General features: G+C 35.3%; 3 protein-coding genes and 1 long non-coding RNA gene across 8 annotated transcripts; 3 read left to right on the forward strand and 1 right to left on the reverse strand.

Moving 5' to 3' along the window:
• The first annotated feature begins 1,504 nt into the window (after positions 1-1,504).
• On the forward strand, positions 1,505-6,375 carry LOC104108645 (uncharacterized). Of its 5 annotated transcripts, none has more exons than XR_689074.4 (7): positions 1,505-1,694; positions 2,492-3,090; positions 3,840-4,503; positions 4,581-4,681; positions 4,771-4,860; positions 5,590-5,794; positions 5,878-5,953. XR_689074.4 is itself a non-coding variant. In XM_018775005.3 (7 exons), exons 2-7 carry the CDS (start codon positions 2,530-2,532, stop codon positions 6,020-6,022), a joined length of 1,689 nt encoding a protein of 562 aa, XP_018630521.1. In that variant the 5' UTR covers positions 1,506-1,756; positions 2,489-2,529; the 3' UTR covers positions 6,023-6,375. The 5 variants fall into 5 exon arrangements, 4 of the variants coding, with proteins under 4 accessions (XP_018630521.1, XP_009616022.1, XP_009616021.1 ...); XM_018775005.3 differs by having other exon boundaries at positions 1,506-1,756; positions 2,489-3,090; positions 5,590-5,717; positions 5,878-6,375; XM_009617727.4 differs by having other exon boundaries at positions 1,506-1,694; positions 2,489-3,090; positions 5,590-5,717; positions 5,878-6,375.
• Positions 6,376-18,331: 11,956 nt separating this feature from the next.
• Positions 18,332-29,791, forward strand: LOC104108647 (protein SEMI-ROLLED LEAF 2). Its single transcript, XM_009617728.4, has 20 exons — positions 18,332-18,485; positions 18,977-19,115; positions 19,745-19,819; positions 19,937-20,052; positions 20,621-20,735; positions 21,404-21,532; positions 21,736-21,783; positions 22,800-22,987; positions 23,125-23,321; positions 23,806-24,089; positions 24,165-24,314; positions 24,587-24,976; positions 25,075-25,224; positions 25,378-25,456; positions 25,540-25,664; positions 26,066-26,257; positions 26,396-26,536; positions 26,745-26,888; positions 28,965-29,171; positions 29,405-29,791. Exons 2-20 carry the CDS (start codon positions 18,981-18,983, stop codon positions 29,519-29,521), a joined length of 2,982 nt encoding a protein of 993 aa, XP_009616023.1. The 5' UTR covers positions 18,332-18,485; positions 18,977-18,980; the 3' UTR covers positions 29,522-29,791.
• A 3,807-nt stretch (positions 29,792-33,598) lies between these two features.
• Positions 33,599-38,505, forward strand: LOC104108648 (ATP-dependent Clp protease proteolytic subunit 5, chloroplastic-like). Its single transcript, XM_009617729.4, has 9 exons — positions 33,599-33,865; positions 33,962-34,078; positions 34,774-34,888; positions 34,988-35,080; positions 35,751-35,796; positions 35,952-36,024; positions 36,975-37,009; positions 37,098-37,186; positions 37,957-38,505. Exons 1-9 carry the CDS (start codon positions 33,747-33,749, stop codon positions 38,161-38,163), a joined length of 894 nt encoding a protein of 297 aa, XP_009616024.1. The 5' UTR covers positions 33,599-33,746; the 3' UTR covers positions 38,164-38,505.
• Positions 38,506-68,606: 30,101 nt separating this feature from the next.
• On the reverse strand, positions 68,607-69,165 carry LOC138906473 (uncharacterized). Its single transcript, XR_011413876.1, has 2 exons — positions 69,031-69,165; positions 68,607-68,927 (listed from the first exon to the last, which is right to left on the reverse strand). It is a non-coding gene; the product is annotated as an uncharacterized lncRNA (long non-coding RNA).
• Positions 69,166-72,089: the final 2,924 nt, after the last annotated feature.

The raw sequence follows: 72,089 nt of genomic DNA on the forward strand, positions 1-72,089 counted from the left end.
GAGGCACGGATGATGTGGGGACTTGCCGCGAGCTGCATTTCAGGTTACGATTCGCAGCCAGCAGAGTCTCCTCCAGGATTATTTGTATTTTTCATGTCTAATTTATATTCCGGACAGATGTTGTATTTTATTTTACTTCCTAGTTGATGCTCATGCACTTGTGACATCGGATTTTGGGAATGCTTTGGGGATGTTCTGTATTAAGGTTGTAAAAAAATATTGTCATTTACTTTGTAAATTTTATCTCTTACCATTTAATTGAAGGAAATTTATGATTTCAAAAATACTAAAATGAGTAATTAAGTTAAACTTTTATTGTTGGCTTGCCTGACAGTGATGTTAGGCGTTATCACGACCTTTAATGAATTTTGGGTCTTGACAATAAAATAGCTAACATGAAATATTTACACAACGGATATCTTTAAAGGAACTAAAGTTGTCTGTCTATTGAGTTAGTCTAACCAACAATGCACCATCTAAAACTCAAAATATCAAGCACAAATTTAAAATAAGTTAGTCGTGGTTAACTAAAAACAGTCAAACTAAGTACAAGAAAATATTTTGGTATCTTGTAATCACCATTGAGTTATAGAATGAGAAACGCACAATTATGATATGGCACAACTAGATATATATTCAAAGTATTCATACTCCTACGCTTTTTTCATAGTTATAAAAAAGTACTAAATTTCCTCTCTTTTTTTGTATGGTGGAGGAACACACTAAAAACATTAGTTTAAAGTGTAAAAACTATTTTTATACAAAAATTTAAAAATCAAATATTTCCCTAGCAAAGTGTAAAATCAAATATGTATAAAAATTTGATGAATGAAAAATGACATTGTAAAAGGAGAAGTTCCCGAGAAAGTCACAATCTAACTCATTTTCTTACAGTTTTTGAAGGATACTGCACTTAATCAACCAGCATATGATGCCATTTTTGTGTTGATATTCTTGGTTTGATTTATGAAGACCTATCCTAGCATCTACTTCAGTTATCCATTAATTTGTCAATTGCATTACTCAGTCCACTTACTAAGTGCATTTCGATAATTGTGCTTTAAAAATTGCTTTTGTTAATTCGATAAATAAACAAGAATTATTAGTTAATATAAAAAAAATTCTCTTACCATGTTTTATTAAGTAGCTTTAAAAGCTTTTCATATTGTACTGGAGGATCGTTTATTTCATTATGATGATTTTGTAAATTGGAGTGTTTTTGTAACATAAGTCTGCCGCTTATTGAATTTAAGATATAAAATTAGAATTTTGTGTTTGACGAAGAATTAAAATATAATAGTACTAAAATTATTTCTAAAGGAGGATAGGCTTAAAAAACTTTCAAATATTGGACCCGTGCCAACCCGGGCTACCCTCACCTAAGTATTTCTCATATATCTCAATCAGATAACTATTTTATTAGTGACATAAGTTAAAATAAAATTTTTAAGTTAAATTACGCGTGAATAACAGTAATTATTATTATTACTATTTTTTTTTTTTTTGCGAGGTTGTGTTTTCAGAGTGCCCGGGGAGCAAGAAGACGACTGGGAAGTCACCACGTGGTTCTCAACTTTACAGTAACACCATCCTTTAAAGCTAGCCCTCTCCGCACCTCTCTTTCTTCTCTTCACTTCCGAGCTTATTAGGCTTCTCGAGGGTTTTATCTCAAGGGCCTGTACATTACACCTAAGGTAAAGTTTCTGTTTTTGATGTTAATTTGCTGCATTTGTTTGAGTGAGTGAAACCCCAGACAGTAAAGTTTCAGTCTTTGCTTTATTTTACTTTGTTGTTTGATGGGTTTTCAAGGGACAATGAAAATTTAAGTCGGTTAAAGTGTTGTCGCGTTGGGAGTTCTTTTTAAATCTTTAGTACATTTTTGTGTTTGAGAATGTTGTATTCGTAGCTTCTTGAAACTGTGAAGTATCTTGTATAGATTTCTTCTGTTGTAACTACTTAAGTGATTACTTCTGAGTTCCCTTTTTAATTTAACTTAGTTAGCGCGATTCTTGTTTTTTAGTGGAAAAGAGTTATTTTTAGCCTTGTAAGTGTAATATACTTGATTTCTTAGTCTATCGAAGTGTTTCACTTTCTCAAACGCATTTTTGTTAATTTTAGCAACATCTTTCCACAGTCTGTACTGTCCTGTGGCCTACATTATTATCTATTGATCTTATAATTTGGTGTTACTTTGCGAGCATCTTCTTGATATCATTTTGGTATATTCAGATTCTTTTTTTAGACAGAGAGATTCAGATATTTGCTTTACGTCAATCTATAATCGGCGGTGATGTCTCCAATAGTTCATTCTATCATTGCTGCCATCTATTAGGTCTTTTTTTGGGAGGATTTTAATTGTTGTTAAGTGAAAGGGAATTTCTAAATATGAATGAATACAGTGATACTACTTGATATGCTTTTGGTTTAAGTCCTTGCTATCTCACAATGCATTGATCTTATTAAGTATTTATCTGTCTTTTGCATGTAGCAGCTACAGTAGCTTTTGGGTATACCTTCTCCGTTACTACTATGGATAATTTCAGAAGTTTTGGGTTGGGCAAAGCATTTAGGAAACAGAGGACTAATCTGTATCGCCGGCCTCAAAATGAGTCCCAGATGCTTCTGGATTGTCCTGACAATTCATCAATTTCATCAACGCCACAATCTGATAGGTTGAGCAGAGCATCCAGTCATGACATTGTTGATTATGGTAATATTTCAGGAACATCATATAGTAACCTCAGTGGCACTGAGACTGCCATGAATCAAGGTGTGGAAGATGGAAACTCTGCAGACTTCCGTTCTGGTGATACTGAACAAAAGGATGGTCAGATAGATATGAACAGATTTAGTGAAGGATACGTCACAACATCTCATATAGAAGATCCCCAAATAAGCGGAACTGTGATTTGCAATAACCATTCTGGACTGCATGGAATAGTATCAGATGGAGCTGGGAATGACAAGAAAGTCAAGAAAGTGAAACTCAAGGTTGGCGGTGTTACAAGAACAATACACACTTCTGTTGCTGGGTCCTCTTCAACAAAGTCTTCCTCCTCTTCAGATGCTCCCCAACCATGGCAACCAAAGGTCATTATTCATTCTCCTGTTATCATTGCACACATTTCATGCTATATGAAATTTTAGGAAACACATCATACTGACTGGGGATGCACCTTGGTCTAACACTAAAAGAAATGGTGTTGCTTACGATTGGTATTTACTAGATGTTGCATAGAAGATTGTAACCTAAATGGTCTTGGTCTAAGGTGCCAGATTAAGGTTCTGGTCCTAAAGGGCGTGGGTTCAAATTCCATGTGTTAAACATAACTTAATGCATATCAGGATCTTGATTATGACAATCTTACATAGAAGCCTTACAGAAAACGTACCTGATGCGGAAGATATTATCGTAAAGAAACAACGAAAGCCTTGTAGCAAAATCAATTTCTCGCCCCTTTCCCTAACTTACGTTACCATTTAGTTACAAACTTTCCCTATCTTGTCTTGAATGAGCTTGTCATGTTGAAAGTTCTCTATAGCTTCGTAGTTTGTCCTGTCAGCAATTCTTGAGCTTCTTTAAGTAGTTTTCTCTTTTTCATGGCTGCAAAATCCAAGTTTGTGGGACATCAGCTTGCAGTCTCTTTTCCTTGATAAAAGTTTAAACTTAAAGCCACCAGCTAAGTCCATAAGAATGTGACCATCATACCACCCCACCCCACCTCCACCCCCACACCCCACCCCAGGAACAAAAAGAAGACATTTTATTAGATTCCTTGGCGTACTGATGATTAGTGTCTGCAGAGGCCAATTTGAGGTCTGCTTTTTATGTTTTGTAGGAGAATACAGGTGGACATCATCCCTCTTATACTGGCAAGGCAATTGGCTTACGAGGTATCCCCTGGAAGGATTTTGCTAAAACTGGTTTTAGCATCAGGAATGTGGATTCCTTGCAGGATCAGTTACCTGGGCAGATTGTCCCTTTGAAACAATTTGGAAAATATAAAGCAGCTCATAAAAGCAAACCTGTGCTTTATAGACATTTATCAGATGATGAAGAAGATGATGATGAGATCCGTTACCTGGAGAAGCTCAAGTCTTCCAAGTACTCTGCTATTTATAGTGCTGGCTATGAGGATGTTGATGAACCTGGAAGTAAAAAGCAACGGAAGATATCAAAGGTGTTAAGTCAAACTAGTAATGGTTATGGTGCAGGTATTAGTGATTACAACTCGCTCAAAGCACGTAAAGGGATGAAGAAGTCCAAATCAGCTAGAGAATCTCAGGATACTGACTCTGAAGGAGTGATGCTTTCTGATACTGAGTTAGAACCCAAGAAGAAGCAACAAGGAAAGGAATTCATTGATTTCTCAGTGGATGGTGGGACAAAATTGGCTGTCACTACTCGCCAACGGGCAATTCAAACTGGAAAGGATATTTCTTCCAGCGCAGGCTTGAGTGCAATTGGATTCCCCCTTGGGCTTCCACCTCCACCACCTAAAAGTATGTTTTCCTGTTATCTGTGGTTTACATACTTCAGCTGAGGATCAGCTGATAAATTCATTTTGATCTGGTTGCAGAACAAAAGGAGAAGCTATCTGAAGTGGAACAGCAGTTGAAGAAAGCTGAGGCTGCACAAAGACGGAGGACGCAAGCTGAAAAGGCTGCTCGAGAGTCTGAGGTTTATACCTCTTCCTCTAGTTTATGTGCTTATGTCAATATAGCTTCCGTACAGCTATATAAGTGCTTTACATGTATTGATTTTTACAGGCTGAAGCAATAAGGAAAATCCTCGGTCAAGATTCTTGTAGGAAAAAGCGAGAAGATAAACTTAAGAAGCGACAAGAGGAGTTAGCACAGGTGAGATGCAGCACAATCGAGCATCTTGAATTTCAAAGTTTGTTGTAGCCCCTTCTACTTTACAGTTTTTGGCAATTTCCATACGATTTATTAAAAGGGCAGCCCGGTGCACAAAGCATTCCCGTTCACGCAGGGTCCGGGTAAGGGCCGCACCCCAAGGGATGTAATGCATACAGCCTACCCTAATGCAAGCATTAGTGGCTGCTTCAACGGCTCGAACCCGTGACCTATAGGTTATATGGAGACAACTTTACCGTTGCTCTAAGGCTCCCCTTTTTCCATAGGATTTATTACGGGTCAAAATTTAGCAATTATACATGTTCGCCGCTGGTTTCATTTTTTCTTCTTTCTTGTTTTTTTTCCTTTCCTCTCCTCTCCCTCTTGACCATCTATGGGAATGGTTCCTTTTAGTTCATTCCTTTCTCTGGTCGCCGTCCATAGTAATGGCAAGAAGTATCTTCTTCTTCCCTTCTGCCACTCCCGCTCCTTACTGCTTTAAAATACTCTTCCATTGTCTTTTAAAGTGTCTATGACATCCTTAAATGAGCACATCTGGATCATGTGCGGTCATTTCCACGCACTTCTAGAATGTAGGGAGGAAGCTGTTACTATTTAAAGAGAGTAATTTCTTGATAAGGAGTCAAAAGCTACAATGTTGATTTTTCTTCTGCACTCTACTCTTTATTATATTTCACAAATTATCTTTTGCACATATGTTTATTCATTCAGGAGAGGAATGCAACTGCTATTGCACTGTCATCAAGTACTATCAGATGGGTCATGGGTCCTTCTGGTAATGTTGTGACATTTCCTAATGAGATGGGACTCCCAAGCATATTTGAGCCTAAGGCTTGCAGGTGATATATTCTTTAGAACGAAATGCTTATTCTGGAATTTTGGATGCTTAGAGTTGGTAGCTCGAGGACCTTTTCCGGTATTCAAATTTTTTCCTCTCTTGTTTAACTACTGATCACTAATTTATGTTACCTTTTATATGGGTTTTATCTGGTTTTTCAGCTATCCTCCACCTCGCGAGAAATGTGCTGGTCCATCTTGTATGAATACGTATAAATACAGAGACTCGAAATCAAAACTTCCTCTATGCAGTCTCCACTGCTACAAGGCAATACGTGAGAAGATTCAACCTTTGAATGCTTGTTGATTGAGCAGAGATCTTACAGGCCTTATACTGATAGGCACTTGGCCTATTTTTTTTGTAGAGAATCGTGTGGTGGATGTTTTGCATACCATCTTATGATTCTTATCTCATACTTCTGCTGGCATAATCTATCACTTCAGCTGGAGTTGTTCATAGTAGCGTACAGTATGGAACATTACCAGCAAAGCTGGTTCCGATAGATTATATGACTTTAGTCGATCCAGTTATCATAATTGGCATTGAAAACAGGGACTTATGGTCCAAACATTTTGAGTCGAATGGTAGTCTAAATGCAGTCAAATATTTTGAAGTCGAATGTTAATCTAAATACTGTCATGCTGTGAATACACTTTGAAGCTGCTATCCTTACCTTCAAAGGTTAAGGGAGGTCCTGTGTGAGTAACAAGGGTCTGTGCATCTGTTCTCCCGAATCCTGTCCCTTACTCCAGAATGTGCTATCATAGACATGAAATTTTATACAACAATTTTTTGTGTTCGGTACGATAATTTTGTTGAGTAATTTATAAAATTTACTGAACTAACTTCAATATTAACTTTAAGCTTTAATTTGACAATGTAAAAATGTCTCTTTACTACATTTTGTGTATGAGCCAAAACTAGAGGAAATCGTAAATATATCGCACTAGAATTGATTTCTCATATTATCCATGGATTTGGAAATTCGGCCTAATCTATTATTGTGGGGTCGAATCATATATGTGCAAAACCAGATAAAAATATATAGAGTCATAAATATTTTTCAATTTAGAATATAAATTGAGTATTTTAATTGTGAATCCACCAATATTCCCAAAACTATATTTGGTTTGCATGTGGAATGCTTTTTAGCTTATCCTATCAGAAAACAGTTGATTGTATTAACAATATTACGAGCGTGAATACAATCAAGCCTTTAAGGACTTGGTCTTATAATCATGTACTACTACACTTATTAGTCAATCATTAGCATAAGTGTTGAATCATGGTTGAACGATAGAGTATGAGTTTTGTGGTATATAACTATATATGGAAGGAATGGGGGTTGGTGAGGACATCCAAATTTCAAGTATACTTTTCTTTCAATTCCTGTTCTTGATATTTAATAGAGGGGGCAATGGGGCAGTTGAGGCATGTTCATGTAACATCACTTCACTGCCACCCTTCTTAGGTTATCCTCCTCTATCTAACTTGTACTACATAAATTTATTTTGGCCTAACCACTTTGAACTATAAGTTTTTATTTTATATCCAATGTTCTGAGGGAATAATACTAATAGTTGAAGTATCCTTATCAACCTGTAAATTGCAGTAGTATATACTCTCTCGTGCAGTAGAATTTATTAAGATTGCAATATCTAACTTTACCAATTTTATTCAAACATTAAATTTAATGTAGGTTTCGACTGAAAATGGGAGTATTATGTGCTATTATATATGAATTACACGTTGGTATAAATGCCGAAAAATCTTTTCTACAGCAGTTTAGATGTCCAAGTTAGATGGGGACATGAAGGCCGAGCAATTCAAACGTCCCCGCTCCATCTATCTTTCTTGAATATTTTTAGTGAAATTCTTGATTATGCAACTGAGGTTTTGTAGACCGGACTAGTTGCAACCAATTCAAACAACCCCTGTTGAGACTCAAAATCATTTTACCCAAAAAAACAAATGAAAGAAAATTAATCTTAATGTCTCTTTCTTTTTTACTTTGGGTTATTTTAGGCCAACTCTAGCGTATTGAACTATCGCACTCATACTGTTCATTGAAAAAATAAAATGTAAGAAGTCTCTATCATGACATAACGACTTAGCGTATCGTTATTGTTGATGTTTGTTTTTGTGTCTAATAATGTAATTTGGTTGCTTGCTTTTGGAGGTTATTGGCAAAACAAATATAATCCAATCTATTGTGCCATAACTTGGCATGCACGCTGATGTTTACTTGAAATCGGAATAATTTAAATTTTTATTTCGCATTGCAATTTTTATTTTATTTAATAGATTGTTCATCTATCTTGTTTTATGATCTTTTTTGTTTTGTTTGCTTTTCTCCATATTTTATCTATATGTCTAAATCTTTTATTAGGTGGCGAAAGCAACAATTAATGCTGAATAAGACGAGCTGGTTTATATTGTTATGTTTAACATTATTTTTCAAGTTTAGGTTTGTGATCTAATTAGGCAAAGGGGAAAAAAAAAAAAAAAGGACAAAGAAAAAGAAAAAGATAATGCGGTCAACAAAGTCTAATTTGTTATAAAATAAAGATGGTAAAGTAAAGAAGTATAGAGAGAAACTGATATATTATTCAATTTCAAACAGATATACATAATGAATTGAAAACTCATCTATTTATAGAAGAAAGGAAGCAGCTGCGACGCTTTTCAGGAAGCAGTTGCAAGGCTTTTCAGAAAGCAACTGTAAGGCTTTTCTTGAGCTACTTGTACGCTGTCTGCATGAGCTGCTTGCAACCTGCCTGTTTAATAAGAAGCTGCCGCAAATCATTTCATTTGAGTTGCTTGCAACCTGCCTGCATCAGATGCTTGTAAATAAACTTCTTCACGAAGATTATCTATAGCGGAGTAATAAATGGACATCCCTTAGATGTTCATTAAAAGATATTGTGTCTCGTTAAAACTTTACTAGGAAAAATCCTAGTGAAGAAAAAAGAGTACACATATTTAGTAATACACATTTCTAGCTGCCTCATTAAATACCTTATAAGAAAAATCTCATAGGAAAAACCTTAGTAAGGAAAAAAGAGTACAACGCATATTTCACTCCCCCTGATGAAAACCTTGTTTCAAATATTTGAGTCTCTGCATTCCAATCTTGTATGCCATCTTCTCAAAAGTTGAAGTTGGCAAAGATTTAGTGAACAAATCTGATGAATTGTCACTTGAACTGATTTGTTGTATATCGATGTCACCATTATTCTGAAGATAAATATGTGTAGAATAATTTTGGTGAAATGTGCTTCGTTCTATCTTCTTTTATAAATCTTCCCTTTAATTGGGTTGTGTATGCAGTATTGTCTTCGTATAAAATTGTGAATCTTTTATCACATTCCAAACTATATTTTTCTTGAATATAATGAATCACTGATCTCAACCTGTAACGATTCGGCCGGTTGTTTTGAATATTATAACCCTGCTCCCCCATTTACTGCTCAATTTATGTCTTACAATTGATTTATGACTTATCGGATTAGTTGGTTCGGATCCGGAAAGAACTCGGAGTGAAATGAGATACCTAGTCTCATAATTAAAAATTTAAGTTAGAAAAGTGAATCGTATATGGACCTATGTGTAAACGATCTCGAATTTGAATTTTGACGATTCCAATAGCTCTGTATGGTGATTTTGGTCTTAGGAGCTTATCCGGAATATTATTTGGAGATCCGTAGAGGAATTAGGCTTGAAATGCCGAAAGTTTAATTTTTTAGAAGTTTTACCGGGTGTTGACTTTTTTATATCGGGGTCGGAATCCGATTCTGAAAATTGAAATACCTCTGTTATGTCATTTATGAATTATGTGCTAAATTTGAGGTCAATTGGACGTGATTTGATAGGTTCCGGAGTCGTTTGTAGAAATTAAAAATTTCAAAGTTTATTAGGCTTGAATTGGGGTGTAATTCATGATTTTAGCGTTGTTTGAGGTGATTTGAGGGTTCGACTAAGTCCGTATGATATTTTAGGACTTGTTGGTATATTTGGTCGAGGTTCCGAGGGGCTTGGGTGAGTTTTGGATGATTAACGGATCAAAAATTTGGACTTGAATAGCTGTTGGAATTTTCTGATATCTGATAATGTTTTCCTTCTACGCGATCGCGTGAATGCGTTTGCGATTGCGTTGGCTTATTTGGTCAGTGAGGGTTTTTGTTCTACGTGATCATGTGGGGATATCTGCGATCGCGTAGGGTTAATGTGAGGCCGTGGCAATTTGTGCTTCGCGATCGCGTGAAGCGGGATGCGATCGCGTAGCTCTAGAATTTTGTGACTCGCGAACGCGTAGAGTAAGTGGAGCGGAGTAGAAGTCACGCGTTTTGTGCTTCGCGATCGCGTGGACTAGTCCGCGATCGCGTATGTCCGTGATGTTATGCAACGTGATCGCGTGGGAAAGTCCGCGATCGCATAGAGTAAAATCTTGGCGATGGAAAATTGTTCTTCGCGATCGCGTAGAGCAAATGTTTGGGCAGAGAGTTTAAGTTTTGAAAGTTTTTGACGATTTGGAGCTCTGATTTGAGGCGATTTTGGGTGATTTTCAGATGAAACAATGTGGTAAGTGTTCTTAACTCAATATTGGTTAAATTACCCGAGTCCATGATTTTTTTTATTATTTAATTGGTGAATTGAATTGGGAAAATTTGAAAACCCTCTTAGTTTAAATTGAAGATTTGAGGGTCGAGTTGGGGTCGGATTTTGGTAAAATTGGTATGATCAGACTCGTGGTTGAATGGGCTTCCAGATTTTGTAACTTTTGTCGAGTTCTGAGATTTTTAAGCTAATTTTCGGATTTTGTAACTTGGTCCGTCCCGGGAAACTGTAAAGTTGAATAATTTGTTGTTAGCTATATGCTCTCTATGTGTTGATAAAATTTGACTGTAAATCATGCTAGAAATCATGCTTAGGCTATGTGATAGTACTGTTGGGACCCACAGAGGTCGAGTATTTATTGAATTGCGTGCTAAGTGCTATATGTACTTAGTCTCTATTTTTACTTGCACATTTTATCTCAGTCTCTGTTATTATTATTGATACATCATATCATTGTTATTTGGGCTGATTTCATAATTATTGAGAGCCTAAGAGACTGGAGAGATTTATGACTGAGTGAGGTCGAGGGCCTGATTGTGAGATATTGATACTATAGCACGTGAGTTGTCCGTGCAGTACGTGAGTTGGCCGTGCAGATCCTTATTTTATACTACAGCATGTGAGTTGGCCGTGCGGATTCTTATATTATACTATAGCATATGAGTTGGCCGTGAAGCACGTGAGTTGGCCGTGCAAATCTAGATATTTATATTATGGCACGTGAGTTGGCTGTGTGGATCCAGATATTTATATTATGGTACGTGAGTTGTCCGTGCAGCACATGAGTTGTCCGTGCAGATTATAGCGCTTAGGCTGTAGGAGCCCCTCCGGAGTCTGTACACCCCCAGTGAGCGCGGGTACCCATTGAGAGTGAGTGGTGAGGGCTGGGAGCCCAGGGAGTGATGAGGGCTGGGAGCCTAGTGAGTAATTGTTGTCCTGAGAGGTTGTACTTGATTTCCATTTGTTGTTGCACTTAGTTTCTATCTGTCATTGTTGTGAAATCTCTGAAAGATTGTTAATATACGGATTTTATGAACAAGAACTGTATAAAAATTGATTTGACATTAAACTGTCAGATTTGATAGCATGTCTATTCTTTGCTGGGATTACTGGAAATGAACCATAACTGTGTAGCTCGTTTCTATCTTCAGTTCCTTATTTATTATTGTTACTTGCTGAGTTGGTTGTACTCATACTACACACTGCACTTCGTGTGCAGATCCAGGTATTCCCATACATAGCGGGTGTTGATCCTTTTACGCGGTTGATTTTTAGGAGATTTTGAGGTTGCTGTCGTGTTCCGTAGACCTTGTCTCTCCTTCTCTATCTCTTTGTTCACTGTATTTAGTCTCAGACTATTATAGACTATATTTTTCAGACTTGTATTAATATTAGATGCTCATGTACTCAGTGACACCGGGTTTTGGGGAGTATTTGTATTTTATTTAAATATTATGTTTTCAACCTTAAAGAGAAGTTTGGGTTTTATTGAGATTATCGGCTTGCCTAGTATCGAGATAGGTGCCATCACGACAGGTTGAGATTTTGGGTCGTGACACAACCATACGCATTCCCTACTTGCTTCGTGAATAGCTATTATCTCGGCATGATTTGAAGAAGTAGCAAGAATAGATTGCTTTGTGGAGCGACTTGATATGACAGTACCTCCACATATAAATACGTACCCGGTTTGAGATCGAGCTTTATGGGAATCAGATAAATAACCTGCATCTGCATAATCAACAAGATCTGCACTACCTTTGTTAGCATAAAACAAACTCATATCAAGAGTTCCCTTTAAATATCGCAAAATATGCTTAATCTCATTCCAATGTCTCCGTATATGAGAAGAGCTATATCTTGCTAGTAAATTAACAGAAAATGATATATCAGGTCTTGTAACATTAGCAAGATACATAAGTACACCAATTGCACTGAGATAGGGCGTTTCAGGACCAAAGATTCTTCCTCATCTTCTTCTGGAGGAACGGGTCCTTATTCACTTCAAGTGATCGAACAACAATTGGTATACTCAATGGGTCCGCTTTGTCCATATAAAAACGTTTCAAGACCCTTTTTGTATAGGCAGATTGATGTATAAAGATCTCGTCTGCTAAATGTTCAATTTGCAGACCAAGATAAAGTTTTATCTTTCCAAGATCTTTCATCTCATATTCTTTCTTAAGATATTCAATTGCCTTTTAGAGCCCATCTGGAGTTCCAACAAGATTTATGCCATTAACATAAACAACAAGTATAACAAATTTTGATACCATTTTCTTTATAAAAATATATGGACAAATAACATCATTTATGTAACCTTCTTTCAGCAAATATGCACTAAGGCAATTATATCACATGCGCCCATATTGATTTAAACCATACAAAGATCTTTGTAATCTGATTTAGTACATTTCACGATACTTTGAACTATATGCTTCAGACATTTTAAATCCTTCAGGGATCTTCGTATAGACTTAATCAAATGAGTCATATAGGTTATGACTTGCATTTAGATGGCATGACATCTTCAGGTGTCTAGACTACAGGTCCGATCCTCACAATCTTTTACAATATTGTGAACTATATTATATCAAATATATCGTTGACGATCATTTTGTATCGGTTCCTAAGCGACATAACTTGTTAAGACCTTATCACTTTATTTATTTTCAGGTACCTGAACTTCTTCTGGAGTTTCATGAAATGTTATGTCGTGGGCTCTTCTAGAGCTCATTTCTTCCTCATTATGATCATTTTTATCATTTGCTCCTATCATTTTTCAAGGATTGTTACTTTTGGAATCGATCGGTTTACTACGCTTCATGCGTGCAATAAACTTTATCCTTCATGAACTTTAATTTTAATAGGAGCATTTGCAGCTGAAATATGATATTTAATTTTGGATCAGCAAATGCTTCTGGCATTTGACTTGAATTATCTTCGAAGTCATGGGGATCATATTAACGATAATTCAATTCATATAACATATTTTTCAGCTGTTTATCCCATCCCCCAAATGTTAGAAAAACTAACACATATACCTAATCTTATTTGGGAAACCTATCTTTGTGCATTGTGATAGAGAAATTAATCATACACCACACATCAAAAGTTATTAGATAGTAAAAATAATTGATTTTTGATCCTAAACCAATTGTGAGGGGATGACTTATTATATTTTGTTGGTCTGACGCATACAAGTGCTGCTATATGTAATTAAAAAATCTTAGACCGACACATGGAGCTTTGTTCTTATAAGCACTGGTTTGGCCATTAATAGGAGATATTTAATGCTAAACTAGCTTGGATATAAACCACCATCATCAAGATGAACTATCTTGATTTCATAATCTGAAAATTATGCTCTTAATTGAGAAAAGCAATTTCAAATGCCAAACTGCAGGTTGACAATAAACACGCATGTAACCATCTCATATATGCATCTATAAGTGGTTCACATAATATGTGAATGGACCCATATTCACCTTTTATATATTACAGAATTCAGGGATTTTAATCCCAACTTTAGCTGGTATAATCAATTTATTATAAGAACAAGCAACATAAGAGAATTCTTGAAGAATCTTCTAGTTCTTCAATACATGCTTATCAGAATTCTCAATTAGCTCATCATATTTAAACCGGATGAAAAATAAAAACTTCTAGTTTATTATGGCATGTGCTATTTTTTAGTAAACTCCTGGTTTACTATGGCATAAACTTTTATATCAGTAAACTTCTGATTTACCGTGGCTACTGTTGTATCAGTAAATTTCTGATTTACTGTACCTATTTTTGCCTCAGTAAAACTTTTTTTTGGTTTACTGTGACTGCTACGTGATGTAGTACAAATTGAAGAATAAGGCGGGTAACTTCTCATATATATATTTACCCCAAATGATTGTGAAAACATGAAGATTTTCAATCTTTCAATAATGTGTAGTCTCAATATGATTGTCATTTGTATTAGTAAACTTCGTGTTTATCATAACATATGTTTTGACCAAAATAATGATAAATAAGCTCTTCGGGAGCCATTAATTTATTGTCCACAATCAAATATTATTTAGATACTACTTATGTCATGTGTCTTCTAGACAAACATTTAGCTCTTCGGGAGCTTTTAATAAATTTTGTACTACCAAATATTGCTCAGACACTTCTGGTGTCATGAGAGAAAATCTTAGTCAAATGAACAATATAAAGCCAATTCTAAATTTATAAATGACGAAAATTAAGAATTTTAATATTTCTACCATTAACTTTATGACAAATATCTCTTTCAAGGAGAAATACCGTTAACATTTGAATATTTTGTATCAATGCGGCAACCACATAGTCATTGCATCCTTTAAGGAAAGATACACGAGTTGTTATTTCTTGCGGGGAACTCAATAACTAACCATAATGTATTAATGTGGTTGTAGTAGAAAGCATTCTTGTAGAATATTTTTGCCTTAGAATGACACTTAATAAAATTATCCAAGATGTTTTACGTATAATAGGTACGTGCGACAATGATCTTTATGCCACAAAAATAATATTTATATCCTCTGTTATTCTAGCTTTTCAGGAGGTGAGCTGTGATATTTCTTTATTCACTCCAGAAAATAAAAATGTGCTTAACTTTGATTAGCTCATTATTTTGTTTAAGCACAGAAAGACATAATTTCATAATATTTTCCTGCTTCAAGAGAAAAATTCAATTGTTTTACTGCTTCGGGAGCAAATTTAAAATACGAAATATTGAGTATATATTCTCTCGATCATATTACCTCTTCTGGAGGTGAATCGTAATTTTCTTACATTAAGAGCGTGTTCATATTTACAAGCTTTATTAATATTGTCACATTCACTTAAGGGAATGGATTAATATTATCAAAAGTTCTCTTCTTTCAGGAGATGGAACATAATTATCTGAACATGCAATAACCACATTAAATTGTGATGGCGTTTGATCTCTTTTAATATATTTGCTACTTCAGGAGCAAATCGAGGTATGTATGTAATATAGAGAAATTTTCTCTAACTGATATTCATTGTAACCATAGCAAGTCTAAATTATCACTTCTGGTGGTCATAGACATATACCACTTTTGGTGGTTAACAAAATTTAGTTACAGTAAGATATACGAAACACAATCACTTCTGATGGTTGTATATTTCTTGCAAACTCTGCTGGAGTTAAAGTGAATCTAACAACGTTATCCACTTTGTAATCATTTATTAAGATAATTAGGATGAAAATAAAAATAAAAATAGGTACTGTATACGTAGCACATAACCAAGCAATTGATGATAAGGATATTAAACCAAATATAAGCAAAAGACTCAAATTACTTTATACAAAGTTGGCCACTCCAGACGTAAGTGATATCTATATCATTACCGTTAAGAAAAAAAAACCTCACCACCTCAAGGATATATTCTGTTTTATGGTGTTCGGAATGAACAAGATCTAAGCACGGACATAAGAGCGTCGCCTTACATCGGAGATGAATATTGAAATAGAAATTAAATTCGAAATAATTGCTCAAAATGTCAGAGTCTCGTACTGATAACGTGTTATAAAATAAAGACAAGTATAAAGAGAAACTGATATATTATTCAATTTCAAACTGATATACATAATGAACTGAAAATTCCTCTATTTATAGAAGAAAGGAAGCAGCTGCGAGGCTTTTCAGGAAGCAACTGCAAGGCTTTTCAGGAAGCAACTGCAAGGCTTTTCTTGAGCTGTTTGTAAGCTGTCTGCATGAGCTGCTTGCAATCTGGCTGTTTAATAAGAAGTTGCTGCAAATTATTTCATTTGAGTTGCTTGCAGCTTGCCTGCATCAGCTGCTTGTAGATAAACTTTAATAGAGTATCAAACAGATAAGCTTTTATAACGGAGTAATAAATTGACATGCACAATATAATTATTTTCATGACATAATTATAAATGTCCTTGTAATATATAAGCTCTCAATTTCAAGATTGAGGTGAAGGTTTATATTTTACTCAATCAGTTGGTCCAATGTATATGACTTTTCGCCCACCTGCTCAGTGTAACATATCACTACTTCTTCATTGTACCAACAAGTATTTATTTACTTAATCTGGATAAGAAATACTCCATTATTAAGTAATCTTTATACGGTACACATTCTCCATTTCTTGAATGATTGGCTAGGTAGCCATTAAACCAAGGGTACAGTGTCAAAGTTACATTAAAGGGCATAGATTACAGTTGGTGCAATTAATATAGTCAGTATAATCATTTAAAGATATTTAGTTTGACGTTAAAATAATATAACTAAAGTTATATTCTCCCGTTGAGTAGGAATTTGTCCTTTTCGATACGATATTCTTCCAAAAGTGAGAGAGTAAATTAAAGAGTTTTTCATGTAAAAAAAAAGTATTAAATAAAAAATGATGAAGAGTTTTTATATTGGTATTTTCCAACTTACTTTTCTGGTCAAAAGTAAAGTCATAAATTGGTAAGAAATGCTATTAAACATAATCTTTTTATAATTGACAAATGACTCAATGTATTGAATAACTTTTTAGTGAGGAATTATTTAGCAGTTGAAATGCAAATATAGGCTTTTAAAATGCGACCATATAGTAGAGAACATGATAATGCTAAATTTTGACACTTTTTTCTTTCCCATAATCGTGACAGAACTTTAAGCTCGATATAAAACATAAAGTACATTGTCAATGTTGGTGTTTAAGTAGCCATCTTAGGATACAAAAGCTTTTACTAAAGTAACACTACTTCACCTTAATTGTTTTTTGCCAATAAGAAACAATTGATTAGATATTTCATATTTCAACCAAATATCTTTTTCCACTCAAATCTCTGAAAAGTTAAAAAGTGCTTGCTGATATTTCAATTCAAAAATTTGTAGACCAAGAAAAGAGAAATCATATGCATCAGAACACCTTTTCTTCAAACTTCTCCCCCACAAAAGATAGACTCATAGTCTGTTTGGGGAGAGGCCAAAAATATTTTTTTTCTCAAAGGTAATTTTTTTTTCTAACTTAGAGGTGTTTCTTCAAGTTTTTTTTGGGGGGAAAACGTGCTTTTGGAAAGAAGCAGAAACAATTTATGAGAAACAGAAAAAAATAGCTTCTTCTCAAAAGTAGAAGCAAAAGCAGTTTTGACTTTTCTTCTTACCAAAAATACCCTTAATAACATATAATATATATCAAAATAACCGTTAAACATAATACTTAGGATATTAATGTATAAATATTTTTTATTATTTTTAGGATAACTTTCTAATATATAGTGACTTTAGGGGTGAATGCTTTTATATTTGTTGAATGATTTTAATACATTTAACTTATATTAAAAGAATTAAGTACTTTTAAATTTTATTTTTATATTTTATTTAAATAAAAAAAAATTTCATTATTGCCTGTAATAATAAATTTTTAAGATTATTTATTTACTTATAATATTAACTATTAAGTAAATCTATTCATGTCCTTATTCGTAATTTGATACTTAAAAGCACTTTTTGAAAAATTTGGCTAAACACAAATTATTGCTCAAAAGTGCTTTTCATTAGCCAAACACAAACTGCTTCTCTTCAAAAATACTTTTTTCATAAGTATTTTTGAAAAAAATACTTTTCAAAATAAGCTGATTTCTCCGACTTGGCCAAATAGGCTATTAATATAAGACCATAGAAAAAAAAAAAAAAAACTAAAAGTGGAAAATTATTCCAAAGAAAATTAAAAACAGAAGGACGAAAATAAAAAATAAAGTACTTTTTTTTGGTAGGGAAAAATAAAGTATTTAAGGACCTTTGTTCAAAGAGGTGACAGACAAAAGACAAAAGCAAGTCTCTTTTAAGTGACCTGACAATCACGTGATCTCTTCTGTGCCTACTCTTCTAGTACTGGTCTTGGATTCTTGAACCCACCCACCCCATTAATCCCTCCCCCCCCCCAACAGCAAGCCCATGCTATTGTTTCCTCGTTTAAAGATTTATTCCTTAAAATCCACGCGCTCACTTTTTTTATTGTCTCTTTTCTTGCTTTTTCCAACATTTGATTCTTTCTTTCTTTCTTCACTCCTCATTAGCTCCTCTCAAAGTTGAAACCTTAATTGGAGTTTGAGTTTCTTCACTCCCCAGATCTCCTTCTGTAGTTGAAGGTATGTTAATCTTACTTGTTTAGTAATATTGTGTTGTGTATTCTTCCTTGTAATTCTTGATATGGCCCTTTCCTGGGTTAATGAAGTTGAAATTTTCTCTCTTCTTAGGTTACTGCTTATTTTTAACTCTTGGTGTTATTTTTCTTGGAAAATTTTTGTGCACATTCTTGAGGTTGTTGATCATTAGCCTAGCCTGTTGGTTTTTTGTTTTCTTTGCATTCTTTTGGTATCATTGTGGGCTTTCAATTCTTGTTTATGTATACATGATTACCTCTTCTCTGTTTTGTAATTAATGATCTTGGTTTTCACCCTTTTAACCTCTGAACTTTTATTGCCCTTTCTGGTTGGTTGGATGATTTTTCTTAACTGCATTTTGGTTTTGGCTTGAGTTTTAAGTTGTTCTATGTATGTTGCTAATCTTGGGTATGTTGGGTTCTGTTGTTCTTCCTGTATCACTGAGAAAATTTACTTGTTTTTTCTGAAACTTGAAGGAAAATGGGGTTTATTTCACGGAAATTATTCCCAGCATGTGGGAACATGTGCATCTGCTGTCCTGCTATGAGGTCTCGATCTCGACAACCCGTGAAGCGTTATAAGAAATTGCTAGCTGAAATCTTCCCTAAAACCCCAGTAAGTACATTCAATTTAGTTTTCTTGAGGTCTAACTAGGGTCTTTATTTCTTTTAGTTGTGTTTTCATCTATCTGTCCAATTGCTTGCATTCTAAAAGTGGAAGCAGGTGACTTGGAAAATTGAGTTTTCATGGTTATATCACATGGAGTTTACTCCTTCATAGGAGTAGAAGTCAAACACTGATCCTCTGAACGACTATTAGACATTTGTGTTCCAATGTCTGATGCCGTCTTCCAATATTAGTTTTGTACCTAGACTGCTTTGTTATGCTTGAGAAGAGCAGATGGACCCAAGTCCAAAAATATCCTGAGTGGTGGCTTGCTTAAGTGCAACAACAACAACAACCCAGTATAATCCCACTAGTGGGGTCTGGGTAGGGTAGTGTGTACGCAGACCTTACCCCTACCATGAGGTCGACAGGCTGTTTTCAATAGACCCTCGGCATCCTTCCCTCCAAGAACTCCCCACCTTGCTCTTGGGGTGACTCGAACTCACAACCTCTTGGTTGGAAGTGGAGGTTGCTTACCATAGAGCAACCCCTCTTGTCTGGCAATCTGGCAATCATGAATCTGTTTTTTTGTACTTGTGATAGCCAACAGTACATTACTCTGCATCTTGTGAATGCAGGATGGTTCGCCTAATGATAGGAAAATAGTGAAATTATGCGAATATGCAGCAAAAAATCCTTTCAGAATCCCAAAGGTATTGACTTTCTCTCTGCTTGTGAATTTAAACTTTACATATAGCATGGAAAAAATGATGCTTAAATATATGAAAAATATTGCATCCTTTAAAGATGTTGTGGTTTTCCTTGTTCAGATTGCAAAGTATCTTGAAGAAAGATGCCACAAAGAACTGCGAAGTGAGCACATTAAGTTTATCAATGTTATTGCTGAGGTGTACAATAAGTTGCTCTGCATGTGCAAAGAACAAATGTGAGTTATTATTGTGCATATATATAAAAACCTTGATGAATTATAAGAGTTTAAATCCCAAAATATTCTCTTGTATTACTATCCCGAATATGCTAGAGTGAAATTTAACCCTTTCTTCTTTATCCAACCTTACTACGTTTTAGCCATGATTTCCCACTATCGCTCTTTAATTTCTTGATGCACTTTTTCAGTTAAGGTGTAGCAACTTACCTTCGGAATAAATAACTTAAAAGAGCAGATAAGGTGTGCTACAATTTCTAATCTGATATTAGTTATCATTAATTGAGCTTCCTTACCGCCGAGATGTTGCATTTTATCAATAATCACAGGTTCACATAATACTTACCATCTAACTAGTTGCATATTAATTCCAACCATCAATAGGCTAGCCTGTCGTTAAGTCTGTATGATAGTTGATAAACTAACTGGTAGAGTGATTCTATTATGTAATGGTTGAGATTCTCTTGGTTTGTGAGATCATCATATTTTGTGAAATGAAGTCAAGTTGGAGTAAGCTTCCATTTTATCTTCTAGGGATGTAATATACTACCAATATTTGTATCTGCAGGGCATGTTTTGCTGCTAGCCTTTTAGACATGGTTGTTGAACTGCTGGATGACTCTAAGAGAGATGCTATCAGGATTATTGGTTGCCAGACTCTGACCAGATTTATTTACAGTCAGGTGATTAATGAAAATATTGATGAATGCAGCTATGTCTAATGTCAATTTCTCTGTTGGGGTTGCAATCTGCAGATGTAATGAGTAGTTGATTAACATAAATACCTTATACAATTCAATGAGATGTAAAAGAAACGTTCTTGAACATGTCTAATTGGGTATTCTTCCCACTGCGGTGTCCTGGTTGATGAAAGAAGTGTTGCACGATTTAATTCACTTTAAAAGCTTCTACTAGCTCCAAAAGCGGTACTTGGTATTTTCATAGTCTAGTTATAGTCATTTTATGGATTGATAGTTTATTTGTCCTGTTTGATTCACCTCGATATGAAGCACTACTGCTAAACTTTGTTATTTTAGTAGTGAAAACTTGTGTTATTGAAGCTAAAGCATATAACAATATGTTTGGGTTTGTCTTAGTTGTCTAGATGAGTGTCCTACTTTAATTTTCCTGTGTGAAGAGTCACTTCTAACCATATTGTATTTGTTATCTAAGATTTGTATCTTGTCCATTTTAGATCAACTTGTTTGTAGAATCTTTTTTCCCCAAGAATCTTTTATGTAGTATTACTGCTTCCTAATTATAGTATACCCGGAGTCATTCTACACCGAAAGAAGATTGCCGTTAGGTTTTTTGATGTGTAAAATTACTTACCATCTTCTTCTGGAAGCAGGTAGATGGAACATACACGTATAACATAGAAACTTTGGTTCCCAAAGTATGTTCATTGGCAAGGGAGACTGGTGAAGAACATCAGAAGTGCAGCTTGAGGGCATCAAGTTTGCAGTGTCTTTCTGCCATGGTATTTTGGAGTTACTTTTTATGGTTGGAGTTGAAAACATTGTTTTAACAATGGGTTTGTTATTTTGGCAACATTTTGCCTCTTTTGAGAACGTTTTTTTTTTTAGAATGATTTGGCGACATTATACCTCATACAAGTTTGCTGAATGTTTAGTTGGATCTGAGCAGTTGATTCCATCTGAGCAGTTGATTCCACCTTTGCAGGTTTGGTTCATGGCGGAGTTCTCTCATATATTTGCTGATTTTGATGAGGTTAAGAGCTCTCTCTCTCTCTCTCTCTCTCTCTCTCTCTCTCTCATACAACATGTTCTAGTTCCTTATAATTAAGTTAGTGCTTCCCTCTTGATAATTTTGAAATGGTTATGGATTCTTCATTTGCCAGACATATTTCATGACTCTCACAGTGATTTGCTACTAAGTTCCTATGATAGACTGATATGTTGTGGATAACATTGTAAATCTTTCCCCCCACCTTGGATGTGGTCCTAGCGAGTCCTCCCTATCCGTTCTCGTTTGTCTTTCAAGCTGATCTGACATAAGTTCTTCATGGCCATCGACTTTCAAGTGAAATATTGGACCAGTAAATGAAATGATATAACGAACTCAACTAAGCCTGTATAAGCTCGAAGCTGATCTGTGTACTTATTGAACAAAACAAACTCGTGCTTATTGTATAGCTCTATGAAATGAGCTGAGCTCGGTAGATCAGTTCAGCTCGTGCCCCTTTCCTATTTTCCTTTGGTGAATACGAAAGGTCCACATAGGAAAATGATTATTTCTATTTACCTTATGAATGCCATTTTATTCCAAAAAAAAAAATGAAGAAAAAACTTAAGAAATTGAAGTTTAAACAAACTAACGGATGACTAGCTTCATTAATAAAACTCGAACTCGGCACCGGGTTATCAAAAAATAAACTCGAACTCGAGCTGAGCTCGGCTCATTTGTCTAAACACGCAGAGTTTAGCTTGAGCATGAGCTTCAAGAGATTTACTCGAGTTAAGCTCCTTGGCTCATATGCTAGTTGTGCCAGGCTTTTCTGTGCTTGTACTTGTAGCATTAGCCAAACCAAGTTCGAACCTCTAGAAATCAGCTAGGGTTGGCTCATTTATAGCTCAAGGAAAGTTGTCTTGTTTTCTCATTCCAGTTGGTAATTCTAGATTCGCTGACTTGGAAATATCTTAGTTATGGATGTTTTCTTCTAATTATGGTTTGTTAACAATTGACAGTTACTAGACGTCATTGAAGTTCTTTATCAACTTGTGCAGATTGTTCATGTTACTCTGGATAACTATGAGCCTGAAATCCATAATGAAGACTTTGAAAGAGGGGAGGCACACCACAATTGGGTGGATGAAGTAGTTAGATCTGAAGGAAGAGCTGTTGGTACTGAATATGGTCCTTGCCACATAATTAGACCCCGGCCTGATAAGAAAGATCCGTCTTTATTAACAAGGTTGGCGCCGTTAAATCCAGCAAAAGTTGTCTTCCTTGCCAGATAACTGCAACTGCCGCCAATGAGTTGATATTTGTTTTTAATCAATTTATCTGCTTTCCTTTCTTTTTCTTTCTAACTCAGATTTTTATCTACAGAGAAGAAATTGAAACACCAAAAGTGTGGGCTCAAATATGTCTGGAAAAGATGGCTGATTTGGCCAAAGAAAGCAGTACAATGCGCCGGGTGTTAGATCCAATGTTTGTCCATTTTGACCATGGGAGGCACTGGGCTTCCCCACATGGGTTGGCTGTGATGGCTCTTTCTGATATGATCTACCTTGTGGAAAGTTCAGGTAATCCACCAATACACTGCGTCTTGAACCTGCTGTCATTATCCCTAGTGCTCCCAGTTTCGACGTGCCTGCGTTTTACAACTTTTCCTTTTTCTTTGTCCTCATGATTAAGATTCTTGATAGTCGGAATTTGCCCATCAATCTATACTTGTATAACCATATGTCATGTCACTGTAAAGATGTTATTTCTTTGATGGTTTCCACACTGCATTCCTGCTAACAAAAGTTGCTACATCTTCTCTGCAACCTGTATTTTCCTTACTGTGTCTTGAAAAGAAGGTGAATAACAAAAGGACTGTATATTTAGTATATTGCTAAAACTGGTGGGTCATAGGTCTGGTATCTGTTATGTCATCATGAAATGCTTTGCCATGACATTAAATTTCTTGTAGTCATAATAATTCTACTGGACATTGATGGCGCAAATATTGGAATTGACTTGATAGCATCTAAATGTTTTCTTAATGCTTGTGGTTCTTCTCAGGGAATCAACAACTGATATTAACTGGTGTAATTCGGCATTTAGACCACAAAAATGTGGCACATGATCCTCAAACGATGTCTTATGTCATCCAAACTGCTACTGCTTTGGCTCGACTCATCAGATTAGGAGCTAGGCTCTCAGATGTACGGTTTGTCAGTGACTTGTGCAGACACTTGCGTAAAAGCCTTCAAGCAACTGTTGAATCGGTTCAAGAGCAAGAGCTAAACTTCAATCTTGCACTTCAGACATCCATTGAAGAATGCTTCCTAGAAACTGCAAAAGGGGTAATTTATGTTAATGAATGAAGGATATGATAGGCATTTGTATTTCTTGATATTAACAGATTTTTTCCCTCTTAGATTGTTGATGCACGACCACTGTTTGATATGATGGCAATGATGCTGGAGAAGTTGCCATCTCTTAAAGTGGTTGCCAGGGCTACAATGGGGTCCTTGATCATTCTTGCTCATATGATCTCATTAGCATCTGTCGTTTCACGATGCCAGCAGGTAAGAAATCGCTAGCTTTTGTCATCAGATGTTTTGGGTCCTCTTAGATGGCTGGCTAGTATGTGTACACGAAAATATGTTTCCTCCACTTGAGCTTTAATTGCACATTTTCTTATCTTTTAATGAAAACTAATACGTGATGTTGGAAAAGCTTGAAAATGCAATGGGCAAGAAAATTCCCGTTGATGAATTGAAGTATGTGTTCATCTTCTATATCATTTGCTTTTGAAACTGGGTTTATTTTGTATTTAACTATCTTTTAATTCTTTTAGGTGTTCCCTGAAGAGCTATTTGTTCAGCTACTGAAAGTGACATTGCATCCGGATGTCGAAATTCGTATTGGAGGACACCACATCTTTTCTGTTCTCCTAATTCCAAGTTCGAACCATATTAGACATGACATAGCCAACCATACAAGGAAATGGAATGCCAATGGCACATCTACGTTTGTGTCAATTACCGCTCTACTTGAGAAGCTTCGAAAGGAAAAGGATTCAATTAAGTTGAAGGATGGGTCTGGTAGTCATGATGATTTGAAGGAGAGAGACATTGTTGATGAAGAACGGAATAAGGGTTGGGTCCTCAAGAATTCTCCAAAATTTCAAAATATTAGTTCTATGATTGATTGCACAGCTATATCAGTTGGTAGCTTGAATGAGGGTGTAAGTACTTTAGTGATATCACATTTGTATTGTAGTTTTTTTTTCATTCCCGCTAATTTTTGGCCCAACTGAACCTTGCTTTTTACTGGTTAACACAGGAACCATACATTCTGAAGTTAAACAAGGATCAAATTGTCCAGTTGCTGTCAGCCCTCTGGACGCAAGCCAACATGCCAGATAATTTACCTGCAAATATTGAAGCTATAACTCAGTCATTCTGCTTAACGCTTATTTCATCACGTGTTAGGGTGCGCATTCAGATTATAATAACTCATTTATTATGCATGTTAGTTTGGGTGGATACACGTTGCATTTTGTAGACCCCCAAACAGCCATTTGCTTTCTCTAAGCATCTTCCTTTCTAAACTATGCTCATGATTCTTAATCTTCTATTGTTGCAGAAAACCCACAATAACTTAATGGTCTGCTTTTGTCAGCTTCCCCTATCACTTATGAAGTTATCCGTGGACCCTAATAATGGTGAGGAACTGCACTGTAGTTTTCCAACTAGTAACGAACTCATTATTGTCTGGTAAAATTACCTTGTGAATATCTTCTTTCAGGGTCGCTGCCTCCAGCATACCAACGTTCGCTTCTTGTGTTATCAGCTGCAATGTTAGCATTTACAGCGAAGATTTATCAGATAACTGACCTGAATGTTTTGCTCGAATCATTACGGGGTTGTGGTGTGAGTAATCTTTATGATAAACTTTTCATAAGCTTCATTCTCAAAGTCACATCTACATTTTCTGTTACTTGGAAAAAGTAATGCAAACAAGGGGTCTTATCTTGCCTTTTCATTATAAGACTCATAACAGGTAGGATATTCACAACATTATGCAAATAGAATAAACTATTTTTCTGTGTTGGACAAGTTATGATTGCAACTCTATGGAAATAGAAGAAACTGTTTTTCTGTTGTTGAACAAGTTATGATTGCAACAACATTGAAGTAGAAGAAACTCTCTTCTGTTGCGGAACAAGTTACAGAAAAGGATGTTTCATCTCTATTAACATGTTGCTTAACAAGTTTGTTGTAGCTTTAGCATATTGTACGTATTAATTGCTGCTAATTCCCTTCATGTTCAGGTTGATCCTTTTCTGGGTATCAATGATGATTATCAAGTATACCTGAAGCCTCAGGCAGATGTGGGTGCATATTGTTCTGCAGCTGATAATGAAGCAGCTGTATTATCATTATCAGAATTGCGGAGCAAAATTCATGAGTGCCACGAGATAATAAAGGATACCTTAGTTAAAAGCTTGTCTAGCATTGCAGAGGTACTAGCTGTCTTAAAAATATTATGCATACTACTAAAAAATATTTCAACTAACCTCCTCTCCCCAGTCCTAAAAAGGAAAGAAATTGCGAAATGGATTTATTTAGGTCCTTACTTATTCTCTTGTGGTGTGCCTTAGGTTGAGGCAGATGACATATTCAAGCAGCTATCAGAGGATTTCACTCCTGATGATACTTTCATATTTTGTCTGCAATCAATGGTTGACATGGATCATGTCCAAATAGGATCACACTCCAGAGATTCACCTTCATTTGATGGGGTATGCTCATCAAGCATTCACATGTTTCTTTGTGATGTGACAACGGTGGTGGATTAGCATTCATCGTGATACTTGTTGCTACATGAATCTCTCCATATTATTCTCTAGTTTTTAGTGGCAGTGTCTGCTGCCACTTTTCTTATTGTTAATATATGCTCTCATCTCCCTGAATCACAACCATTTTTATGTTTGTCGCGTTTTACTGCAGGATTTTTCTCCAAATTCATTTGTAGAGGATGACAAAGTAAGTGAATCCTCAATTGCTGACATCGCCAGATTCATTCCCAAAATTCCTATGTCTCCGTCCCCTTCAATGACTCATGTTGTGAGCATTGGACAGCTTCTTGAATCGGTAATATTCCCTCAACCCCTTATCTTTGTCCTCAAACATGCATCTGTCTATTTGCCTTTGTGTACTCCTATGGATGAGCTTGCTTGTCGAAGTAGAATATAGTCTAGCCAAAAGGAAAAAATTATTAATTATAAACAAGATTAGGGAGGTGTGACTAATAGTTGATTTGCCTGTTTCTGATAGACTATCTCCATTTTGTAAATGAGAGTGTAAACTCTTTCAAAGAAAAGGAAAGTCTTCATTAAAAGAATTACAATGTTAGGGAGGTGTGACTAATAGTTAATTTGGCTGTTTCTCACAGGTGATCTCCATAATAGTAAATTAAAGTAAACTATTTTTTTTTAAAAAAAGGAAAATGTCTTTAATAAAAAAATTACATAATGAAGTAGCTTAGGGCTGTGCATAATTTGGTAAATACCGAATTACCGCACCGAAACCGAAAATTTTGGTATTCGGTATGGTATTTGGTTTAAGTTTTAAAAAAAATTGGTATTAGATATGATATTTGGTATTTTAAAATAAAATACCGAAATACCGATACCGTACCGAAATATATATTATATTACACAATACACATTTTTATTAATTATTACATAAGTAAACTATTTTTTTTTAAAAAAGGAAAATGTCTTTAATAAAAAAATTACATAATGAAGTAGCTTAGGGCTGTGCATAATTTGGTAAATACCGAATTACCGCACCGAAACCGAAAATTTTGGTATTCGGTATGGTATTTGGTTTAAGTTTTAAAATAAATTGGTATTAGGTATGATATTTGGTATTTTAAAATAAAATACCGAAATACCGATACCGTACCGAAATATATATTATATTACACAATACACATTTTATTAATTATTACATAAATATAAGAAATCTAAAATTTTACTTTCCTTTATTCTCTAAGTTCATTAATTAACTCTAAGCAAGTAACAAGATATTTCCTAAGTTTTCTCTCTCTAGGTTGGTATTTGCTGGTTTTGGACAAAACTTTTGTCAACAAACGTTTTTAGTTTTGTATTTTTGAGTACTTTAATTAAGAATATTACCGTCTATGACTCTATGCACTAGTTAGTATTCAAACCGAATAAACCGAAGTTACCGAAACGAGAAAAACCAAACCAACGAATTTAATTAGGTACGGTACTGAAATAGCATTTTACGAAACCGAATGCCGAAAATACCGAACCGAAATGTCTAAATACCGTACCGACCGACGAACACCCTTAAAGTAGCTAGCTATCTGCAACAGTATCTGTCAAATACTCCTGCTTCTGATTTTAGGTGATGCTAAATGCACTTTTCTGCAAATGGATTTCACCTTTATTGCAATAAAAAATTTAGTGTATTTTGCATTTGTAGTTCTCTCTCTCTCTCTCTCTCTCTCTCTCTCTGCGTGCGCACACTATAAAATTTAGAAAACTTGTCTATCAATTCATATTTTGATCCAATGGTCAATATCTAGCCTATATTGAACGTCAAGTCTGTGTCAGAAATTGCACAAGAAGAATGCAATGTTAATTAGTGGGAGTAAAAATATTAACATGATAGACGTATTATCCTTCTTATTTAGTGCAACATCCTACGAAATGAGAAAATGCGAGTTTAAAGCTGAAACAAAATAGTTAAATATCTGCTCAGTATGGGCCATTAGTTCTTGTATTTGCCAGCGGGCTTGCATTTGAAAATTGTTCATAAAGTTAGCTTGATATTTTGCATCTCCTGTCGAGTTAAAGAGATGGATTACAGCTCCTTAATATTATGCTAGGTGGTCTTGCCCAGTTTCAGACATAAAAACAGTTTTGCGCTTCTTCCATTGTTTGACAAGGACAAGTTCTGCTCCCTGATTGGAATCTTTTATTTATGACTGCTCGTGGTGTTTTGCCGTAATATTATTTAGTTAGGTTGTATAAAGAATTGAATCTGGACACGCATAAAACTTAGTTTTGGTTAGTCCAAATGATGAGAGCAGACAGATCACAAACATAATGATTATTAGGGGGTTTAAGAGCAAATGGACCAGTCAATCAAACAGCATCTCTTTTGTTGTTCCTTGAGTTGGTTTTGTGTTTTCAGGCACTCGAGGTGGCTGGTCAAGTAGCTGGTTCATCTGTCTCAACTTCACCGCTTCCATATGATACCATTGCTGGTCAATGTGAATCTCTTGGCACTGACACAAGAAAGAAACTCTCTAATTGGCTAGCTCATGAAAATCGCTGTGCGAATGCAGCTGGCATGGCATATCCGGCCTTCCCAACAAATGGGCCATCAGCAGTCGCGAAGGTGATACTACGTTAACCGTCTTCTAACTAAATCTTCATGTTTTTGAATCCCGTGACACTTGTGTATGCTTGGAAACTTTGAGCACAAATGTGTTCTCATATAATTTTTTATCAGTTTCGAAACTTATGTTTACTGGAAATATTAATAAAAAGATGTCCTGGTGTAGAAGTTGCCTACTTGCATTTGATATCCATATGGCATGTTTTATCATTCACAACTTGTGTTTGCTGCAGATACTTGAAGAAGATGGAACTTTTAGGGGACCTCCGCTGTCAAAGGAACCATGGTTAGCACTTAGGCTACCTCCTGCAAGTCCTTTTGATAACTTCCTTAGAGCAGCTAGAGGTTAGATGCACGCAACCGGTCTGTTTAGTAGTAAATGACAAGTAGCTAGTGGTGACTAGTAGGTTTAGCTCAGTCTTTTGTTTACTTCTAACCGTGGAGCTGCCACGCCTGAATGGGTGCTCTTTGTGTAACTAAGTTTACTGAATCATTGTTGTAAAGTGCAGTATTACTAGCGCATTTCTCGCTGTATGTAGTTCTAACTTATGTTATTATGTAACTGGCTTTAAGACTGCAGCTTGTCAAAAAAAAAAAAATTCCCCTGCTTTCTGGTGCTAGATTATGTATTGCCTGGACTAGGGACACATCACACATGTTCATGTCCTCTATTTAGTCATTATTTCAATGTAGTATAGTATACAGGAATGCTCAAACGTCACTCTTCGTGCTCATCATTAGTAGTCATTATCCATTAATTACTGTCTATTTCACTCAAAATTTCGTAAAGAGCCAACTCATAATTGCTAGGAAATCCTCATATATAAAAGAATGACATATAACCAATGCATGTACTTCTGCCAATTATCATTGTGTCTAAATGATAATACCGAAATGATTGAAATTTCAACTATATATATGATATCTTTAAGGTTCAGGCAACAACTTCGAGATTCGTATCTAACATGTCCAAGTCATGAAAGATGTAAACTGCTAACCATAGAATAACAATTTCTTTATTAAAGAAATAAGCAAAGCAAATTAGACAGGATAATACAATGCTGTTAGTGCAAAGAATATTGTAGTAACGTGCACGATGTGATAATATGGAAACCTGAAGTATGACAAATGGCAAATGCTACCAACTTTATAAATCTGCAATGATTTTATTGTATGCACGTACTCTCAACCATTAAGATACCTTTGACTTTGACAAACAAATGTCGTGCTGTCCTTAAGGACCTTACCGTTGTATTTATTTCGTGGGTATGAATAAAATTTGAGAAATAATGGAAATGAAGTTCTTCTCTTGTATTTTTCTGCTGTTAAGTCTCCATTGTTATTGCTATAACAGATCAGAAGCTAGCGTACAACGTTTTGTGTTCGGCGATACCGTAGTTGACACAGGCAACAACAACTGGTTTCACACGCTAGCTAAAGAGAACATCTTACAACATGGGAAGAATTTCGAGGGAGGAAAGCCCAATGGCAGATTTTGTGATGGAAAAGTAAATCTAAACTAAGTCATTTACACGAAACGGGTTAGATGTGGCAATTAGGGGAATTGGGTCAAACTGAGTGTGTTAAAACGGGTAACTCAATAATCGGGCCATGCTATGACTAGCTCAAAGTTTGCTTGGGTCAGTAAGTTACACGAGTCAAGATGGATCAAATAACAAGCTTAACTCGTCCAACATGACCTAAGCTCCCCCTCCTTTTTTTAAATTTTCTTTTTTATTTAAAAAAAAATGTAAAACCTACTCATATATAAGTTTTCTTAAATTAGCACCTTAACTTCTTCCAATCTTACATAACTCCCCATCTCAAATTTTGATTTTTGGATGCTTGATTTGGGGTTGCATTTTGACCCACTGGTTTACATGATTTTGATCCAATATTATACTTTGAGTTGGTTGGAGTAGTTGCTAAAAAATGAGTTGATTTTGCCACCTCTTTTCGAAACGGTAGATTACGAGTTTCAGTTTTATAAAAGTAACAGTTTCTAGCTTTATATTTGTTATAATAGTGGAAGAACTTGGAATAAAGGAGCTCCTGCATACAGGGGCGACTCTAAGGCTTTGGGTAGTGAGGTCATTGCCTCCAAATTTATATATTTTAAATTCTTATTATTATTGTTACTATTATATATTATATAATTTATATAATTAATTAGAATAAAAAAGTGTTACAGTATATTTTTTATTACTCGATTGAGATTATTTTATACAATAAATTTATAAATTATGATAATTTTCTTCCCTCATTAATTAGTATATTTGACAAGAGTGGGTTGCTCTAGAGGTGAGCACCGCCAATTTCCAACCAAGATGTTGTGAGTTCGAGTCACCCCAAGAGCAAGGCGGGGAGTTCTTGGAGGGAGGGAGCCGGAGGTCTATCAGAAACAGCCTCTCTACTCTAGGGTAGGAGTAAGGTCTGCGTACAAACTACCCTTCCCAGATCCCACTAGTGGGATTATACTGGGATTAAGGGCCTCCGAATATGGTTTCGCCTTAGGCCCCGAGATCTGTTGAGCCGCAGCTTCCATATCTTGATCCAAGACTGCAAGCTAATTAAGGATCTCATAACTGGAGTTTGCTTTGCTTCAGCATATGATCCACAAACAAACGCTTTCTTGGTATATTTTCCTTTTCCTTTTTCTTCAAAGAATAAATGTGAGGGGTTGTCTTTTTCTATAGTTTTATTGATCTTTTTCCCTGATTGATGAAAATGCAGCCGGTTTTATCAATTCCAAAACAGTTAGAGTTGTTGGAGAAGTTAGAGCTTTAGAAATTCTAAGAAACAGACTTTTTATAGTAATCACCGGCCAGATTGACATTCAATTTAATCCAGCGTCATGTTTTATCTAGTTGAATCCACTAAAATGTAACTGTTTAATATATCTTTGCTATTTGAATTTTTCTTTTTGAAAGGGCGTGTACAAGTTGGGGTGGTGTATTTGGTGTAGCACCAATTGGATGCTTGCCATTTTACACAAGGAGGAGTTCAAAGGAAATGTGTGGATTCTCTTAATCGCAAAGCATACTCGTTCAACAACAAGCTCTCTACGGAGATAAACTCTGTTGTTAACACATTTCCTGACGCTAAAATGGTCTACATTGACTTGTACAAATTTCATCCTTGATCTAATCAACAACCCTACAAAATATGGTAAGTACTATGGCACCCATTTAATTTGTTAATCTTAAATACTAAACTACCTCTACTCTTCTATAGCCAGCTACTACTTGACAGGAATTTTTGTGAACTATTAATCCTAGTAGCTAATCGTTACACAAAGTTTAATTTCATTTTATTTGATTTGCCGTGGCAGGTTACAAGATTGCAGAAAATGGGTGTTGTGCTCTTGCTGGGAAACTAGATTTGCTAGATTACTGTCCAATCGCTTGTTCAAATGATTATGACTACGTTTTTTGGGACGGTTTCCACCTTACAGAGAAAGGCTATAGACTCCTAGTCCGTCAAGTTCTCCACCAACATATTCAAACCTTCATCTCATGACCAAATGATCCATAATTATTTCATATACTCAAGCATTGTTGTACTTTCCTCTATTTGTTTACTGTTTGGGGTTTCAACCATTGTATTTTTTCTACTTCTTTTTTATTGACTGTTTGTGATGTAGATACTTATTTTTTTTGGTACGTTAAAAATAATTGAATAAATTATTTAAAAACTTTCTTAAGCTACATGGTTTGAATCTGTTAGGAGAAAAAAGTTTAATTTCGTTAAGCGCATTTTCTCAAATTAGCAAATCGTTATTATATTTGAGACCTTCATTTATTAGAAAATCTGCATATTTGACACCTAAAATATATGATTGAATTGCCAACTTGAAAATTTAAGTGCTCTAAATAGCACCATATTTGTAATGACTTTTATAAATTGATATGTAATTAATTAATTAATAGAGGAAAGTACAACAATGCTTGTGTATATGAAATATGTAATTATCCTTAACCAAATGAAATACACAAGGATAATTTCCTTAACCAATTCATGTTCAATATGTAATTTCCTTAACCAATTCATCGTTCAATATGTAATTATCCTTAACCAAATGAAAGAATAGCCACGAAGATTTTTATGATGTTCGATACCTACTTTATCTAGGCTTGAACGTTGAGCAAAGCTAAGCTTAATATTGTTTTGCTACACTATTAAGTTAAGCCTAGCCAAGACCAACCCAATTACTTTTGCAATGAACCTCCTGGTTAAGTCTTTTTATTTTGGCAGAATGGCCTAAGTGCCCCCTAAATTTGCACAGAAATTTAAAACCGGCCTACCAATTTTCATTTTTCTCATTTTAACACCTCTACTTTTTCCAAATTACTATTTGGTTGAGCGGCGTATGTTAATGGTTTCGGTGCTAAGTTACGCTGAGAGCGCTGTTCCGCAACGTCCAAGCTCGTCGTTCTCGTTATTTGCTTACTCCAACACTCAACTACTCTTTGCCCCAAAAACCTATCTTTTTACTCTTCCCTCTACTCCGAACTCCAGCAAATATCAACACCCTTCCCTCTCTCTCTCTCTCTCACCAAAAAATTCCAAGAAAAAATGGCACATTCTTGCATAGCCACAACTTCATCCGTCTCAAAATTCAAGTACCCGATTGAATCTTGCACTCTTCCCCTAGCCCACCCCGTTTCCCTCCCTCTTAAACATCTTCCCTTCAGGTACGCGAATGGGTTTGTATATTTTCACTTGTATATGTAGCTAATGCTGAAACTTTTTCCTTAAAGTTGTGATTTTTTTTTTGGCTAATTCCGCAGGAAATTAAAGACTGTTGGGAAAGTGAAGAATAGGGCAAATAGCACCGTGAAATCCGTGTATTCCGGAGCTGAGTGGGTTTCGGCTAAGCCTTCACCTACAGGAATTTGGTCTATAAGGTTTCTAATATTCTTTAAAAACCCAATCTTTTAAGGGTCTTGTTGGAATTCCTTGTTAAATGTGCAAATTTTGTTCTTTTTTTCTTGTTAGCAGGAAATTGCTTATTTGAGATGTCAATTTGACTTATATATCTTGGGTTTATGCTCAATTTTAGCTAAACCAAGTTTAGACAATGCATAAGAAATATGGGTGTGCCTGCCTGTCTCCTGTTTAAGATGTCAATTTGACTTCAATATTAGTAGTAGAAGAAAATACTAAAGTGAGGGTTGAAAAGTTTGTTTCATATCAAAAACATCACAAGAAAGTTCGAAAATTGAATAATGGAGTGAATTTTGAATTCTTGAATGTTGGGAAGATTGTATAGAATAAAATTGTTAGTGGAATGGTGTCTTTAACAATTTGCGATGTCTAAAATGAAAAGAGTTCATATCAATTGAGACAGAGGAAGTACTACTTTTATCTTTACTTTCTTTTGCTTCTCCAGAGAATCTCGTAAGTTCTCTAGCAAAATATATTTGAAGGGTGTTCTCTTAGGTCAATTTTTGTAGGATTTATATAAGAGAAAAATCCAGTTTCGTGGACTTGTTTCATAAATCTTAAGAATTCATTGTTAACGACTTAGTTGCTTTGTCATCTTATGTGCCACATAAATCCTTTATGGCATATGATTTTTCCTTGTTATTGTGTTTTGCAGAGATGATTTGCAAGTTCCGTCTTCACCTTATTTTCCTACATATGCCCAAGGTCAAGGACCACCTCCGATGGTACAAGAGAGATTTCAGAGTGTGATCAGCCAGCTCTTCCAATATGTAAGGATTTGTGTTTTTATGGAAAATTTTACACTGACTGCCTAGTTTTGAAGTATAAGCTAAAATTTTAACTCTTGTATTATCATTATCTTCTTGTAGAGGATCATACGATGCGGTGGAGCAGTTGATGATGATATGGCTAATATCATAGTTGCTCAGCTTCTTTATCTTGATGCTGTTGATCCCACAAAGGTAATTTTCAAGACTGCATTTCTTTTTCATGGGATAGTCTTGGGTAAAATATTAGATGTTTTAATTCAAAGAGTATTCTGCATTAGGCATTCCTTCAGTAGTATACATCATATTTTGTGTCTCTTCCATCACATTTTCTTGTCTAATATTATCTGTCCACTGCTTAATTGCTTGAGCAATTTATGAACTTCTTGCCTCTTTTTCATGGTGGATTTTCCGCATGTGATGTCAATTCACATGCCAGCATAACTTGTTTGCTTGAGCTAGCCTACTGAGGCCACATTGGCCCAGTAACGAGTGAAGATAGTTGAGGCCTAAGTGAAACGTTTGAAAATCCCACCTTTCCCTCTCTTTATCTTGGTCTAAATCCTATACACTGATGTAGTCGACAGCCCTTATACCATGACTCTAAGAGGCTTAGCCCTTGATCAGCTTCATCTAAAATGAAATAAAGCTTTCTTTATATTGAACAAGAAAGAATAGAGGGATGCTTCTATGGTTTTCTTATACAGCTCTATTTCTTTTTTTAACGTATGCTTGTGTCCCTTTTCAGTGAAGCTTTTAATTCTTCCAGTGTTTTTTCCCTACTTCTTTGAACTACATCCTTTTATTTACTTTTTGCACGGCTTTCTTTTAATTCAACTGAGCAGCTCTGTAATTCATTACGCAGGACATTGTCATGTATGTCAACTCTCCAGGAGGGTCAGTAACGGCAGGTACAACCAAGTGTTTCCAGTCAAACTCACTCTGTTTCTACTGCCAATTTGCCATAGTTACTTCAGCTATTATTGCATAGTGTTGAACTGTTATAATCAGTTTTACCGTCTTTAATGCATGGTTCGTCAATTGGTATGCACCTATTATATCTCAGGGATGGCCATTTTTGACACCATGCGGCATATTCGACCTGATGTCTCTACTGTCTGTGTTGGACTCGCTGCAAGGTACTTCTTTGGTTACTTATAATACCTTTATGTTTCTCCTAGAAGATGATCTTACTGCACATTGTTTCTTGTGATGCATATTTGTGTGAAAAACACCTTTACACAGCCCATGATAGGACACCATAGCTTCCCAGCATAGGTTCTTTCTTCTTCATTTTTTTTTAAAAATTTCTGATTAGTATCTTTCCACTTCCTTTCATGCTATGGGCATTTTTGACAACCTCTCCTTTCATTTGGTATTTTGCACTCCTCTATTTTGGTGCCGAAGTTTGTCAATAATAGTTTTTTCCCCAGAAATTAGGGGAAATATTTGAAAATGTCGGCATCGGATTTGCTTTTCCTTTCACGCCGTCCTCTCCCCTTTACTCTTCCCTTCATCTTTTTTGTCACTTTTAGCCCCTTGTAAGCCCTCTTCCTATATTGTATCAGTTCATCTGATCCCAAATTCCTGAGCACTTCCCTTGAAAGGAGAAGTATCCGATCTCAGAGAAATTAATATAATATAAATTTATTTTGTTGATTTGAATAGATGTGTTATTTGTTACTATTTCCAGTTGATGTAACATTGCTTTTACAATCCACCGACCTTTCATGTTGTTACTTCCTTGACCTTCACATAGATTAGATGGGTGAGTTGGGGACAATTTACAAGTTTATTTTAAAAGTTTTTTGTCAATTGAGACTTTAGATTCAGTTACAAATGGATATTTATGGAGTCGATTTTACTTTTAGTGCTTTGCTTGAGCCGGGAGTTTATCGGAAACAGCCCCTCTACCTTCGCAAGGTAGGGGTAAGGCTGCCTACACTCTACCCTCTCCAAACCCCACTCGTAGGATTACACTGGGTTGTTGTAGTTGTACTGTAAGGTGACTGCCTTGGCTATTTTTTCTTCTTCATGGAATAACTAGATTTCCTTACGTAGCTAACTTTTATGTTTTGGGGCATTGCAGTATGGGGGCTTTTCTTCTCAGCGCGGGCACCAAAGGTAAATTAAATAGCTGATTCAAGGATAAAGCTTTATGCTATACTTCTAGATTTTGTTCTTAACTTTTGATGTGATTATCACCTTGAAGGAAAGAGATATAGCTTGCCAAATTCAAGGATAATGATTCACCAGCCTCTTGGTGGTGCTCAAGGTGGCCAAACTGATATAGATATACAGGTAATCACCACTCTATTTTATGGCACATTTAAAATTTTGCATCTAGTAGTCTATATGGCGATATATTGGTATAAAGAGTACAATATCTGGCTTCGTCCCATGGCAGAATCCCAATCCCTCATACAAAAAGATGCTATAATCAGGATTCCCTACTCTGAAAAAATTACATTCTGCTCAATTTGCGGACAAATAAAAGTACATCTGAACAATGCCCTTAAAACATAAAATGGATGGAAAATGTTCAAAATATGTTTATTTAGAGAACACATAACAAGTGGGGCAATTTTGCGATTTTGGTGGTGGTGATATAAATACAATAATTTTTATCAACCCAAACCTTGCGGATTATTTCCATCCAATCCTATCAGAGCTAATTTTCTAAGACTCTTCATTTAGAGAATGCATCTGGTTAAGACAATGTTTCCCAACTTGCTTGGGACTGAGGCATAGTAGTAGTTGTTGTATCTTAGTTTAGACAATTTTGCGATGACACAAGTTAATTTTCCAAAATTTCAGCTTATGTACACAAGTTAGTCAGAGCTTACAGATTTCTGTCTCTCTTGTGCAATAACTCAAATAGTGCAACTTCTCTTTGATAAGTTAATGGAGTAATATTGAAATATCTATGTGAAGTCCTTTCTTCTTTTCATGCTAAGACGCTGAGCCACATATAAATGCATGGATTTCATTGAATTATAATTCTAGTATTTGTGAATTGGTAATGATGGGATGGATAATTGGACCTAAACCATGCTGACATGGATTTTCAGGCTAATGAGATGTTGCATCACAAAGCTAACCTGAATGGGTACCTTGCCTACCACACTGGTCAAAGCCTTGAGAAGATTAACCAGGACACCGATCGTGATTTTTTCATGAGTGCAAAGGAAGCTAAAGAGTATGGGCTAATCGATGGTGTCATCTTGAACCCCATGAAAGCCCTTCAACCACTTGCAGCAGCTGCTGAACAATCATAGCTGAATTCCGAGACTGGTCAATTTTTTCACTTCGCGCTTGGATGATGTTTATGATAGTCATGACTAGAGATTGTAATTGATTACTGGATTTTGGGTAGAATTATCATTCCTGCTGCCAGGAGCAATTGTACACGAACGTTTACAAGTTCATCAGAGCGACAGTCAGGGAAGAGTAAAATGTAACGTTTTTCGCACAGGTCTTGATGTTTCTACTTTCATTTTTCCTTTAATAACAATCAAATTCATCTGGATGAAAGAAACTTGTATTTCTTTCTGTTCATGTTTTGTTGAAGGGCACAAGATAAATTTTGGCATTGTATCAAGTGCAATCCCTTTGGAGAAGCTTGTTTCCTACGACTGAAGACAGTTTCAATAAATCGCGAATGTGGAAGCTAGTTTATTGATTTCCCAGTTTATTGACTAACTGGATTATATTATTGTTATTGAAGAACAAAGGCTTCCAAAGGACAGCTAAGTGACAAAGAGATTTGCAACTTAAGCAGGTGTTTGGACATAAAAATAGTAATTTTTGAAAAAAAAAAATAGTATTTGAAATTGTGTTTGTACATGCATCTCACTTAAAAAAAAAATATTGTAGTTTTGTGAGTGCGAAAAAAGTTTTTTAGATATTTTTGAAAAACTCATTTTTGAATTTTGTTTAAAAATTTGCAAAATTTTATAGACAAACACATTTTTGAAAAAAAAATCGGAAAAAAAAGAAAAAAAAATTATGGGCAAACTGGTCCTAAGAGTTTGCATCCCTAGTTAAGTTTTTCATTTTTCTTCCTCAATGGAAACAGAATTATTGAACTATGTGAACAGAAAAGAAAAAAGATTTTTATTGAATCTTGACGAACTTTCCTAGTTTGCCTATACAATGCTACTCTTTATTGAAAGGTTCTCTGTGAAATGGGATGAGTTCAATTATTTGTCCTTTTTAAGGCAAGTGACATACAATCATTTATTATATCTTTTGGCACGGTAAAACATGTTTAATCTTTAATTAATTTAAGTGTATTTTTATCCTTTTATATAGAAAATATTTTATTTGAGATTATTTTACAATTATACTACCCTCATAATAAGAAATAAAACTAATAAATTTAGCATAACATATAAGTAGTGACGTAGTTTAGCATATAAAAATTCATTAAATTTGTGTCTATTCATTAAAATGAATCTTAAATATGTTTAATCCGATATCACAAGGACAAAAATAAAATTTGTCAATAATTCAGGGGCTAAAAGTGTACTTCACTCTTCAACCAAAAACGATTCACAACTAATGAGATGGGACTAGACCGTTTCGTCAGCCCAAGGTAGCCCCTCTCTGAAATGGGCCTTCCTTAGTATTAGGAAATAAAAGAGAAATTTACCACCTAATAAATATTTATTTAAATAAGTTGCAATTAATTTTAAAATATTACATATCATACAACTTATTTTAAAACATACAACTATTTATATTCCTAGTATCTCTCTTGAGATTCTCTCACCTAGAGGATTTTATTATATATCTCTCTTAAAATTCTCTTACCTAAAATGTATTCTTATATACCTCTCTTGAGATTCTTTCGCCCAACTACATATATGCTCCTTTTTCATTTTCAAAATTTTTCTTGTTCTCTCTCTCTTCTAGTTGTGTATATGATTATATATATTTGATATGCCATTACTATATGTAAAAACCTATATTGCATATTTCAAATAAATATAATATACAAATACACAAATATTATATTAGTATGCTAATATCTTATTAATCAATGATACATTAATTATTATATATTTAGTATCGATGAATATATATTCCATATACTTAATTTTTAAACTTTCCTAGTAAGTCTATATAAGTAATATATTTCACATATATACAGTATACTATATACGTGCTGCTCAAATAGATCAATTGGTATATTATATATTATTTTTTATAGTACATACAAAAATGGAATAAGTCGATTAAGTTTTTGGTCTGTAGCAGTTTATTGATATTCTGTATGACCCAAATTTACATTTTTTTTACCCTACAAAAAAGTATGATACATTATGTTGCCTTTTTTTTTTTTTTAACTCCCAATGGAGTAGAATCATAGATCTAAAAAAATATCCCAAGATAAAGAAGGAATCTGAAAGAACGAAAACATACCAACATGGAGTGCCTATCGTTGCCAAGGAAGGATACTTGGTTCATAATCACCATTTAACGAAATGGAGGATTTTTAGGGATAATTAAATATGATGCATAGTCTATTTTCTTATTTATCGGGAAGGTAGTGTTGGGATTAAAGATTGATGAATGAGAAATGGAGGGAAAGTGAGCTCACTTTTGCTTTGGAAAAAGCAAAGTGTCCCTCATTGATGATGGAAAGAAAAGTGAATATGCTTATATTGAAAAAACACTTCTCTTGGTGTTAAATGGGTTGGAAAGAAAGTAAGACTCGCGCCGTCGTCGTCGTCGCTCGGTTTCGGTCAAAGATTGATTGATTAATTAACGAAAATTCAATCTGAAACCACTCAGGACCCGCGACGCGACCCGCTCCGATCCGTTTTCTTTCTCGGATTATTTTAAATCCGTTTTCCCGCAATATTTCATTGGCGTTTTTGGTACCAACACTCCGATGAGTTAAATCGTTCTATCCTAGGAGGATAATATTCCAGCACCTCGGGGTACTTGAGGGAAATAATTTTCTTATGGACACACTGCGCATTTAGTGAGCTCGATTTATTCCGAAATTGTTTTTTCAAAAAAATATTTTTACATTCTGTTATTGCTAACTTTCTGTTTCTGTTTTTTCCTGTTTCAGAAAGTTTACTGTTTCATTATTTACAGTAATACATATTGGATAACAATCTTAAGGAAAATAATTTATTGTATTATGTATTCAGTTTTTTGGAGATTAAAACCTGTGTGATTTTCTACTCCATCTGATTTTTTTTCTATTCTGATTTGAAGATATAAAAACTTCATCGGAATATTAAGATTCAGAAATGATTTGAAGAACATAAAAAACGTCATCGATTATTGTGAAACAGTATATAAAAAACTTCGGTTTTTATTTATTAAACGTACTGTTTATCGTTCATTACAGTATTGTTTATTATTCTATTTTTTTGCCATTAATTGAACTCTTCTATTGTTGACAGTGAGAAATGGCAATTGAGAATGGAAATTCTTCTGCGACTGTGACGGCAACGACGATAGCCTCGTCAAGCCGAACTGTTATTCCACCGGCCGAGAAATCGGAGAAATTTTCTGGAGCCAACTTCAAAGGATGACAGCAAAGGGTATTTTTCTGGCTTACCACACTTGGTACGCAGAAGTTCACCAGTGAAGACCCTCCAGTGCTTGTCGCCGATATGCCAGACAATGAGAAGTTTATGATTGTTGAGGCATGGAAACATGCATACTTTCTTTGCAAAGGCTACATCCTAAGTGCTTTGGAGGATGACTTATACAATGTCTACAGTGCTGTGAAAACTTCGAAAGAATTATGGGACGCACTTGAGAAGAAGTACAAGACTGAAGATGCACGTGATAACGACAAGGTCGGGAATCCAAACTAGAGTAAGAATTTGAAAAGAAAATGCGAAAGCAATAACAATAAGGAATTGAGCAACTAGAACTAAAGGGCAGAAATAAAGGATATGGGAAAATTCAAGGAAAGAATTCCAAGAACTTCCAAGAACGCAAGTTCTATAGCCTTGACAAGATCAAAGCAACAACGTCTTGATTTATTGAAGAAATCAAACGCCTTTACTTAAAAGCAAATCAGAACAATAGATTCGGATCTTGACCGCTTTACGAGTAACTTGAGACAATAATTAATAACTAGTATTAATCGCCTTCTAAGAATACCACAAAGGAATCAAAGATATCACAATAGAGAAGTAATCTTACTACCTTGAACTATGAACTAGTAAAGGTTGAAAGATAAATCTCAAAGCACAAGTAACAAAGGTTCAAAAGAATTCTCAAAGTATGATATACTTAATCAATAATCAAGTCTCAATGAATGAGAAGAACTCCTTATTTATAGGATTACTAAGGCACAAAAAGTCCTTAAAATTAGGTAGGGTGGTTGCTAAGGCATAAAAAGTCATTACAATTAGGTAGGGTGATTGCTAAGGAGTAAGAAAAGTCATTACAATTAGGTGGGGGCGACCAAATCTCTTTGGGGCAGATTTGGACCTTAAAACTACTAGTTTGGGCCATTGATTTGGATTCCAATTGGGCTCCCTTTGAAACACCCCCTTTTAGACCTCTTTTAAGCTCATTTTGAGCCCCTTCGGTGGACTTCAAGGGCTGATTTGGTGGCCCAATCTTCCTCCTCTTGGACTTCAATTTGGATCACCAAATAATTATAAAACTTGGATAATTCATCTACTTTGGGCTTGAGCTCTTCCTCTACAATTAAAAGCTTCTTTATTAGCCATTGAAGTCCAGCAACCTTAGAGTGCAACTCTTTAGTTTGAGATCTTGTAAATGGCCTTGGAGCTTCCAAAACTCTATCCTTGTCCTTGATGCTATCATTCCCCTCTTCTTGAAAAGAATTCGTCCCCGAATTCGATCCTACATCAAACAAAGACAAGTCAGCAACATTGAATGTAGCACTTACTTGGAACTCACCAGGTAGGTCCAGCTTGTAAGCATTGTCTCCAATCCTTTCAAGGACTTGAAATGGGCCATCTCCTCTAGGGTGCAACTTTGACTTCCTTTTGGAGGGAAATCTCTCCTTTCTAAAGTGAACCCAAACTAAATCTCCAGGTTTAAAAATTACTTGTTTTCGACCCTTATTCTTTCTCAAGGCAGTTTGCTCATTTTTCTTCTCAATTGCAAGCCTTGTTTGTTCATGAATTTTTTTTATCATCTCAGCCTTTGTCCTACCATCAAGATTAACAATATCATTAGTAGGTAATGGTAATAAATCAAGGAGAGTGAAGGGATTAAAACCATAAACAACCTCAAAAGGAGACATACCTGTAGAAGAATGGATTGTTCTATTGTAAGCAAATTCAATCATAGGTAAGTGAGCCTCCCAAGAAGTTAATTTACCTTTCAAAACAGCCCTCAACATATTTTCTAAGGTTCTATTAACTACTTCAGTTTGTCCATCAGTTTGTGGGTGACAAGAAGTAGAAAACAATAATTTAGTGCCTAACTTCCCCAAAATACACGCCAAAAGTGGCTCAAAAACTTAGCATCCCTATCACTAACAATAGTTCTAGGTATACCATGCAATTTAACAACTTCTTTTACAAAAAGATCAGCAACATGTGAAGCATCATTAGTCTTTAAACAAGGAATAAAACGAGCCATTTTGGAAAACCTATCTACCACAACATATATATTATCCTTACCATACCTTGTTCTAGGCAAACCTAACACAAAATCCATAAAAATATCAATCCAAGGTGAAGTAGGAACAGGTAGTGGCGTGTAAAGACCATGTGGTAACACTTTAGATTTAGCTTGTTTACATTCCAAACACTGTGCACACATTCTTTCAACATCTTTTCTCATTCCAGGCCAAAAGAATTTTTCAGCAAGTATGTCTAGCGTCTTTGGGACTCCAAAGTGACCCATAAGCCCTCTACAATGTGCTTCCCTTACAAATACTTCACGTAAAGAGCAATTAGGGATACACAACTTATTTTCCTTAAATAGAAACCCATCTTGGAGGTTAAACCTCTCAAAAGGACCCAACTTACAATCTGCAAAAATCTTGCCAAAATCAACATCATTAGCATAAAGTCCCTTGATTTGATCAAACCCCATCAATTTAGAAGTCAGGGTAGAAACTAAGACATACCTTCTTGAAAGTGCATCCGCAACAACATTCTCTTTCCCTTGTTTGTAAGAAATTACATAAGGAAAAGTTTCAATGAATTCAACTCACTTAGCATGCCTTCTACTAAGCTTACCTTGACTCTTCAAGTATTTCAAGGATTCATGGTCAGTTTTAATGACAAACTCTCTTGGCCACAAGTAATGTTGCCATGTGGCTAAAACCCTTACCAAAGCATATAGCTCTTTGTCATAAGTGGAATAGTTCAATATGACTCCACTCAACTTCTCACTAAAGTAGGCAATAGGTTTAGAATCTTGCATCAAAACAGCACCTATTCCTTTGCCAGAAGCATCACATTCAATTTCAAAAGATTTAGAAAAATCAGGCAATTGTAACAATGGAGCAGAACATAACTTTTCTTTCAACAAGTTAAAAGCATCATCTTGTTCTTTTCCCCATGTAAAAATCTTATCCTTTTTAATAACTTCAGTTAAAGGAGAAGCAATGGTGCTAAAGTCTCTCACAAACCTCCTATAAAAACTAGCAAGTCCATGAAAACTCCTAACTTCAGTTACACTCTTAGGTTTTGGCCATTCTTTTATTGCTTTAATTTTCTCTTCATCAACCTCAATTCCTTTAGAACTAACCACAAAACCCAAGAAAATCACACGATCCACACAAAAAGTACACTTTTTAAGATTAGCAAATAAGAGTTGCTTTCTAAGAACTTCAAAAACTTATTTTAGGTGTTCTACATGCTCTTCCAAAGTGTTAGAAAAGATCAAGATATCATCAAAGTACACCACAACAAATTTTTCATGAAAATCCTTAAAGATATGATTCATTAATCTCATGAAAGTGCTAGGTGCATTAGTCAAGCCAAAAGGCATAACTAACCACTCATAAAGCCCATATTTGGTCTTAAAAGCAGTTTTCCATTCATCTCCAGGATTCATTCGAATCTGATGGTAACCACTTTTTAGATCAATTTTAGAAAAGATTTTGGATCCATGTAATTGATCCAACATGTCATCAAGACGAGGAATAGGATGGCGATACTTTACCGTTATCTTGTTGATTGCTCTACAATCCACGCACATCCTCCAAGTTCCATCCTTTTTGGGTACCAATAGGACGGGAACAGAGCAAGGGCTCATGCTCTCTCTCACAAAGCCTTTCTCAAGCAGCTCCTCAACTTGCCTTTGAAGCTCTTTTGTCTCTTCTGGATTACTCCTATAAGCAGGCCTATTTGGGATTTGTGATCCAGGAACGAAATCAATTTGATGCTCAATGCCACGTAAAGGTGGCAATCCATTAGGAATATCTTCAGGAAAGACATCTTCAAAATCCTGTAAAAGAGAAGAAATACTACGTGGCAAAGAAGAAGTTAGTAACTCATAATTAATCAAAACTTCTTTGTAAGTAAGTAGTATTATGGGCAACCCCTCTTTTCTTGCATTTAAACACTCTTTGACTTTTATATAAAAACTCACTTTTTTTATTTCCTTAGCCTCTTTCCTCTCACCAAGACTTTCTATTTTTTCATTCAAGCCCCTTTTTATCTCTTCTCTCAAATTGTTGCCCTCTCTCTCTTTCTCTCGGCCATCTCTCTTTTTTTCCAACTCTTGGCCTCCTTTCTTTTCTTTTTCCTCAAGCTCACTTTTTATCCCTCCCCTTGGTTTTCCCATTGTTTCCCTTAATCTCTTTTGATCTTCAAACACTTGAGAAGGAGATAAAGGTACAACAGTAAATTTCCTGCCATTTAGCTCAAGAGAATATCTATTCTTCCTTCCATCATGAAAAACATTCCTATCATACTGCCAAGGACGACCCAGTAAGATATGACAAGCTTGCATAGGGACTATGTCACAAAGAATATCATCCTCATATCTACCAACATTGAATGAAATCATGCATTGTTTGTTTACCTTTAGTTCACCACTATCATTTAACCATTGGAGTCTATAGGGAGTAGGGTGTTTCATGCATGCAAGTCCCAATTTTTCCACAAAGTATGAACTCACCACATTAGCACAACTACCACTATCAATGATCATAGAACAAGTTTTCCCCTTTATCCCACACCTAGTATGGAATATATTCTCCCTTTGTTCTTCACTATTGCTTCCCAAATTGATAGTCATAATCCTCCTAACTACCCCAATCATGCCATCATTAGGTAGTTCTATATCATCATCATTACTCACATCTCCCTCTTCTTCTCCCTCACTTTTTTCACTCTCATATCCTCCATCTTCTCTAAGAATGATGTTTCTTCTACTTGGACATTCATGCATCATATGTCCCCTTCCTTTACATTTATGACACTGAATAGAACTAGAAGGTATAAAAGGTTTAGGGTTAAAGGTTTTACCTCCCTCTTAGTTCTCAAATTTACCTTTATCCTTGTCTTCTTGAGGTCTAGAAGAACTCTTCATCTCTTGATTCGACCATGGCTTCTTGGAGATGGTGTTTGACCGACCTTTCCATGAGCTAGCTTGCTTTCTTTTATTTTGGTTTTCTACCTTTACAGACAAATCAACTAACTTGATAGGACCGCTCTGATACCACTTGATAACGACAAGGTCGGGAATCCAAACTAGAGTAAGAATTTGAAAAGAAAATGCGGAAGCAATAACAATAAGGAATTGAGCAACTAGAACTAAAGGGCAGAAATAAAGGATATGGGAAAATTCAAGGAAAGAATTCCAAGAACTTCCAAGAACGCAAGTTCTATAGCCTTGACAAGATCAAAGCAACAACGTCTTGATTTATTGAAGAAATCAAACGCCTTTACTTAAAAGTAAATCAGAATAATAGATTCGGATCTTCACCGCTTTACGAGTAACTTGAGACAATAATTAATAACTAGTATTAATCGCCTTCTAAGAATACCACAAAGGAATCAAAGATATCACAATAGAGAAGTAATCTTACTACCTTGAACTATGAACTAGTAAAGGTTGAAAGATAAATCTCAAAGCACAAGTAACAAAGGTTCAAAAGAACTCTCAAAGTATGATATACTTAATCAATAATCAAGTCTCAATGAATGAGAAGAACTCTTTATTTATAGGAGTACTAAGGCACAAAAAGTCCTTAAAATTAGGCAGGGTGGTTGCTAAGGCATAAAAAGTCATTACAATTAGGTAGCGTGATTGCTAAGGAGTAAGAAAAGTCATTACAATTAGGTGGGGGCGGCCAAATCCCTTTGGGGCAGATTTGGACCTTAAAACTACTAGTTTGGGCCATTGATTTGGACTCCAATTGGGCTCCCTTTGAAACACCCCCTTTTGAACCTCTTTTAAGCTCATTTTGAGCCCCTTTGGTGGACTTCAAGGGCTGATTTGGTGGCCCAATCTTCCTCCTCTTGGACTTCAATTTGGATCACCAAATAATTATAAAACTTGGATAATTCATCTACTTTGGGCTTGAGCTCTTCCTCTACAATTAAAAGCTTCTTTATTTGCCATTGAAGTCCAGCAACCTTAGAGTGCAACTCTTTAGTTTGAGATCTTGTAAATGGCCTTGGAGCTTCCAAAACTCTATCCTTGTCCTTGATGCTATCAGCATGCTTGAAGAAGTTTGTGGTTGCCAAGTTTCTAGACTATAAAATGATAGACAGCAAAACCATTGGAACCTAAGTTCAAGAACTTCAACTTATTTTTCACGACCTTATTTCTGAAGGTATGGTTGTGAATGAAGCATTTCAAGTGGCTGCAATGATTGAAAAATTATCTCCTTTGTGGAGAGATTTCAAAAACTATCTTAAGCACAAGCGCAAAGAAATGAAGTTGGAAGATCTTGTGATTCGTCTCAAGATTGAGGAAAACAACAAAACAGCCGAGAAAAAGTCTCGTGAAAATTCAATGATCATGGGAGCTAATATTGTTGAGGAGACTGCTCCAAAAAGTAAGAAGAGAAAGAGGTCTTCTGGACATACTAAGGAGCAGAACAAAAAGAAATTCAAGGGCAACTGCTACAATTGTGAAAAAGCTGGTCACAAAGCCCTTGATTGTCATCTCCCGAAAAAAGATAAGAAGAAGGAACATGCCAACATAGTGGAGAGGAATGATGACATTGATGATCTGTGTGCAATACTTTCGGAATGCAACCTAGTTGGAAATCCGAAGGAGTTGTGGATTGACTTTGGAGTCACTCGACATGTTTGTGCTGTCAAAAAAGCATTTGCGACTTACTCTACTGCTGGTCCCGAAGAAGAGCTTTCCATGGGAAATACTGCAACAACCAAGATTGAAGATTATGGGAAGATATTCCTGAAGATGACTTCCGTCAAGGTGTTAACGCTCAACAATATTCTTCATGTTCCTACTATTAGGAAGAATTTAGTTTCTACTTCTTTACTTGTTAAGAATGGATTCAAATGTGTATTTGTTTCTGACAAAGTTGTTGTAAGCAAGAATGAAATGTATGTTTGAAAGGGCTACCTCACAAAGGGCCTTTTCAAACTCAATGTAATAGTTGTTGACAGTATGAATAAAATTTCAGCTTCTTCTAATTTATTGGAGTCAAATGATTTATGGCATATTCGATTAGGACATGTCAATTATAAAACATTGCGAAAGTTAATTAATTTAGAAGTATTGCCTAAATTCGAGTGTAATAAATCAAAATGTCAAATATGTGTTGAATCTAAGTTTGTAAAACATCCTTATAAGTCTGTTGAAAGGAATTCAAATCCTTTAGACTTAATTCATACTAGCATTTGTGATATGAAGTCGACACCATCTCGAGGTGGGAAAAAGTATTTTATTAATTTTATTGACAATTGCACTTGATATTGTTATGTTTATTTGCTTAATAGCAAGGATGAAGTAATTGAAGCATTTAAGCAATACAAGAATGAAGTAGAGAATCAATTGAATAAAAAAATTAAAATGATTAGAAGTAATAGGAGTGGAGAATATGAATCTCCGTTTGCAGAAATATGTTCGGAATATGGAATTATCCATCAAACTACTGCCCCCTACACACCTCAATCCAATGGAATTGTGGAAAGAAAAAATCGGACATTAAAGAAAATGATGAATTCTTTATTAATAAATTACGGATTACCGCATAGTTTGTAGGGGGAACTATCCTTACAGCTAACCGAATACTCAACAAAGTACCCCATAGCAAAACGTAATTAATTCCATATGAAAAATGAAAAGGAAGAAAATCCAACTTGAAATATTTTAAAGTGTGGGGGTGTTTAGTAAAGGTACAAGTACCTTTACCCAAAAGGATAAAAATCGGACCAAAACCATGGATTGCGTTTTCATTGGATATGCTACAAACAATAAAGCATGTCGGTTTTTGGTTCATAAACCTGATAATCCTGAAATTCATGTTAATACGGTAATTGAATCAGATAATGCTGAATTTTTTGAAAGCATCTATCCGTATAAAACTGAATTCGAGTCGTTAAGTGAAAGGCCTAAACGACTACGGGAAGAACCAAAGGAAAATATTCCAAGTGAAGAAGATCCAAGGCGTAGCAAACGTCAAAGAACATCTACATCCTTTGGACCAGATTTTGTGACATTCTTGCTTGAAAATAAGCCTCAAACTTTTAAAGCAGCTATGTCATCTTCTGATTCAGCATTTTGGAAAGAGGCAGTCAATAGTGAGATTCAATCAATTTTAGATAACCATACATGGGAATTGGTTGACCTTCCTTCAGGAAATAAGCTTTTAGGTTCGAAATGGATCTTTAAACGGAAAATGAAAGCTGATGGCACTATTGACAAATATAAGGCAAGACTTGTTGTCAAAAGTTATAGACAAAAGGGAAGGCCTTGATTACTTTGACACTTACTCGCCAGTAATGAGTATAACATCTATTAGGGTGTTAGTGGCACTGGCGGCCGTGTATGGTCTTAAAATCCATCAAATGAATGTTAAAACAGCTTTTTTAAATGGAGAATTGGGGGAAGAGATTTACATGGAACAACGTGAGGGTTTTGTGATTCCGGGTAAAGAAAAGAAAGTGTGCAAACTTGTTATGTCGCTTTATGGACTTAAACAAGCACCCAAACAATGGCATGCCAAATTTGACCAAACAATATTGGCAAGTGGGTTTAAAATCAACGAGTGTGACAAATGTGTTTACATTAAAAATACTCCAGGACATGAAGTCATTGTTTATTTATATGTTGATGATATGTTGATAATGAGAAAAAATATAATAGTTATAAATGCTACTAAGCGCATGTTGGCTAGCAAATTCAACATGACAGACTTAGGAGTTGCTGATGTGATCTTAGAAATCAGAATTCACAAGACTCCACAAGGTCTAGCATTATCACAGTCTCACTACATTGAAAAGGTACTTGACAAGTTCAAGTATTTGGATTTCAAAATTGCCAAGACTCCAATTGATGTGAGTTATGCACTTCGAAAGAATGAAGGTGAAAGTGACTCACAAGTGGACTATGCAAGAGTATTGGGAAGTTCGATGTATATCATGAATTATACGTGACCAGATATAACATGTGCTATTAGTAAACTGAGTTGATTTACAAGTAATCCCAATCAAATATATTGGATGGCAATGAAACGAGTTTTGGGGTATCTGAAACATACCCCAAAATTACTCTTTGTATTATAACAAATATCCCTCTGTGATCGAGGGATATAGTGATGCAAATTGGATCACTGGATCATCTGAAGTTAAATTCACGAGTGGATATGTATTCACAATTGGGTGTGGAGCAGTGTCTTGGAAGTCATCCAAACAAACGTGCATCGCCCGTTCTATAATGGAATATGAATTCATAGCTTTAGATAAGGCCGGTAAAGAAGCTGAATGGCTCCAGAATTTCTTGGAAGATATTCTATTTTGGCTCTAACCTTTGGCACCAATATGTATACATTGTGATAGTCAAGCAGCAATAGGCAGGGGCAAGGAGCGTTATGTATAACGAAAAATCTCGTCATATACGACGGAGATACAATACCGTTAGACAACTACTCTCTAGTGATGTTATCACGATTGACTACGTAAAGTCAAGAGATAACGTGTCGGATCCACTTACAAAAGGCCTATCTAGAGAGGCAGTTGAAAGATCATCAAAGAGAATGGAGTTAAGGCCTAGGACAAGTCATCATGGCGGTAACTCTACCTAGCAGACTGGAGATCCCAAGAGCTAGGTTCAAAGAGATCAAAGAAAGTTATGAATGACTGTTCAACATTGTCATATAACTCAACCCATTCTTGTGATGAAGACAATGTTCAGAAATCAAGGTAAAGCATTAAGGCTTTTTGATAAGTTAATAAAGCTTAAGCCTTTTAATGATTTGTGAAGTCTGGAAGGATATGACCAGATAGTGTGTCTATAGGATTACACGTTTAGAAATCACCTATGGGAGTGTGAAGTGTAAGCCGCTTCAAGGGGAATGAAAGTGAAAGCCCATTCTCTAAGCACTCATGAAATCATGCGGTGTTCATGACTGAAACGAACACAACCATGAGAACCATAGATGGTTAAAGGTTGATTGTGTGACTTATGTTATCTAGGTATATAACAAAGCTCGACAGTTCAAAGATACCAAATCTACCGATTGACCGAGTATATCCGATATAAGTTCACTACGGAAAGTTCAAAGGGAAACCTACTTATCTAGATGCAATTAATCCTTGCATGCAAAACATACACTCGTCCGTGTATTCCTTTGTCTTATAGCCATTCCCCATTCATGTGGGGGACTGTTGGGATTAAAGATTGGTGAATGGGAAATGGAGAGAAGAAAGTGGAGGGAAATTGAGCTCCCTTTTGCTTTGGAAAGAGCAAAGTGTCCCTCATTGGTGGTGGAAAGAAAAGTGAATGTACTTATATTGAGAAAACACTTCTCTTGGTATTAAATGGGTTGGAAAGAAAGTAAGTCTCGCGCCGTCGTTGTCGTCGTCGCTCGCTCGGCTTCGGATTCAGATTCAGATTCAGATTTGGTCAAAGATCGATTGATTGATTAATCTTTTTGGACAAAGTTTCTTTCAATTATTTAATTAATTAACAAAAATTCAACCCGAAATAACCCAGAACCCGCGACGCGATCCGGTCTTGTCCGGTCCGTTTTTTTTCCGGGATTATTTTAAATCCGTTTTCCCGTAATATTTCAAACAACCTGTTCCAACAGCCATGGCTGTTTCTGAAAGGTTGCAAACCTTTTCAGAAACAGTGCCAGAAAGTCTATAAATATGCTTTGAATCCCAGAATCTTTCTTTACGAAATTTTCGGCTCTTCTTCTTCTTCTGCACAAAATCTTCAGGTGTGTTTTACAACCTTCTAGTGGTTCGCTGTTTCATCGGCGTTTTTGGTACCAAAACTCCAGTGAGTTAAATCATTCTATCCTGGGAGGATAATATTCCAGCACCTCGGGTACTTGAGGGGAATAATTTCCTTAAGGACACAATGTGCATTCAGTGGGCTCGATTTATTCCAAAATTATTTTTTCAGAAATTATTTTGACATTCTGTTGTTGCTAACTTTCTGTTTCTTTTTTTCCTGTTTCAGAAAGTTTATTGTTTCATTATTTACAGTAATATATATTGGATAACAGGTACCACACTTGGAAGATATCTTCTTTATTTATGGTTATGTTGTAGAATATGTTATTTATTTAATAGTTGTAGATTATGAAATATTTTATGATTTCATATGTAATTATGAAAATTTCCTGAAATAAAAGCCTGGGCCTACTATAGGACCGCAGCAGGAGATATTCAAAATTAATCTAATTTACAACTACTAATTGAAAATTAGTTACTATTTTAAAATTGGGGAAAGGATCGGATTTATCCCTGTATCATTGTAAATAATTTACATTTATCCTCCATTATACTTTCTGTCCAATCACCTCCCCACCATTACCAAAGTAGGCAAAAACACCGTCAAACCTAACGGTTGTCCACTCTGGCACCTCAGCCCCTCAAATAATTTGCCACGTAACAGTCCATGTCAGCATTTTTATAAATCAATCCCTAAATATAATGTTTATAAAAACACATCTGGAAATCATTTTAAAACTCAAAGTGCATCTCTATCCATTTTCGGGCATAAACTTTAGTTGACTTTATTTTACTTTACCTGATCCAAAAAATCTAGTCCAACTTATTTCTCCATCGGTATGGAAATGTTCTTCCTAATACTTTGGGTCTGAATGTTGGTTGAACTCCAGAAAGACAGCTCCATCGTTTCCTTTTTTTTTTTTTTTCCTCTCTCATTTTGTCCTTCCTTATTATTAAATAATCTTATTTTATCTTTTACCCAACTTTTTTATATAATAATTTTATCTAATACCTTACTTTTTCTTTATAATATTGCAAGTTTATTCTTCATATTGTTGGTGCATGACATAATGAAACGACCACAAACAATACAATCTGTTTAAACATTGTATACATCAAAACGATACAATACAATATAATACAATACAATACTATACAATACCTTATAAAACGATACATAACAACCATCCCAACAAGCACCACTGAAAACTCTCCCATCCTCTTCCTTCACCTTCTCCTTATTCACAGTCGGTAATAAATTTGCTCGCAATTGAATTTTTACTAAACTAATAAATACTAGGCATGTATTAATATTTATAATACACATTTATCATTCAAAAGCCTACGTCCAGTCCAAGATATTAAAGTTAAAACTATTGTTTTTTTGTATGGAGGTCGGGCAGAAGTTTAGGAATGAAGTGAAATATGAGAAAATGAGAATAACAGAGATCCAGAAATTGCGGAAAGGAGTATGGTCCATTTGGACGTATTGTCTCAAGGGTTAACAACTAACCTCTCATGGCCTGTACTCTTTTACGCAATTGGGTTCTGGCTTGCCCTTGTTTCATTTTAGAACAAAGCCAATTCATACTTAAATTTCTATTTTCAAACTCTTGCCCTTTTGTTTTCGGCTGTGTGTAGGTCCTTCTTTTCTCCTTTTGTTCAAACATCACATATACCTAGTCTACATATTTTTTGCCATTTTTCATTTTTCTCTTGTCCGTGAGTTTACTTGTTATCTACCCCTTGATTGATCTTTTCTCGACACCAATGAATTTTTGACTCGTGTCCTATCTAAAATTTTCTCTTTCTGTGAGTTTTCTTATCATCACACCCATTTTCTTGGTTGTGGAGCTTATATGACCGATTGTTAAAAAGTGAGTCTAACTTTTATGGCAACAAAAAGAAAATTGGTATACCTATTGCCCATTAGATTGGTAGAAAAACAAAAACAAACTAAATGTATACTACTTATATGAAGAGAGTAAATCAAGATTCGTCCGATGTTGAGATAGCACTTTGCCTAAAGCTAAACCAATATAAAAAAGTGTTGGGGCCTATTATTATCAGATTAAAAGCTAGCTAGCTAGCTAGGTTACATTTACACTATGAGGAACAATGTTCAAGATCCTAAGGTTTTATCATCGTTTTTAATTCTGTCTAAAATTAAATACGAAAGACAAATAGTTTAGTGAAACGAACATGTGCTGGCTAAGAACCAATCATTTGATAAACAAATTAACCCAAACTTTAAACTTAAAAAACCATTGTTGGCAAAGTTATCAAATCATTTTCTCGGACAAAAAGGGAGGAGAATCATTACAAGCTAAGGATTCTGCCTTTCTTAAAAAAAGTCAAAGATTTGGTTCAATGATATGGTTGAACTTTTCAGATACCACGCTTAATTAGTGCGTGCTACTTGTTGTTGGTCTTAATTAGCAAATCTTTTCTTCCATACATTATTTTGCATTTTTCATCTTACTTCAACCGCTAGGTAGAGAGTTGATTACTTTGAAATCCATTATATTCAAATTACTATCTTTTACCTATATCCCAATATCCCATATGTACCAACAGATATAGATAGATAAATACGAATACGTGTTTGAGTCGTCAAATAGTAATAATTTTTTTTCTTACAGAATTTCTTTTTTCATTGTTTTCCATCTGAAAGATAATACAATATTACTGCGTGTCTGCTTCATGTTACCACTAGGGATGTTTTAATCAATCTTGTCCATTTTAAATCTAGTATTTCTATTACTATAATTTATGAGACATAATTTGACTCGTCGCAAAATTTAAAACATAAATTTTTTTTATTAAAACTTGCTATTTCTAAAATATTACTATATAATATTTATGTAGTTATATTAAATTTAGTTATAATCTTAAACATGTCATAATGTATATTTATACGGGTAAAAAAGTTTGTCTTCAAAAATAAAATTAAAAATAAAAAATTAATTTTTTTTCAAACTTAAAAAGTTATTACTCTTTTTTTAATGGACTAAAATAGAAATACTATTGCATAAACTGAAGGGAGTACGTAACATTCCAAACTAGGGAAGTGTTCAACCTTGAATGTAACTTACACGAGCAAACGATCACTTAATACTTATGACGTAAAAATGAATTCGTGGGGACACCACACGAGCAAACAATCACTTAAATAAATTCGTGGGGACACCATGCATCCTTTGAGAAGAAGTAGTTAGTAAAAAGCAAAAAGTACTTACTCGTTGAGTTGAGAGAGTCAGACCTAGAATTTGAAAATGGTAGAGATATACGGGCGAACTAATTAATCAACGTTCCCATTTGACTTATGAACTTAAAGGTTTCAAGTAAAAAATTAAATTTCACATATATACACATATATAACTAAAACAAATCCTGAAAATAACGAGCTCCGGCGAAACTCTCTGCTCAAAACATAGGTCCGCCTTTGCTCACAGAAGCAATAATAACGAGACTCAGAGGCATGGGACAATAATTCTTGGCAAACTCAGATGATGAGATCTGAGGAGGAGTAACTGAGGTTTCCGTTCTTTGAGGACTCAGTACTAATTGTGGTCTTTTTTTAGCCCTTTTCTCTGTTTTGAATGACTGAACAGAAGAATGCATGCTTTTGTTGTGTGATGAACAATCCATCAAACAGTAGAAAAAGTGACACTTATTAGTTTTACCGCCCAATGACCAATAGAAACATAATGTATTGTCACGTCACCCACAACACCTTCTTTTTTCATTTATCAACAGCCTTTAATTTGCTTTAAGATTCCAAAAAATAATTTTATTTTCGCTTAAATAATATTAAGTTTTGTAAATAAAAAAATTATATTCAATCTGTATAAAAAAATACTGCTTACTTTTACACTACTAGAAAACTGTCAAAATCTGTCCAAACCATACCGACCAAAATTGGTCGGAAAGAAAAACCGACTGAAATCGATCGAAAATAGTGTAATTTGGTGCAAAAGTGAAAGAACCAATTTCAATTAAACATACCGACTACCATCGGTCGGTAAATGTGATCTCATAATATCGAAATACTGTAGCATCTAACATAAACCACATTTCCGACCGCAATCGGTCGGAATATGGTCAACATTTGACCAAAAGCTGGTCAAACTTGACTATTATGTACTAAAAAAATATTAAAATAAAATAAGCTCCTCATTTCCTACCGATTTCGGTCGGAATATTGAATTAATTTTTTCCCGCCTAGGTTCTCTTTTATTTTTCCATAACTAATATAATTTTTCAAAAAGAATTGATAAAGTTTCCGACCGATATCGGTCGGTATTAATGGTCAAACGCAGTCAAATATTTATAGATTATTGTTATCTACAATCTACACATATTTAACATCCTAAATTGTAATATATATATATATATATATATATATATATATATATATATATATATATATATATATATATATATATATATATATATCAACCAATTGTGAGATTTGACCAAGTATATGTTGTTCTTGCTACAACTTAAGTTTTAATATAGCACTACATCTTATAGCACTATACATTTTGCTTTGAAATGTGTTCTAGCGTGTTGCATGTCGATACTTAGACTCGATCACTCACACATTAAAACTCAATAATATCTTGTCAGTTAAAATCAAGAATTATGCATGTTATAGGTTAACTAAAGTAATAAAAAAGTATATCCTAGGTTAATCAGATATAATTGAATTTTCGATTGATCCACTAGTCAAGTATCCGAGCAAATTACTAATCAGGTGATCGATAATAATTAGATTACCACATAGAAAATCGATTGTATAATCTAATTATTCTCAATTGATCCACTGGTCAACTATAAAGGATGCCACATCGCCGAAAAACTAGATTATCACATAGAGCTAATACAATTCGGCGATGTCGCATCTATATATTTATATTTACCAATATAAATTATATTGTATAATCTAATTATTCTCAATTGATCCACTGGTCAACTATAAAGGATGCCACATCGCCGAAAAACTAGATTATCACATAGAGCTGATACTTAAGATTTGAAGGGCGAGTTGGTGTCGAAATTTGATATATTTTGTATGGTTGAACTCGTGGTTTAATGGGCATTTATATTTTATAACTTTTGTCGGGTTCCGAGACGTAGGCCCCACGGGTAATTTTTGAGTTAAATTTTGGATTTCGTTGGAAAATTAGTATTTTCATATGGAATAAATTTTTATGATTTGTATTGACTGAATCGAATTAATTGTGACTAGATTGAGTCTTTCGAAGACCAATTCGTGAGGCAAAGGCATAACTGAGTGAAGAATTATACAGTTTGAGGTAAGTAACATTTCTAAACTTGGTTCTCATAGTATAAATCCTTGAATTACGTGTTATGTGAATTGCATGGCGGTGAGTCACACGCTAGGTGATGGGCGTGTGGGCGAGCACCATATAAATTGTGACTTAAATAAATTCTGTGAAGTAGCATAATTGAAGAATCATGTCATTATCCACATATACTCCACGTGTTAGAGGGAATTGAGCTGAGACTTATGTTAAAGATCATGTTTAGGCTACGTGCTGACATTTTGGGACCCACAGGGTCATGTTGCTGTTGAATTTATTGTTTAAATTGTAATTTTTGTACTAAGTCACATTCATCAGTTGCATATCATATTTCAGTTTCTGTTGTTATTCATTAGGACACATATCATTATGTTGGGTTGATTTTCATGTCATTGAGAGCTCGAGAGATTGGAGATTTTGAGTGGTATTTATGGGATCGGGTTGCACGTTACAACATATTTTATTTATTTTTTCCTGGATCTGGCTATTATAGCGGTTGGGCTAAAGGAGCCCCTCCGGAGTCTGCACCCCCAACAGTGAGCGCGATTGATTTATATTGAGGGATAGAACTTTCCTGGGCATGGATCTTGCCCGAAGCATTTATATTGAGGGATGGATCTTTCATGGACATGGATCTTGTGTGAATCATTTATATTTGGGGATGGATCTTCCCCTGGGCCGGATTGGCCTTATACAGTACTGAGTGACTAACTGTCTTTTATATATATATATATATATATATATATATATATATATATATATATATATATATATATATATATATATGGATGGATCTTCCCTGTGCTGGATTGGCCATATATAGTACTGAGTGATTGAGTATTCTGAGAGTGTGAGTACACGAAGTTTCCGTTGTGGTACATCACATAAAACATATACTTTGGCATGTAGATATAGAGATGTTATATTTCTCACATCATGCAGATTTTATCTATTTTTCTTGTACTAAGTTTAACTGTTGAACTAGAAAGCATGCCAACATTTCTGTACTGTTATTTTTGTACTAGACTTTACCTGTTGAGTTTGTCACTACTTTCAGCCTAGAGGTTAGTCTTGTTACTTATTGAGTTGGTTGTACTCATACTACACTCTGCACCTCGTGTGCAGATCCAGGTACTTTCGGATACGACGATTGCCGGATTTGAGGATTTATCTGTTGGAGACTATCACGTGCGTCTGCAAACCTTGACTCTCTTTCCTTCCAGTTATTGTATTGTTCTATATTTTCAGACAGTGTTCTTATCCGTCAAACTTTGTTATTATTTAGATGCTCTTATACTCAGTGACACCGGATTTTGGGAAGTATTTTATATCAGTAATTGTGAGATTTTTATGTTGAATTAAAATGTTAAGTTTTCAAACTTAAGAGGTTATTGTGATTTATTGAGGTTATCGGCTTGCCTAGTATTGAGATATGCATCATCACGACAGGTTAGGATTTTGGGTCGTGACAAGTTGACCCAACTTTCAACATACCTGAAGATTTCTATAAGGCTAAAAGATTGGTTTCTAAGTTAGGACTCTCGTCTATGAGAATGAAGACGGTTGCATGTTGTATTATAAGGGTGATGCAGATTTAGAAAGTTGTAATTTTTTTGAAAAACCTCGTTTTAAGAGGGTTTCCAGTGGGAAGAAGGTTGTTGTGAAGTCGATGCATTATTTACCTCTTATTCCTAGATTAAAGAGGTTGTACGCATCGATGGGTTTCTCATATGAGATGGCACTATGAAAATAGAAGGTCCCCTGGTGTTATGTGTCATCCTTCAGATGGGGAAGCTTGGAAGAATTTTGATAGGACGTATCCGGATTATGCTAGTGAACCGAGAAATGTTCGGTTGAGTTTGTGTGATGATGGTTTCACGCCATTTTCTATTTCTGCGACACCATATTCATGTTGGCTAGTCTTTATTACGCCGTATAATCTTTCGCCTGAAATGTGTATGACTAGTCCATATATTTTTTTAAATTGTGTTATTCCCGGTCCCCACAATCCAAAGAGTTTAATTGATGTATATTTGCAACTTCTGATTGATGAGCTAAAACAGTTGTGGTATGATGGAGTTGAGACATATGACATATCAACTAAGCAAAATTTCAACTTGCGTGCGAACTTATTGTGGACCATTAATGATTTTCCTGCGTATGGAATGTTGTCTGGGTGGATGACTGCTGGAAAGTTAGTATGTGCTTCCTGTATGGAAATGGTAAAGCGTTCACTTTAAGACATGGCTAAAAGCAGTCATGGTTTGATTGTCATCGTCAGTTCTTGCTAGTTGATCATGAGTTCAGAAGGATAAAGAATGCATTCAAAATGAATACAGTTGAACGTGATTTGCCACCTCTAATTTTGTCTGGTGAGGAAATTTGGGAGAGGGTTCAGAACTTCACTAAAGTTACCGAGGCCCCACCTTCTAGATTTCCTGGATATGGTGTTACTCATAACTGGACAAAACAAAGCATATCTTGGGAGTTGCCATATTGGAAGGATAATCCTCTCCGACACAATCTTGATGTCATGGATATTGAGAAGAACTATTTTGACAATTTGTTCAACACGGTGATAGATGATAAGAATAAGACAAAAGATAACCCCAAAGGCTAGATTGGACGTACAAGAATATTGCAGGCGACCTGAATTACATTTGCAGTCTGCAAACAATGGTAAGGTCTTCAAGCCCAAGGTCAGCTACACATTCACTTTGGAACAAAGACGATAGATTTGTGAGTGGGTTGCAAACCTAAAGATGGCCGAGGGCTATGCTTCGAACCGGGGAAAACGTGCCGATATGATTGAAGGAAAACTGACTCATATGAAAAGTCATGAATGTCATATCTTCATGGAAACCTTAATCCCTATTGTATTTTTGTGGTTTGCCTGAAAATATCTGAAAACCCATCACAGAGATAAGTTTATTCTTCAAAGACTTATGTTCTACCACATTAAGGGAAGAAAACATATTTTAAATGAATCAGAACATTCTTGTAATCAATAATAAGATGGAAAGGATTTTTCCATGTGATTTCTTTGATATGATGGAACACCTTTCAATTCACCTTGTACACGAGGCGCGACTTGGAAGGCTGGTACAATGCAGGTAGATGTATCCATTCGAGAGGTAATGATCAAACCTTGATTTATTCTTGTAATTTTCTTTAAGGTTATCGTCTAATATGACAATGTACAGAACTATTGGCAAGTGTAAACGATTTGTTAAACTGAGGAATATGATTGAAGGATCCATATGATTGAAGGATCCATATGCGAAGCCTATCTTGCAAAGGAAATTGCCCATGTTTGTTCATACTACTTCGACAGTCATGTGTCATATGATAGAAATATGCTTAATTGGCACAATGTTGTGATTGATATTGGTCCATTATATCCACCAATGTCCCTATTCAATCAACCAGGCTGAGGTTCTAAAGATCGAACAAAAAGGGGCCTAAGTAGTATGGAGTACAAATCATCTTCAAATCATGTGTTGCTAAATTTTCCGGAAGTTCAACCCTTTCTTAAGTAAGTGTTGACGTAAGATTAATTTACATGGACTACTATTTAATTTGGTTGATGCAACTAACAAAATTTTCAATGTGTAGCTCGGTGACTTCGTGAGTCAATTTGGCCATGATGTTGTATATTCTACATTTGATGTATGGTTTAAAGATTGTATAAGTGCATCTTACATACTTTTTCGCATGTGAATATACATACTTGGTCACTTGTGAATATACTTGGACACATGTGATTTATTTAACACTACATATAGGTTAATAATCCAAACAACGGTGTTAGTCAATTTTTGAAAGATATATCTTGGGGACCTGCACCTATGGTTACAACTATGTCTAAGTATTTTGTGAATGGTTATAAATTTCACACCGAGGGATGCTCCAAGTATAAAAAAAGCAATAAGAGTGGGGTGTGTGTCAAAGGTGGTGAAGGCAACCAGGATGGGGGAAATGATTATTATGGTGTGATCAAAGAGATTCTAGAATTATCGTATTCAGGTTGGCCAAATAAGAAGATCATACTTTTTCGATTCAAGTGGTTTGACCCAACACCTGGAAGAGGTACAAATGTACACTCGCAGTACAACATAAGTGAGGTTAATAAAAAGAGGGAGTATGATCGCTATGATCCTTTTATAATTGCAAAAAAAGTTAGGCAAGTGTATTATGCTCCATATCCACTGCGGGGGGATAAGGCTGATTGGTTGGTTGTAATCAAAACTAAGCCTGTTGGTAGGGTGGAAGTTAGGCAAATGTATTATAGGATGGTTATTGGTTGTAACTGGCAGGTGGTGTAGTGTTACACCTCATATTTTCGTACGTGAAAGTACGCCGTAAGTCAATTTATGTAAGCTCGAAAATGAGATTCTCTTTGGAAGTATATAAAGTGATCTAATGATATTACATCCCATATTTCCTTTCAACATACAAAGGACTAGGTTGAGGACGAATGCACTTAAACGTGAGAAAGGAGACATTGGACAAATAAAAATGAGCTGTTGGCTTACCTGAAGTGCCTGCTTCACCAACTTACTTTCCGTCCTACTTGCTTGAGCTACTCGATTCATATCTAAATTATTTAATAAGGATGAGACACATGTTTCAAAATGTAAAAAGTACCAACATGAATCACCTACTTGATTAAGTAGGTGACAAGTAGGTGCATCACTTACTTAGAGCTTGTGGATCAAATTAAAAGGGAATGGAAAAGGATAGAAATGGAAAAGTCTTGGGGTCAGCCTAAGACCCATCTTCCCAAGCCCATTAGCGGGTCCATATAAACATAGATATATCTCAATTTCACTTAGAAAATAATCCATAATCCCTCTCTCACTCTATTGCAACGTGAAGGAGCTCCAAAATATCAGCTCAAGATCTCTCTCAAAGTTATCTTAGGGTTCAAGACAAATCCACAAGTTGGTAAGGTAATTTCTCTCTTGGAAGATCAAGACCACCTAGTTATCTCTCTACTTTATTGTTTGGGGTAAAAAGCTTATTTGAGCTTGAAGTAAAGCTTAGTTGGATGAGAATTCTTGCTTCCAAGGTAAGGTTTAACTTCTCATATATGTATTTAAGATCATCTATGTATATATAGTTGATTTGATAAAGGAAACTTGTGAAGTAAGTTGAACTTCATGTTGAAGTGTTGTAGTTGCTGGTCTATTTTGGAGTTGAATTCTTGATGTTTTATGGCTGGAAATCAGTAGAAATAACTTAAGAATACTATTTCTATTGTAGTTCATGTGTTTGGAAGAAACGAAGGCTTGGAAAGTACAAGTTAGAACTTGGTTGTTGGGTGATATGGTGTGGACTATTTTGGTGATGTATTGTAATGAATATGAGGTTAGATATTGATATATATGTTTGTTGACATTCTGGATATGTTTGTCTTGTTTGTGTTGAGTCCTAGCTTCCGTAAGCTTAACAATGGTCCCTTATTGTTTGTTGTATATTGAAGTACTAACGGGCTGAACCGGCGCCATGTGGTTAGGTAAACGACAATGGTATGGTAAGGCTATCCATTCTTTACTTTTGGCATGATCCATATGATACAAACGAAACGATCAAACGCACAACTTTCATAAATGGCTCTATTCATAGAATTACTAGGAGTGCCTATGTTCTTGATTCCCATGTGTCCTATTATTATATCATATGTTCACGGGTCTTAGAAAAATACGTAAGTTGATAAAGTTTATCCGAGAGATTTTATTGACTTACTTCATTGTGCATTGCATTCATTTATACATGTACATTAACCCATGACCAGATGGCATCATATACGCGTATATTATATGTATATGGGATATGGGAAAAGGTTACGACATTATATACGCACCACCACATGATCAGCTGGTATACGTTGATGATTTCGCCCACAGAAGCCGAGATTATATGATGGAATTCCATCAAAGGCTTGATGATGTTATGTACTCATACCTATGTATGGTATGACATTTACATGTATATGGATGAATTATAAATGTTTCACGATTCACAGAGTTATTCAGACTTACATGTTGAGTTCTTTACACCATATTTCTTTCATGCCTTACATACTCGGTACTTTATTTGTACTGACGTCCCTTTTGCCCGGGGACATTGAGTTTCATGCCTGTAGTTTCCGACATACAGGTTGACAGTCCTCCTAGTAGGCTATTAGCTTAGAAGAAGGTGTTGATGCACTCAACTTGCTCCGGAATTGCCTATTTGGTCAGTATAATTTGGACATGTATTGATTGGTATGGCGGGGCCCTGTCCTGACCTTTATAACGTTTATGTACTCTTAGCAGCTTGTAGACAAATGTCATGTATATGGATACTTGTATGGCTTTATCGGCCTATGTTATGAGTGTACAAATAATCATATCGGCCTTATAGGCCCGTATGTCACATGTATAAGTTTCTATATCATGTTGGGTCGTCCTATGTCTAGTATTCCTTTATGTTTTATTCCAGTCATCTCATGATGGCCCTTCTGGCCCATTTACCTATGATGGTGTGATAAGACAGATATGTTACGTTGGTACTCAGTTGAGTAAGGCACCGAGTGCCCATCTCGGCCCTTTGATTTGAATCGTGACAAAAGTGGTATCAGAGCAGTTCTGTCCTAGAGAGTCTACAAGCCGTGTCTAGTGGAGTCTTGTTTATTAGTTTGTTGTGCACCACACTTATAAGCAGGAGGCTACATGGCATTTACGACTGTCACTCTTTCTTCTTACACTAGATCGTGTGGTAGAGCTCAGTTGTAAGAATTCAAACTCCTAACTTATATTTTATTCGTAATACAACGATACCTTCATCTAGAAAGATAGTTGGTAAGAGATTGACTATGGCTATGGAAGAGTTGAGTTAGAGGAACTCGATTTTGTATTAAGCTTATGATGAGTAAATGTGAGGTCTTCAGTAGATCATGTGTGTACTAAGGCGTGTAAGCTTCCTGATAAGGAGTCTTAAGGCATGAATATCTATCTACCCATATAGTTTAAAGCAACGAGAGAATCAGAAGGCAGATACAAGTTTTAACAAGTAAAAGAAGCAAGGTGAAGAAGGGTACGAGGTACCCAATTAGTGAAGATTATCAATATTTACAATTCAAACAGAGAAATATAAGCATTTTGAGTTACCTTCAATTGTAATAGAGGTATGTACAATTGGCACACCCATCTCAGTTATGCTCCATGGGAGCTAACAGATATAGCTTAGGAGAAGGACAAGATATCAGGATCTAGCTAGTGTTAGAATAACCCAAAATGGTGGATGGATTGTTAGCGTTAGCTGACATTTCCAAAGGATTTTATAATAGTTGTCATCGTGAGAATTTCAGAGATAGCGTTCTGGCAATAATAGAATGGAAAACAAAAGAATAGCCTTTAAAGTTCATTCAATAAGACGCTTCCCTAAAGCAAGCACTGTGAGCAGAGTTAATCTTAAGGGACTAAGTGTGCCACTTACACTAGGTGTCACCCTCGTAAGTAAGAAATTTTGTTATCCTTGATATAGAAGGATTACCGCAAGGCGAGTAAGAGTCAGTAAATATATGAAAAGATGCCAAAGATGAAGAGAGGGGAAAAGATGGTGTGATATGGTATTAAGTAGGAGTTATATGGTTCAGGGAATCATGGAATAGTAAAGGAAGAATGTGATAAAAATGAGAAAGGGATGAGACTGCACCTATTCAAAACCCACATATAGGTTACGACTCCAGAACATTATGTCAGCCCGATGGCAGGGAGGGGCAGTAAAGGTTCCCGACCAGGATGTTATTGATAAATAAGTACGAATGAATACTTGATAGATAAGGAGCCAGTGCGAGAGGTAAGTTAAGACAAAAGACATATCCCAAGAGAGATTACGCGGAATATAGATATGAGAATGGACCAACGAGTAGTTAGTAGTTGATTCAGGAAGAGCCTAGTTATGGCTAGACAAGAGGATACAGACAAATCAGCAGATCGTACAAGATAAACATATTTAGTCTCGTAATTATGATATTGTAATCCTTGAGAAATATTCAGATAAGAGTTGGGGTAGTTAAAGATACCATATTGGTGTTACGAAAATAAAAGAGTGTCACTGGGAAGACAGTCAAAATATCAGTTCAGAAGCAACCCTACTAATACAAGGGCGTGGAGGTAAGTAACTAAGGATAATTATAGACGAGGAAGAACATCAAAAAATTCCGTTGAGTATACAATGTAATAAGCTCGCATCTTTACAAGAGTCAGAGGGTCCTCCCTAAGTACTACAATGAAAGAGTAGCTGAAGAAATAAGAAATAAGGCTTCAACCTAGGCATAGTAACTTGAAGAAGAAATGGTCATATAAAAACAGTCTCACTACAGCATTGTATGTACTCCATAAGAAAGTGGCATCTACCGTGGTTAATGAATGGGTAGTGAAAAAAAATCCAAAAGTGACATTTGAGATCATATGAGTTACATGGAATTCTAGTATTTGTGGGCACTAAGATAAGCCAATTATTCATGCAGCAGGTAACAGAATGACCAGGAAAAGTAATTGCTTACATTTAAATAAAGCTGAGAAGGAACGAAAGAAATTATTTTATCAATGACCCAGAGTTAGTTGCGTTATAAACGCATTTAAGATTTTGGAGTATTATCCTTGCAGCATATGTGCTTACATTCATACAGTCGTAGAAGACTCCGATATAAGTTAAACGAAAGATTTGAGCCCGAGTCATAGACAAAGGATTGAATTGTTAGAAGAGTATATCATGGATATCTCATAGCGTCCATGAAAGGCTAAAGTAATAACTAATACTCTGAGCCACAGATCGGAAGATAGTTTAAGCCTACATAAAGGCTGAAAGAGAAGAGAAAACTAAAGAGTTACATCATCTAAGTAAATCAGGAGTCTTATTATTGGACCTAGATAATTATAGAAATCGTGATTGAAACCATTGCAGAATCACTCTTAATATCATAGGTACAAGAGAGATAGTACATCAGCCATATTCTATAACGGCTATACGATAAAACCAGTTATAAGAGTACCGGTTTCATAGGAAGTCAGTATGAAGCTTCCATCGGATTGTGTATGCACTAGAGGTGCAAGTATTATGTAGAGCTTCAAGTTGTGGATGTGAACTATACCTATGTGGAAGGGAGGTTATGAAAGAGATGGAAGATACGATGCGAGATTTTAAGGTATGTAAGGTAAAGGTAAAGGTAAAAAAGGTACGAGATACTCACGTGTAGAAGGTTGTGAATAGTCTGTACTTCAGATAGAGGGCTAGAAGTACTGGGATTCAGTATCAAGAAATGATAGCGGTGTCGTCAGTGACATATCTACCAGCCTATGGTTTCCAAGTATCGAGAGGTCTAGTTAAGAAAGTAAATAAGAGTTAGAGACAATGTGATGTCTCGCTTGAGGTTCCAGAATAACATAAGGTAATATATGGTGCAAGCAAGTTAGAGGAGGTTGTGAGTAGTATAAATAGATATGTGTAGGTCGCAAGCTAAAGTATGGTAGAGAGACGAGGTTTTAGGAAGACAGGAGTAAGGATAAAAAAATGCGAGTGAGAATAGGTAAGTCCTCATGATTAAGCCCATTAAAACAAGAGAGTTGATGGTTTTCGTAAGTTATAGAAAGCTCAGTATAGCATGAGTGAACTTAGATAAGTCTAAGATTATGAGCATTTAGAAGATATGGAATATTGCCCTGGTAGTAGAATAAGGGTGTAATTGTGAAAGAAATAAGGATGAAATTTAGACATTTGATTGAGTAATGATCTAAAGAAAAGGGATCATGAATTGCACGGCACTAAAATACCCCCATAAGATGAATCACATTGGGATGCTATGAAATACAGTTATTGAAGTTGATCAGGCAAATCACTTCAAATGTTCCTCGACGCGGCGTGAGCCCTAGTGACAATGTATTACATAAGAGGTTTCAAGTTATCAGTGGTAGATTGTTGATCAACATTGAGGTGAATCAACAATGGATGGATAAAAGCTACAAAGTATGAGATAAGATTAGGCCATCATTCTTAAGATGAACAGTAATGAGGAAGCATTCAAGGACTTACATTTATACATATAGGATAAGTAACAAGATTAACCTGGAGTTTGTTAGCAGACCTCAGTAACAATAAACTGAAGTAAGAGTTATGGTATAGTATGACCTACTTAGATGTAGTAAAGCCATAGACGCCCAGAGGGACAGCTTGTCATAATTCTGTATATATTCACAAAGTGACGCCTAGATATTGGCTAAAAGCTTGATGAAGAATTAGAGAAGAGTCGCATAGGCACACATACAAGGACAAAGTCGTATAGACTGCATGATAAAAGGTAGGGGTGGGCATTCAGTATTTCGATTCGGTATTTAAGAATTTCGGTTTGGTATTTCGGTATTCGATTTATCAATTATGTATACCAAATACCGTACCAAATTATTTCGGTACAGTTCAGAATTTTTTATTTTGGTTCGGTACCGTTTCGATTTAATAATCGCTAAATAAACTTATGACGCCGGACAATCCTCTGCCCCTCTCCGTGCACAATTCTTCACTGAATTCATAATTCACTGATTCAATGAATTCACAATTCACTCAATGAATTCACAAGTACATTGGTATTCAACAACAGAGGAAACAATCCACTGGTTGTGAGATCAACTTGAAACCTTCACTTCGCTCATCTATATCAAATAGTAAAAAGAAACAAAAGCTCTCAATCAAATAGTAAAAAGAAACAAAAGCTAATGATAGAACAGCTCACGAGCTTTTGTTATACACTTATACTAGATTTTTTCTATATTCGAAAAAAGGCCATCCACAAACAGAGGAAACACCTGAACGTTGGCATTCACAATTCAGCAAAGAATGTTACCACTGTTTTGTAAAGAATGTTACCACAATTCAGCAAAGAATGTCATGAGCTTTTGCAAAGAAAGTCAAGTGCAAAACCATAAACACAACATTTAAGACAGATTTAAGGCAGTAGCATAAACAAAGAGGGCATCAGACTCTAACATCAGTCTCTAACACAGTAGCAGCAAAATTAAACAAAGTGCAACAAAAAATCAGAGAGGGCATCCCTCAATTCAAGTTTACACTAATAGTCTCGAATCAACTTAGTCTTAATTCTTAAATACGGATTTCAGGAAGACGCTCAAGATAACACCTAATATGCTTCCTTAAACTATATGTGCCATCCTTCTTCCGATGAATATTATAGACTCGACCACAATGCTTGCACTCTACTTTGCGAACTTCTCCCGTTATCTTCTTTCACCTCAAAATGTTCCCAAATATGAGAGCGTATTTTAGGAGCACAGGGCATGATTGCACTTGAACCTAAAAAAAGAAAGATAAATCATAAGTTAGAATATTATTTTTTGAATATAATAAAATAAAATTACAAAAGTATATCACCAAACAAATAGAGTATTAAACTTACCACTCAAGTTGCAAGTTGCAACTATACATCAAATAATGCTAGTAGTGCTTCCATTATTTTCCATATCTAAAGATAATTCAACCAAATATGTCATACAAATAAACAAGTATGATATATTATTTTGAACTAAAATACACACAATAATATTAAAGCTATCCAAGCTCGAGTTCCTCAAGATACTCCAAGTTTTCTTCAACACTAATAAGATTCTTCTCTTCTCTAAGCCAATCTTGAACACAAACAAGAGCTTGCACACAATCAGGAGTCAGTGAACTCCTAAATGAATCAAGAATATGGCCACCGGTGCTAAACGCACATTCCGACGCCACACTAGAAATTGGAATGGCCAACACATCACGAGCCAACTCCGAAAGAATAGGAAATCTAGGAGCATGTGTTTTTCACCAACTTAAGATATCAAATTATTCATCAAAAGGCTCTTGTTCTTCACTAATGTATTTATCCAACTCCGATTTAGCACCCCCACTTCCATTGTCTTCCTTTTGTTTCTTCAAGTGAAGCTTCGTCCTTTTTAATGATGCAGTTATAATACTCCTACTAGATGTATTAGATGTGTTATTAGATGAAGTGGAACTAGATGGAGATTGAGGACAAGATCTAGTTGAATACTTTTTTATATACTCTTCAAATAAAGAACTCATATAAGCATATACCTCATCATTTATTTTCTTCCCCTTTTCCTCCCCAAAAAGCTTTTCAAGTGCAAGGCTAACATATTTAAATTTGTTACGTGAATCCAAGACTGAAGCAATAAAATTATTTTATTCATCTTTTCAGGCTCACCCCAATACTTCTTGAACTTTTCTTGCATCCGCTGAGCCATTTTTCTCAAATGCTCATCCTCACTAATTAAACACATTTTCAAATGACAATAAAGTTCAGACACATCCTCAAAATGGAATTACAAGTGACATAACGTGAACCTGAAACTTTTTTGGTGAGCTCATGAAATCTTGTAAGAAACTTAATCACATTCCTCTCATTCACCCAATCATCATATTCAAGAGGACCTGCACTACTACCATTTTCACAAAGATGAGAACATTGATAAGCAGAAAATCCATCATCAAAAAGAGGAAACTTGTCAAAGGCCTTTTCAAAGTTTTGTGCTGTATCCAACATCAAATATGTGAAATTTCACCTAGTAGGAACATCCAAACACAATGTTTTGGAATATTCTACCTTTACATGTGCACAACACTGTTTAAACTTTAAGGTCCTTGCAAGCGAAGATCTCACATACCTCACAATATTTCTAATACGTGTGACAGAAGCATCATTTTTTTGCAAATCATCTTGCACAATTAGATTTAGTATATGAGCCATACATTTTACATGAAGGTATTTACCACTCATCATATTAGTTTTTCACATATCTAACTTTTTAGATAATTCTTTGAGTGTGACATCATTTGAAGAAGCATTGTCCACGGTAATAATGAACACCTTGTCTAATTTCCATTCAAGCAAACGATTAGAAATAGCTTTAGCCATCTCTTCACCCTTATGACTAGTGATAGGGCAAAAATTTAGTATTATTTTATGCAACTTCCAATCCCTATCAATGAAGTGGGATGTCAAACACATATAATTTATTATTTGTAATGAAGTCCATGTGTCTGTTGTGAGGCAAATTTTTGGTTGTGCTTCTCTAAAACACCTTCTTAGATTTTGCTTCAATTCACCGTAAACTTCATAACAATCACTTGTTATTGTTCTACGATAAGGAAGACGAAATAGTGGTTGAGTTATTCTCATAAACTTCATAAAGCCTTCCTTTTCTACAAAGCTAAATGACAGTTCATCAATAACTATCATCTCAATTAAGGCCTCCCTAACCACTTCTTGATCCAATTTCCAAAGTGATCCTCCATCATTTTGGAAATATTGAAAGTTTATCTTTGTTTGACTATTATTTTTATCAATGTTAAGTGGGTATTCTTTGCATCTAGCCCAATAATTTTTCAATCCTGTTGTTCCATTCCTAGATGTATTAGCAGCATAAGCTTGCTTCCAATATCTACACCTTGCTTTACCGACCCCATTTACCTCAAATTTATCAAAATATTGCCAAACTTTGGATCTAGGTTGCATGGCTTTTATTTTTTTAGAATCTTGAGTATCAATTATGTTGGTGTTGCTATCTTCAGTAATTGGTAAACTTTCAGTTGAACCGGCATCACTTACTCTACTTTCATCTACCATCTATACAAAATTAAAACAAATATAAACACAAATTAAGACTTAATTTCACCTTTTACAACTCAAAAGCTATATGATAAAACTAGTGTAGCTCACCTTTTACAACTCATGTTTACTGTTGTTGGTACTATATGATAAAAGCTATTGAATTGTTATTTGTCATGTAGTAGTTCCAACCATGAACAAAAGTTTTGGTTTGTGTGAAAAAGAAAATCTCCACAGAAATATGTCTAATTCTTCAAAATAAGAAATGACCCTTACTCAATTTTCTAATTTTTTTTGTCAAATTAGTTTGGATTTCCTATAATTAGACTTAGGCTACTAGGATGGCAAGTAGGATTTTCCTAGGCAAACTCCATACTCACATGAATTGCTTTTAGCTGAAGTTGGACTCTTGTGCCAATAAATATGCATCAAAATTAGCCACTGCCTGGTACAAATATAGTAGGAATAGGAATCATCTTAATTTGGTAGTGTTAATACTAGAAGGGCATAACTTGTACAAACCAATAAGATAATGGCTACAGTGAATATGATATGCATTTGCTAAAACTATCCATTAATGAAGAAATACATCCTAATGAATTACAGTAACCTATGAGTTCTGCAACCAAAACCAATTTTCAATCGAAGCTTTAAAATTACAAATTAAAACCACTTGTACAACTGTTTTTCATATTGACTTCTTCCACAAACTCCAGCAATCTTCTGATATTTAATTCATTTACAGAAAAATCAACTTCAGACTGTTAAAATATACAATGTAAGCAACATCAAGCCAATGTACCCTAGTAAACATCAGGTTTCGGCTTATCTTAAACCCCACAAAGACCCAG

The sequence above is a fragment of the Nicotiana tomentosiformis genome, chromosome 1 (assembly GCF_000390325.3).
Source record: "Nicotiana tomentosiformis chromosome 1, ASM39032v3, whole genome shotgun sequence".
Taxonomy (NCBI): domain Eukaryota; kingdom Viridiplantae; phylum Streptophyta; class Magnoliopsida; order Solanales; family Solanaceae; genus Nicotiana; species Nicotiana tomentosiformis.

Coding starts and splice junctions, on each gene's coding strand:
- LOC104108648 (XM_009617729.4), top strand. CDS start 33,747: ATGGCACATTCTTGCATAGCCACAACTTCATCCGTCTCAAAATTCAAG. Junction 33,866..33,961: donor CTTAAACATCTTCCCTTCAG/GTACGCGAATGG, acceptor CTAATTCCGCAG/GAAATTAAAGACTGTTGGGA. Junction 37,010..37,097: donor TCTCAGCGCGGGCACCAAAG/GTAAATTAAATA, acceptor ATCACCTTGAAG/GAAAGAGATATAGCTTGCCA.
- LOC104108645 (XM_018775005.3), top strand. CDS start 2,530: ATGGATAATTTCAGAAGTTTTGGGTTGGGCAAAGCATTTAGGAAACAG. Junction 4,861..5,589: donor GACAAGAGGAGTTAGCACAG/GTGAGATGCAGC, acceptor TTATTCATTCAG/GAGAGGAATGCAACTGCTAT. Junction 5,718..5,877: donor TTTGAGCCTAAGGCTTGCAG/GTGATATATTCT, acceptor CTGGTTTTTCAG/CTATCCTCCACCTCGCGAGA.
- LOC104108647 (XM_009617728.4), top strand. CDS start 18,981: ATGGGGTTTATTTCACGGAAATTATTCCCAGCATGTGGGAACATGTGC. Junction 19,820..19,936: donor ATCCTTTCAGAATCCCAAAG/GTATTGACTTTC, acceptor TTCCTTGTTCAG/ATTGCAAAGTATCTTGAAGA. Junction 24,977..25,074: donor TTGGTAGCTTGAATGAGGGT/GTAAGTACTTTA, acceptor TGGTTAACACAG/GAACCATACATTCTGAAGTT.